We start from the raw sequence: 72,089 nt of genomic DNA, 5'->3' as shown, positions 1-72,089 counted from the left end.
TTTGATAAGCAAAGACTAAAATTAATGAGTGCTAGTTTGAGTTTTAATGAATTCTCAGCTGTGCGTGGTCAATCAGAGGACCCGCACCAGACTGAACATCGACTCGTTGCACCCTTTATTCAGTAATTGTCTGCTAGCTTTATCTCGAGAATTTCACTCTCGAGATTCGCTCGAAATCTGTTCGGACACGATCGGGAGCCGATGTGCCTTCTTCAGAAGTCGTTGTGAGACTGTGTCGATTGACAGCCGAAAACGTCGCCGCGTTGCTCCAATTAGCCGTTCCGCGGCGCTGTCCAAATTTCGGCAGTCGATCTTTGTCTAATTCTCTACGCGCTACTCTCGCACGGTACTGACGTCATCAACACCGTTAGCACACTCGAATCGAAGGTAATGAGCCGTTACCGATGGCAGAAAAACTAGTAATACACGCGTTTTTCTATCACTGTTTGCTGTACAAATCCTATTAGAGATAATCTCCTTCGAATTGTACGTTAACAGGATTAACGGTAATCGCGGCCGAGGACAATCGCTCGGCATTATGCAAATCTTTAAACATACCGCCCCCCTTGCACGGCTCGTGCAATGAACCAGGGAGCGATAGAACCGATCGGCCAAGATCCGGGTGAGAGTAGGCTGGTACACAATTCAAATATGTAATGTACTTACAATGTTTGGAGGGTCCGGCAGTATTCCTTCCCTGCATCATCTGCAGGGAAGTAAGAACGGCCTGAATCGCCTTCATAGGCAGGTCGTTGTTTGGTGCCCTATTTGGATTGCCGGGCCTCCGGCGTCGCCTCTCCCTGCGGGTTTCCGGCCGCTGTACCCTCGGATTTGCTGACCCTTCGGCCGCGGAGGGCTTGCGATGCCGGTTCCTTCTTTTCCGTGCCGTCTCGCCCTTGGCTGCGGTCGTGGTTGTGGCCGCGACCGGTGCAGCGGCTGAGGTGGGGGCTGCGGCTGGGACGGCGGCGGCGGTGGTGTTGACCTCCGTCGACTGGTCCTCCCGATAAAGGCAGGATTTTAGACTGCCGTCCTTCGCCCACCGTAGCACATATCGTCCGCCCGGTACCGGGCATTTGTATCGGCGTGTGGTGGTCGGGATGTGCGCCGGGACGGTGATCATCTGGCGGCCCACCGGGAACAGCAGCGGGGGTTGTACGCCCCCGCTGGTCGTCGGTGCCGGCTGATCATCTCCCTCTGGTTTCAGGTTGGCCGTGGCCAGCTCGCCGAGTTGAAGAATTCGCTCAAATGCTATATCGAACCCGGGGGACGACACTCCCGTTTCCGGCGTACTCGCACTTTCGTTCTCCATTGTTAATCAGTAACTGATCTTTTCCGGCGAGGTGTCGTACGAATTTCGATTTAGGGGCGCTAGCGTAGGCTCAGTGTCCCCGTACCTAAGCAATAACGAGATTGGCGGATTTTTCCCCCTACTTTTCGTTTTCGCACAGGAGACAAGTGGCCGGTGAGAATCAACCGTTCTCACCTTCCAAAATCCTTGCCTTTTCGAACTCGAACGGTTTTGTTTAGATCTCCTGCTCGGCTTCGGGAACCGTCGCCGAAGGTGACTCAAACAAAGACTCAGCCACAAGCAGCGTACACAATCACGTAATTGGTCGCGTATATGTGGATTTGGCTGTGCGTACTTTAACTACACGTACATGCCCATCCTTTCCCGGAAATACTTTTTTTTTTTTTTTTTTTTTTTTTTTTGTCGTGGGGAAAATCTTCGAAAGACTCCCTCCCACCTCCTTGGGGAGAGGTGGGAGGGGTGTGTGGGATTCCCCGCGCCCGTACAACGACAGGTGCGGGACCTACCCACTAAAAACCCCACGGTGACCCTTCGGCACGCGTTGGGAGGATACCGGGAATCGCTCGAGGCATTCTTCCGGTATCCTCCCCGTGCCCGCGCTTTCGCGCCCATCCCCCGGGGGGACAATCGGTCCCCCCAGTAGACACACTGCCTCATAGCGGCGGGACGGGGCCACTCCATCCCGCCGCTATCCGTCCCGGGGCCGCGTTTAGTGGCGGCTGCGAGCCCCAACTCGCAACCGCCCGCGACCCCGTTTCCACCCCTCGGCGGCCGGGCGTTCATGGCCGCACCAGACCGCCGAGGGTGCCTCCCCTTGCGTCGGACCGGTAGGGGGAGGCACTCCTACCCCCAACCGGTCCGACCCGGCGCCGCCTGGCGGGAGGAGGGTCCCCTCAGGACCCCCCTCCCAGCCTAGGTCATCCGCCACGCCGAGGCGGCCGCCCGCGACGCCCCGCGACCGGGCGACGACCTCGGGCCACCGCACGAGCGCGAGCATCAGCGCGCCGCTGAAGCTCGCGCTCCCTCCCCGCGGCCTCCTTCTGCAACATTACGTTCTCGCAGAAGGAGGCCACGGCCCTCCACTTCTCCTCGCTGCCGAGCATGGCGCGCACCACGCCCGGCAGCGAGACATCCCGCCCGACGACGCCGACCAGGACACGGCGCTCCCCCTCCCACGCGGGGCATACCTCCAGGGTATGATCCGCCGTGTCCTGCTCAGCGTCGCAGTGGCAGCAACGCGCCGTCGGCTCCTTCCCTATCCGGTACAGGTATCTTCCGAAGCTGCCATGCCCGGAAAATACCTGTGCCAGCCGGTAGGTGAGGCTGCCATGGCCTCTGTCCAGCCACTCCTTCAGGAGTGGCCGAACAGCTCCGACAGTCCGGTGCCCCGCGGTTGGCAGAGCCAGCCGCTCCTGCCCCGCGAGCAACACGGACTGCCGGGCCTGGCGCTTCAAATCGCCCCAAGCAGGTTCCTGCACGCCCGGGACCGCCCCCACCCCCGCGCGACGGTCGACGCGGTGCCGGTACATCACCGCGTGCGACCGCGCGAGCAGGTCCATGGGCGGCATTCCCGCTAGAACCGTCGCCGCCTCATGTGACATGGTCCGATACCCGCGGACGACCCTGAGCGCCATGCGCCTCTGCACCCGACGCAGCATAGTCATGCTGCGCCGGGAGGCAGCCAGGTCGTCCGCCCAGACGGGGGCCCCGTATAGGGCCACCGACTGGACCATTGCCACATAGAGGCGACGAACTCGGCCTGCCGGGCCCCCCAGGTTGGGCAGGATCCGGCCCAGAGCCGCAACCATCCTTTCCAACCGGGGGACCAGGCAGCGGAAATGCTCCTCGAAACGCCAGTGGCTATCGAGGATCAGCCCCAGATACCTGATCTGGGGCTTCACCTCGATGTCAGCCCCACCCACCCGGATCAGAGGGGGTGGCGGATCCTGCCGAGGTGAATGAAACGCAATCACCTCGGTCTTATGGACCGCCACCGTCATCCCCATCCCCCTGATCCGGGGTAAGAAGCGAGTGCAGTGACCGGGCTGTCCCATCAGCTGATTTTTATTGGAGTCTTCGACCTTTCCATGATTGACAGGAGTGCACTAACCGGCCCTACTGCAACTTGCAAGTAAATGGGTAAGGCGAATTTCAATTAATTCTCTATTAACCCCTTGCATGCGAAGAATGTTTCGGCATGCACAAATTCAGTCTGCTTTTCCAGTACAGTTTTTAATAACAAACGATTACAAATGGTTCTTACCGTATTTATTTTAATTTTCTGAAAATAATTCTTATTTTAATTTTAACACACTCTGGCGAGAAGCGTCACTCAGGTGCGAAGAATTAATTTCCTAAAAATTCCGAGAGCATCTTCCCACATTTTATTCCTTCTTGCTTGGAAACAGCGAATACAAATAATTAATAAATTCGATTTATCTGGCTGATTTATCCAATCCGCAGAGGTAACAGTTGCAGTGGTAGTATTTTTAATTATTTGTATTCGTTCCTCGACGTATCTCCGATGCACATCTTGCTATCTACCCGACACGGTGGCTCTCTTAGTTCGGACGGCCCTGAGCGCGCGGCAAGCGCGCGCCGTGATTCGTCAGTGTTTTTCGTTAATAATTCAAAAACGAAGCTCCATCCGACATTTTTGCAAAGGAAATTGTTGTTTAGAATCGTCTCAGCTACTCCACATTTCCGGCTCTTACACTATTTACGGGACACCCTGTATATTGTAGGTTTGATAGTCAGAGCTGTTACATCAGTTCAAGCAGCAAGCAACTAAAGCACAGCAGGAGAAAGAGTAAATGTAGAAAATCCTTTTTTTATTCGAAATGGCCGTAAAATTTATTTCTTATTTGATTATTTACACTTATTTAAGAGCATCAGGAATAATTTATTAAAGTACGATTTTTTAATTGATGGTCATAGAGTAGCCTGGTGCGATGTTATATCTTTATGGAATGTAGAACGCGATAAAGGCACAAGAGCGACTTACAAATTAAGCGATCAACATGTCAGGCCAAATTCTATTGATAAAATGAAATGTAAGCTCGTTTTGCAAGTATTTAGTAAAAGAGTTTCTTCTGCTTTGTTTACTGCTAGCGCTACAAAATGTATAAAATCGAGTACCGTGCAAAATACAGCATGCTTCTTTCAAACTCTGAATGATTTGTTTGATAATTTGAACAGCAGATGTGCTCGCGATCCTAATCCAAACAAGTGCGTTATTTCTGATTTATTTCTTGATATCGAAAGCAATTTGCAAACACAATCAAATAACATATTCAATTGGTATGTTACCGTGGGTAATGAATTTAAAATTCCGCCTTGTTTCTTAGGATTGCGACAGTCAGTAAATGCTACTGTGCAACTTTGGCACGATTTACAGAGAGGGGGTGTCATGTTTTTGATGACCTCTTGATTGAATATGGATGTTACAGAAAATTTCTTTTCGATTCTTCGAGTGCACGGTGGCACTTACAACCGAAATCCATCTGTGAAAGCGGTGCGTCTTGCTATCAGAGAGTTTTCACAATAGTAATTGTCTGCCTGATGAAGACGCAACGCTTTTAGAAGAGGATGTTGCTATAGCACAATATGCTTTAGCATTAACAAACAATGATGTTTCATATAATAATGTAGAAATAGAGGACAATGATGTTGAGAATGATGACATGCAGTTAGAAATTCATAACGAATTGGAATTATTGTCGACATCAGTGTGCTCTTTAGAATCTTGTGCAATAGAATACTTTGCAGCATATATTGCCAAAAAGAGCATGGAAAAATCGCGATGTAACATGTGTTATAATGATTTAACAGACAAGAGCAGATAATTTCAGCGAAACGATCAACTACTAATATCCTTTCGCGCGTTTATTGTAAGTGACAGTGTCGAGTTTGGTCATTTATTAGTACCATCACTCGAATTTTCAAATATTTTTAAAATTATTAATGCTGTATTTGATCACTTTTATCCAACATTGCGCAGCGAAACATTCATTTTGGATAAACTATTTCGGATTATATCTGATGCTGTACATCAAAAATATCCAAAGTGGTTTATAGAAACTGAATGTGCTACACATCGAAAAGATTTAGTTTATTTTACAATGATTACAAAGATACATAAAGATACAGTGTGGTTAGGTGAGGAACTGAGATTCTCTGTTAATAGAAATTCTCATATTTCCAGACTACATACTTTGCAAAATTTATAAACGAGCTTTTTTTAGATAAATCTATTCCATAGCAAAGTAGACTATTTAATGTATATATATATATTTTGAATACATTCAAGGGATGTCGTGTATAATAGTAGAATCACATTATAATTTGTATAGCCTATTGCATGGTTTCTATTTTCAGAAACGTTGAGTGTACTCCGAGATTGTAAAGTCCTTTCTTCACGCCTTCACGTGGCCAATCCCGTTAACATTACTACACATACAATAATATTAATATTATTGTATACATACATAGTAGTAATGGAACTAAGATGAAAGAAAGCCACTTATAATTATAATGATAATTTCTCATGGATTCTATTTTTCAGGCCTCTATATACGGGTGAGTCAGTCGGACAAATCATTCACCGAAGAAGAAAATTTACGCGATGTATCTAGGAAAATACAAAACTTACGTTCTACATCATTAATCTCGTTTAGATCTTGTGTATAATATAGTGTAATTTGTATATTTCTTGTTATAGTTACATTCTCTACATTACTCGTCTGTATGCATTCTTCCTTTTTGTACATTATGACCTTTAAACCCGTTTATAAATAAATTAATAAATAAATTTTAATTTGTTGGTTATTACTTAATCATTCTTTATCATTATAATTTTATTACTTTATATTTTTTTATATTTTTTACAAATAACGTATATGAAACTTTGTAATGAGAACATAAAACTTAAATGTAAAATTACATTTAAATTCATTCGGTTGTTTAAACTCAATCCTACTAATAGTATAAATGTATGAATGCACGTCCATAAGCATAATAAAAAAATGTTTTTTGTTTAATAGTTACAATATGATCAGGGAGTCTTAAAACGTGTATTTCATTTGATTGATTTTAACGAGTCAGCGTTTTTTCTAAATTGCTAAACAAAAAGGACAAATAGGACAGTACTCCCAAATTGTTTCATATTTACAAATTTAAAATTACATTGAAATTCATTCGGTTGTTTAAACTTAATCGTTCAATAGTATAAATACATGAACACACGTCTATAAGCATAGTAAAAACATGTCTTCTTTTAAATAGTTAACATATGATCAGGGGGTCTTAAAACGTGTATTTATATAAAAAAAATTTTGAAATTTCTTTTTATTATGGCACTCTATAGCTATACAGGGTGTTCGGCCACTCCCGGGAAAAATTTTAATGAGGGATTCTACAGGCCAAAATGAGACGAACATCAAGAATACCAATTTGTTCTTGGAGACTTCGTTAAAAAGTTATCAACAGTTAAATTCAAAAATTTCAAATCGTTCAGGAAAAATTATTTTCGGTTGCGGGGGTCAATGACAATCATTTCTGGTAAATAGATACACCTTCGAAATCTTGCGCATTTTCGAGAAAAAAATTCAGTACGGGCAGAACTTGAAACATTAACTTCTTAACGAAGCCTCCATCAACAAATTGGTATTCTTGATTTTCGTCTCATTTTGGCCTTTAGAATCCCCCAATAAAATTTTTTCCAGGGATGGCCGAACACCCTGTATAGGTTGGAAAGTAAAAATGCCTAGACAGTCAAGATTCGAAATCGCATGCCGGTGATACGAGATCGAATTTCAACTGTGTTGAGAGCAAGAAGGGGAAAGGCTTACATTCCCTTTCCTTCTCGAATCCTCGAAGCTATACGAAGCGCCAGGACTCTTATACAAGGTGTCTATGCATTATTGCGTTTAAATGGAAGGATAATTTCCTTTGGGCACCGGCCTGCCATCTGATAATACAGTAGTGCCCATATAAGTGAACTGATGTTTGCTCACATAAATGACCGGAGGTATCCCCACCAATTCTTAGAAGGCAAGCGGCTTTGAACATCGAGCGTGTCGAATGCAACCTGACGCCGCTGGTCGTTATCGATACATTGTATATATGCTTCCAGGTGCAAGCTATTGTATCTTACTCGCACTTATCCTCCTTCCCTGTCTCTACTGAATTCTGAGAACTAACCATACCCACATAAATGACCGAAGCCGGTCCCGAGCTTGGTCATTTATGTAGGCATTACTGTACTGGATTGTTTTTTTCAACCCCTCCCATAGTCAATTCATATGTATTTACGCATATACTACAGCTGTCTGCCCATCAATATTAATTCGAAGAGGGCACTAAAATCACCTCCGAATTTTGCAGGTCTACTCGTATACCTCGTCTGTGGTTCAGCCACATATTTTTAAACATTGGGATTTTTGTGGAAACACCCCCTAGGATTATGCCATTAGATGAAAAAGTGTGGCACATCAAAATTGAATATTTTTTATTTTCGTAATTCGTTTTTCTCCATTTTAATTCACAGTTTTTATAGTTTTGTATATCGCTGAATTCGTCTTTTTGCACTGTATAAAAATATAAACAAAAAATATATCATCGCATTAAAAAAAAAACAAAGACTGAAATTTCAAAAATTGACTGAAAAAAATGTTTTCTTTGAGGGTTACATTTGATTCATCAAATTTTTGTTCGAACAATTTTGTTACATATTTACAAATAACAACGATATGTATAGAATTTACATATTTCTATTTAACCAGTCTATTTATAGTAGAAAATATAACATAAAAAAAGCAATTCTAAAGCATCAAAGGAATATCTAGGAGAGTAAAAAATGAAATTATTCTTATTGTGTTAAAATATCTTTCATTAAAGTATGTTTTATCACATTAGGAAATTGTTTCCGGTGTTTTGAAATTATTTATTATGTAAAATTGTTTTTCTTCCTCATTTTTGGATAATAATTAATTGTATTCTTTCATAAGTTTAATTTCACGTTTAGCAGTCTCATTATAATTGTCATCATCTTCCCACCAGATCTTCGTCAGGATCTTTTCTTAAAAATCCAGTTGACATGGAAATTCCTCCAAAAAATCATGTTGCCTCGTGGAAAACAAAATGGTCCAGTCCTTTGTCAATATAATTTTGTATATCTTCAGTACCAATTCTTAGTCTTTTGCTAGAGTCATCTATGGCCTCGTTGATCCATCGCCCCCAGCACTCATAACTTACTGTCCTTTTCCACTTTGTTATCGGAAAAAGATAATGCTAATGCTTCCGATGTTAAGTACCACAAGTGGTTGAAACATTTCTTTATTTCTACCTTGTTTACTTCTTCACCAATCTCATGAAACGCATGAGGTTCTGCAACGAATTCCAAATCTTGGCGTGAAACTTCCATCGTCGCTGAACTTTTAATCCATGTTTTTAAATACACTTTGGCGAGAAAGATACAAATATCTCTAATTTCACTTTCTTCTTTATCACTTAAATTAAATTGTTCCTTGAATGAATACATTTTCAAGCAATACAAAGCTTTCGTCATCCATCGAGCGTGATAAAAATCTCCTGGAGCTCGAAAACTTATATTTTCTAGTGGAGTTCCATCTATGAAAATAATAACAAGATCAAGAATTTCTTTATAATTCTCTCGTGGCTGTTGCTCAGTTTCTAGAATATTTGTTGAAAATTTGATCATTTCTTGAACTACTGTAGTTTGAATTGTTTGGTGGATATATTTATTTTCAATTTCGGGTACAAATCTGAATTTATCAATTTTTGGTTATGTTTCTTGAAACTTGTATAGCGGAGCACTGGGAGCCAAAGATTTTGATAGTTTTTCGTTTAATACATTCTGTAGAATAATTTCATATATACGACACCTACAGGGTAAATATATGATATCCCTGTTTAATTTTTGCTCAAGTAGAATGCAAGCTCCTTGGAAACGTCCAGTGTCTTTTGGAGTATGTAGTGTCACAGCAAAGTGCTTGAACGTTGTTGCACCATTCTTCTAATGAGTCATATACCTCAGAGGCTTGAGCATTCCCACTGTTACGTGGAATGATGGGAATCCACGACAACCGTATGACACCTCTAGAAGTGATAATTATTGGTAATCTTTTGACTTTTCCTGCCCCATGTAAAGCTGGTGAAAGTTTCCCGTCCCAATGTCTCGTAATCGCATCAAACCCGCAGTCATTGAATGTTGTATTACATTTTCATATTATGAATGTATTATATGATGTATTATATTTTCATATTTCATTTCACTGCATATTCCTTTTTTAGTTTCACGGCTATTCATTTTATACGGTATATTCCCTTGCATTGATTCTATATCTTATAATGATTGAAATAGAAACACTAAATATCTTCGTTATTTACAAACATTTAAAAAAATGATATAGGTAAAACTTCTCCTATTTAACGAAGAAAATGTAATGTGACAGAGTATATTTTTTTCTCGCAATTAATTTTTGAAATTTTATAATCGTAATTTATAAGAAACAAAAAATTCAAAATTCTGTTTTTATATCCTTATAGAAGTATAAAAAGACGAATTCAGAGGGGTATTAAAATGTATGACAGCGATACACTGAGATTTAATGGAGAAAAACGGGTTTCAAAAATAAAAAATTTTCACAATTCCTGGGGTTGTTTCGAAAAAAATTTTTCATTAAATATAACTAAGGCCTACTCTATTCCCGCCCAGGCATTTATCTTTCCTACCTATGTAGGCACATATGTATGTAGAAGCAAAGTAGCAGAATGAAAACATATTTTGAAAATTTTTGTTATAAAAATACACGTTTGATGGCCCCCTGATCACATTTTAACTATTAAAAAATAAGAAATTTTGTCTTACTATGCTTATGAATGTGCGTTTATGTATCTATATTATTAATACGATTGAGTCTAAACAACTTAATGTGATGTGTAGTGTGTGTATGGTATGTGTGAATAATGAGTGGTATGAGCGAGCGACGAATGCTTGGAGCCGAATGATTGTTTATGCAAGGTATTGATATCGATGCCGACAATGTTGCGTGTGGCGTCGTTCGTTTGGAAGACGCACGTGGCTGGCCCTGAGAAAAAAGGCAGAGTCGAGCGAACCGTCGAAGAGGTGACACGAGCGAGTTGAGACGTAGCGAGTTATATTTTTTACCACCTTTATTTTATTTCATGTTAAAATAAACTTAACATCTTTTATTCTATTTTAATTTCATTTCCTACAAAATTGGGGTCTCGTCCGGGATCACAATTTAAACCGAGTCGTAGTAGAACGCCTAGTGTGGTCAGTAAAGTATTGTGAGAACAGAGTTTACTTAAAAGGGCTGAGGTAAAAGTGTAGAGTGAGTACTGCGAGGACTAGTGTTGAAAGTGACGATTCATAGTTGTGGTGGTCAATAAAATGGCTTCAGTAAGGAGGGATGCAAGAGATTTCTGCATCGCAGAATTGAAAGAAAAATTACGAGAGAAGGGACTTTCAATATCTGGTTTGAAAGCGGAACTGATTCAGCAGTTGCATGAGGCCGATCCGACTGGCGAATGGTTAAAAGTATGTACAAGCAGCGTGGTCGAAGAAACTGCGAGTGACAATAGTTCAGGATGCGCAAGTGATATGGCACAGATGCGGCGAGAAATGGAACTTTCGCAAAGAGAAAAACAACTAGTAGAGCGGGAGCTTGAATTAGCTCGCCAGCAAAGTGCATTACTTCGAGAAATGCAAAGGCTTAATCTCGATAGAGGTGAGGCAGGGGAAGCAGCAAACGTACCGACGCACAGTGGTCCCAAATCGTGAAATCGTGGCCAAAACCCCAAAAAATAATTTTTCGCTACGGAGATTTGACCTGTCGGGATCGTTAGTTTAATGATGTCCCTTTAGGGTAGGTGTTTAAAGATCGAGTTAATTCGATTTATTTAAACCCGTAATTATCCGTTAATCTGCTTTGTTTTCAATACACGCGGCCGACCAGAATATTCTAGGTCGACGTGTCCGCGATTCGAAACAGAAGGCAGCAGAAAAACTCTCGCTCCTTAAGTTTCTCTGTAAGTCACGCGAGCATTACAGTAACGTTCGATTTCGAACTTTTCGGTTAAATGCTCGACCATAGAGAAGGTACGACAATTACATATTAGATAAAGACGGACGAGAGCCACGGCGACAGCGCCGCGCGTCGGAGGATTCCCCCTCTCTCACGCGTACTTTTCGGCTGCTCGTGCTCGTCCGTCACTTGAAAACGAGAGCCTGTCAAGCGCGGATCGATAACCGATCACGCTTCACCTAATTCACAAAATTCCGAATTGCTTCGCGTTATTCGAGCATTCGTTGAAAATCAAAAGGCCCTCGCAATATCCGAATTGCTTCGAGTTATTCGAGCATTCGGGAAAATTAAGAAAACTATAAAGAAAATTCTCGGGTTCTAGCGGTTGATTCCCTCGCAACGTTGAAAGTTCGAGTTATTCGAACTTTCACAATGCGGGCAACCGACGTATAGCCGCAACTTTACGGGATTAGCTTGCGTAAGCAAACTGCCCCCAGTAAACTGCGTGTAATTCCGGTTGTCGAATCAAACCAGTTAATCGATTCGGTCATGAGTACGACCCGGTTAAAGACTGCGGGAAACTCGTTGGTATCATCGAGTTCCCGAATTTTCCGCGTATTGCTGCAAACAGCGGTCGTGCGAGAGGTATCGAGGTTAAGACTCGATCCTCCCTTGATTCAATCGAACGGCCTTACAACCACCTAAAGGGGCCTTATTGGCGTAAATACCTTGGGTGGACTTGCCGCCTTCTAGTCGGAGCGTGGGACGAGTTATTCTAAGCCCAGCTTCAGGCGAATGACAGAGCGTTGTTCTCTGATCGCCAGTCTTGTACGGTCACTGCGCGTAGAACGCGACTCACAAGGCGTCGTTGTGCCAGTCTCAATAGTAAGACGTCCTATACGCCATTGAAAGACTGCACCGCATCGTGTTCCGTACACACACATACGAAGACGGTAAGGGGCCGAGGACCGGGTGACGGTTGGAGCCTTACAACCTCCCTCTAGGCACCCACTCCTGCGACAATCAAGTGTTGCAGTCTAACAGAAAAACCGAGACGAAATTCCATAATTGGAAGAAAGCGAGCGATTCCCGGTTTAAAGGGAACGCTCACACACGTACAGTCCGCTAGCTTAGCTGCGTATCGCGGCGGCAGAGATTCCCGCTCCTAGGTGCGACAAGCACCGACCAGGAGCGTACCGAAAAGAGAAAGACAAGCGACGTGACTCACGTCGATAGGTATTTAACGCCTAGTCGTATCTCTTTCTGTTTCAGGGTAACAACGCGGGCCGCACCACACATCGTCTGGCAGACGTCGGCCGATTGTTACAAAAAAAAAACCCTATACCAACGAAATAAACGGCTTGGTCGCATAAGGCGATCAAGCGAAAATAAAATTATAATTGTACCGCTTATTTTCCCTCTGTTCCTTCCCTCGAGATCCGGACCCCCGTTAGGCGAGGTATTTTCAAACCTCCTCCCCCTAACAATTGGACTTATTTTTTAAAGAATTCTCACCGTTGCTGCGGTTAGAGTTTTCCCATAACAAACTACCTGCGACAAAAGGGAGGTCGTAATACACGCTGCGCGTGGCACGACCGCCTTCGCTAGGAAGGATTGTACGTTGCAGTCGTTGCCGCGACCGCGACGTAAGGGACTCAGGGTGCACCCACCCAGAATCCCTTTAAAGCTATACGGCTCCGGAGCCTCCCAAAGGTCATACCGTTGAATCGGTACCGCCTCGTGGAGTGCTCTTCGTGCAAAGGTCGCTGAAAAACCCTCTCCAGAAACCCGTCGGTGTACGAGTCGACCGTACACCCTACGGAGGAATTCGGGTTCAAGGTCGCCTCACCTTCCGCCGCCTACCACATACGGTCCCCGTGCAACACGGTCGCCGGGTAGGCTTTATAGTGCGATTGGACCCACTAGGGATTTCTTGCAAAAAGCACTTACTGTCCCGGTCCCCGAAAGAAACGGTTGCCGTGCAGTAATTTTACAGTGTCGCAGGAAATCACCTCGCACGATGTTTCTACGTCACCCGCACGGAGAGCGTGCTCACGGGATCCACCCACTTGGAGCTCTACGACCTCCATTTGGTGTCCCGACCGTGGCAAAATCGCCCCCGATAGATACGAGTGAATTCTCTTCTGTTCAGGGTAAAAGTCTCGCTGATAATTATTTATTGAAATAATGTACAAATTTACAGTCCACTGATCCACGCTAAACGACAGCTGATCTCCCTCTCCCAGCGCACCGATAGTCGCTAGGAGAGCGAGGCGAACAGCTTACGAGCGTGTGTTTACAATACGTGTACGCAACCAAGGTCCATCCCAACCGGGGCAACACCGGTGAAGCCACCCCCGGCCATACAAAAAAAAATATAATTATTTTTTTCTAATTTTATATTTTTTTACTTTTTTATTTATGTGTCAAATTTATTTTTAATAAAAGGCTTGTCGCAGAGCGACAAGCGAAAATACAGATAATAAAAACTTGTCATTCAACTTTCCCTACTATTTCCCTCGTCCGGACCCCGGTTAGAACCCTTAGATTCTAACAGTGGTTCTTTAAAACGCCTTGCTGCTCGAGCTAGTTTACAAAGGCCGTTGGAAGACCCAGATAACGACACCACAAAAATATACATTTTGAATTTAGCTCAATAGGAGAATATAAGTGTTTAAATATCGAGTTAATTCGATTTTTATTTAAACCTGAAATAATTCGTTAATCGTTTTATTTTCGGTAAACGCGACCGACCGGAATATTCTAGGTTGACGCGTCCGTGATTCGAAACATCAGATAGCAGAAAAAACCACGCTTCTCGGGGGGTTCTGCAATTCATGCAAACGATACAGTAACGTTCAATTTCGAACTCGCGGGTTGAACGCTCGACCATAGAGGTACGAAAATTAAATATTAGATAAAGACGGACGAGTGACACGGCGACAGCGCTGAGTGTCGGAGGATACCCCCTCTCACGCGTACATTTTGGCAGACCGTGCTCGTCCGTCACTCGCAATTGCGATCCTGCCGTCAGCACATCGGTAATCGATCACGCCCCGCAGAACCTAAGAAAAATCTCCGAATAGTGTCAAGTTATTCGAGCTTTCGTTGAGACATATCGTGACACATTAGCTAATTCCGTCGCGGGTTCGAATACTGTCGAGTTTTTCAAGCTTTCGTTACGCGGCCAAACGACGTATAGCGGTAGTTTTGCTGGTACAGATTGCGTAGGCAAACTCATACCAGTAACCTACGCGCAATTCTGTTTTGTCCAATCAGCTATTTAATCGATTAGGCCGTGAGTACGACCCGGTTAAAAGACTTCGGAAACTCGTTCAACGAGATTTTCCTTCAGCAGTGAACTTAGGTTCACGTCAGCCTGACGTTTTCACGAACTGCTGCAAACAGCGGTCGTGTGGGAGGCATCGAAATTAGGACTCGATCCTCCCTTGATTGTCGAACGGCTTTAAAACCCACCTATAGAGGCCTACGTGGCGTATATACCCTGGGTGGAATTGCCGCCTTCCAATCGGAGCATGGAACAATCCTTTCACTCCCAGCTTCCGGCGACCCGCTAGAGCGCTGTTCTGTGACCGTCAGTCTTACGGTCACTGTACGTAAAACGCGACTCATAATGTACCGTGTTCCAGTCTCAACAGTCGCCACGTGCGCCGTTGAAAGACGGCATCACACCGTACCCCGTACGCATAACGGAGACGGTAAGGGGCCGAGGACCGGGCGACTGTTGGAGCCTTACAACCTCCCTCTAATCGCCCTCTCCTGTGACAATCAAGTGTTGAAGTCGCAGAAGAAACGAGATTAAATCTCGTATTCACGAAATAATAATCGAGCGATTCCCGATTTAAAGGGAACACTCACACACATATAAAGTCCACTTGCTTAGCTGCGTATCGCGGCGGCTGAGATTCCTGCTCCTGAGTGCGACAAACACAAACCAGGAGCGTGCGGAAAAGAGTAAGACACACAGCCTGAATCACGTCGACAGGTATTAAACACCTATTCGTGTCTCTTTCTGTTGCAGGGTATCGTCTGGCGGATTATCTTCGACGTCTGGCAGCCGCAGACGAGTTTTTCTTCCACCAGTCACCATTACAATAAGCAATAAACGGCTTAGCTGAATAATTCGGCTGAGTGAAAATTAAAATCGAAGTTGTATTCTTTTTCCCACAGCTTCTTCCCTCGAGATTCGGACCACTGTTAGGCGAGGTATTCAAACCTCCTCTCCATAACAATAAGAAACATTCGAAATTTTTGCTGGAAAGGCGTGGACCGGCTACAACAATCTGTGGAACACGCAATTTTCACTCATTTACTCCAACCAAAGAAGTAACGCATTTAAATGCCCGAATGTATTCAGACAGTGAGAAATCAACAGTTGTAGCTGTTATGAGGTAAGTAATTTTATAACAAACAGTTTAATCCGATAGACGATCATTGATAGAATCCAACTATTATTCCTTAACCAGAACCAAATCCCATTACATCCCATCATATCCTATCCCGCCTCCCTATGGAAGAATACTCACCACCTTCTCGTGGTTTTCATTGAACATTGACAACTTGTGTATAATGCTAAGTGTCATTGACAAAGAGTAAGTGTCCAATAACAGTCACATCTTCCAGCAGTCCAACATCCTATGTATGTATAACAATAGCAGGTATAGCCGCTTGGCTGTTGCAGGCACCGCGCGAGCCAGCGTGCCACGACGCGACGCAGCGTTCCATTCAATTAATTTTTATCAGGCCAACTTTAATGTCCGTATTTTTAAAACTAGGGCCGTAAAGGGACAAACAAGACTATATGCACATTTCTTTCAGATTTTTAAATATTTCCCCGCTATAAAAAAATGACATTTGTTGTAAATAATTGCAAAATAAATAGTCAAAAAAATTTTTCTTTTAATTGAAATAATTTTTATTCGATACTCCCATGGGTCTATTACAAGTACCTAAAGTCTCATTTTTATAACTTTCTTACTTAGGCAGCTATTATTTATTGAAAAAAGTGAGCTGTATATTTCAAACAGATGTAAAACCAACAATATTTAAAATTTTTAAAAAACTTTCGAGATACGTTTATATATCACTAAAGACTACAACATACTCAAATTAGAACAAAATTCGACATGGTACTCCAAAAGGTGTCCGACTTCGCATGGACTGACCCATTTGAAAACACCTGATCCTACGCAAAATAATATTAAAACATGTATTCAACGAGCAAGTAATTTTTTAGAATATATAAATTCAAAATTGTTGGAGTACTTTATACCTGGAGAAAATATATGCGTTGATGAATCCGTAGTAAAATTTATTGGAAAAATAAATTTTATTACATATAATCCCAACAAACCTACCAAGTGGGGCATTCGAATATACGGTTTAGCAGATTCAGAAACAGGATATGTGTATAGCATCTTTCCATATTATGGAAGTATCACTTCCGAAAATCTGCCAAGACCAGATTTACTGGTCAGCACCAGAATTACCCTGAATCTGTACCAACAATTATTGGATCGGGTACCTACCGCAAAAAGATATCACATGCATACCGACAGGTATATTACACTGGCATATCCTTAGCTGAAGAATTAAGAAAAATGAAGTGCCACTTAACCGGCACCATACAAACAAACAGAAAAGGTGTTCCAACAATTCTGAAGAAACCAAAATTATATGAAAAAAGGACTGTCGCATACAAACAAGGAAATACAATGCTCTTAGCTTGGAGGAATAAGAGGATAGTATCGCTGTTAAGCAACTGGCATAATGCTGAAATGATAACTACTAAAAGATTTATACGAGGTGGTACAAATGAAGTAATTGAAAAGCCAAGTGTAGTTGTCGGATACACAAAGTCGATGGTTGGAGTTGATCGGGCTGATCACTATGCCGCTAGTTATTGCTTTTTGAGGAAATCACTTAAGTGGTGGCGGAAACTGTTTTTCTGGGGAATAGAGATGTCAATTATTAATTCATACATTCTCTATAAAACTGTACAGTACAATAAAAAAGAGAAAGCATTGACGCATTTACAATATAGAAAAATTTTAGTCCATCAATTCATAGGAGATTTTCGTCACGATAGAAGATGAGTTTCTACATCAATTTCTGAATTCAGATTAAATGGAAAACTTCACGTAATGAGGAAAGCTGCAAAGAGGGACTTCGTTGTGTGCTCTAGGAGGAATAAAATGGATGGCAGATGTCACACAAGTGATTGATGTGACACTTGCCCAAGTAAACCCAGAATGCACATGGGAGATTGTTTTCATAGATATCACACCGTGGTGAACTACAAAATTTAAAATTTATCTTATATTTACAATTGGAAAATGCATATTTATAAAATAAATAAAATCAAATGTTTTCACAAGGACGTGTAATTTTTTCCGCTCAAAATAAGACTTCCTTTACCTCAGGCGCTTTGCTTCAAAAATGTGCCGGAGTTGCTGATAAGTAGTACTCGAGAAACGCGCGGAGCGCTAAGGGTTAAAATTATTGTTTCCAATAAAACTCGTAGTTTTTTAGTGCTTTAAGTCATTTATAGAACATTCAGTTAATTTTGAAAATGGTCTAAGTCAATTCAAATTTTAAAAACAACATTTTCGTATGAAATTCACACAAAATTTCATATTCATAATAAGTTTCCATTAATCAAAACTAATAAAATTCTAAATTAAAATGTTGCATAATATAAAAATATTTTTTAAATTATTCAAATGCAATTTATTAAATATCTCAAAACAAGAAATATATGACTTACAATTAGACCACTTTCATAATTATGGGAACATATAATATGCTATTTAGAAAGATAGAATTCTTAAGTTGGAAATTATTTCATAATTTTAAAGATTGTGGATACACTTCAAATGTACGAAGTTATTACTGCATCTTGTAAGAAATAATAACCAACAAGGAGAATGCAAGGCTTTAGAGGCACCAATTTAGTTTAAATTTTGCAGAATGGTAGATTTTACTCCCCTGTTGCTGAAAATATACATTATGCTTAAAAAGAAAAGAAAATATATATTATTTGCCATTCCTTAAATTCAATTCTGTTCAGGATTATTACTATGTAATGATTTAGTGTAGTGACAACGGATTAGTGTTCATACGCCCGAGGATCCGAGTTCAACTCCGCAAACAATGAGAATAATCTTTACGCTTTGTTTTTACATATTTTTTTTACATATAAAAAATAATATTATATAATTTTTTACATATAAAAATACATAATGGAATTTAAATAAATTAGAAATTAAATGTGTTTACTTGCTAAAAACTTGTAAAAATTTCATTTGTCATAAAAAAACATAAAAAAATAAATTACGGTTAAAGATAAAAAGCTACAGAAACGATCATTTATATAAATATTTATTGCAATTATAGCAAAGTTAGAATGGATTCACAACCTTCAACTTTACAATTAGTTTATACTTCCGGTACGAGTAATTATGAGTTATAAAAAATTTAATGAAAACCAACTATTAAAGGATGCTATATGCTAATGTAATTATTTAAAAATTGATGTAATCCTCCATTAGTTCATTATTTTTTAAATACTTTAAAGAAAAGTTGATCTCCATTTACCAATTCGGTAAAAATCAACAATAAATAAAATAATTCAATTGGACTTTCGGGGCCCCAGCGGCCCCGATACATTTCGCTTACTGAACGGCTAGTCGCGGCTGTTTGATTCTTAGTAACAAGGTCTGTTTTTTGTCACAAAGTTCTAATGTACGCAGATCTGAACTGAGATAATATAAACATAAACATAACGTCATACCAGAAAAGACAGTCGAGTATCAGATCTTGTACTATGAACTTGTAAGATATTTTAACTGTGCTTTCCTGAAAAAGTTATATTTTGTGGTATTGATATCATTCTTGGAGAAGTTTTATACATGTAACAAAAGAATGTTCTTCATGAAGTTTGACGAGCTTCAAATATGTTGCAAAGGACAATATTTTATACAACTTTTTCCTATACATATAATAAATGAATGGCTTTAGTTTCCAAGATATTTTCAAAAAACTTTCGGTATCATTACACTAAATTCGATTACCCACTATACGTATAGGAAAATGTTGTCCAAAATATCTTTACAACATATTTCAGGCTCATCAAAATCCATGAGGGAGTGGTCTTTTAACAGGTTGACCAAAAGAATGATTAGTTATAAAAAATTTATTTAGTAATTTTATCTATCAATCTTATCCATCAGTCTCAAATATGTGAGAACATACGTAGTAAAACATTAAAGCGTACTACAAGCACTGTTGAAGAAAGGTCCATCAACAGAACTACAAGAAAAGCAGATAAAACGTTCAAAATGTCATTTGTCTTTAATAACAAGACGTGTTTGCTAAAATTTGCCCAATGTGTAATAAAAATATATGCAAAAAATATTCAAAAATAATTTATAGTGATTGTTTAAAATAAAGAAACATTGCATACTCTGTGTTTGACATTAGTCGTAAAGTAATCTCACCTACTTCAAATTTCAAATTTGTAATATCATCATGTATTTCATGTAAGTGGAGGAGAAGAATCACTTTGCGAATTCACCTACGAGGCTGCAATAGCCCTATGGGCCCAACAAGTAAACTAAGATTGAGAGTCCACTTAAGGGTTAAATAATCTTCGATTGCAAATATCTAAAAAATTGTTGAGTGGGGGCCCATATAATCATACACTTTCAGCAACAGGGAAGCAAAATCTACCATTCTGAAAAATTTGAACTAAATAAGTAAGACTAGAAATCAAGTTATGCGAATATTAGATCCTATTATGCGAACCAATAAACGGTAGAGGAAAGGATAATCCGTGAGCTCTTATTATCCAAACACTCTTGTCTTCCTTTTGGTTCAGATAAATGGAGTTCTACTGTAATCAACAGATGTCAGACTCATCACCACATAAATTAAACTTGAAGGTTGGAAGTCTAATTATGTTGTTGAGAAATTTCAATGTAAAGAAAGGTTTATTAAATGGAATGAGGCTTTAGATATTGACACTGACCAGTAATTACATTGTAGCAAAAATAATTTCAGGAAAAAGGAAGAAATATATAACAATAATACTCTGCATAGATACTGAGCGATACGTTACTGCTTTTCTTATTAAAACATTGGTAATTTCCAGTGAATGTTTCATATGCCATCATAATACATAAATCACAAGGGCATTCATTTGATAACATTGGCTCTTTTAAAAATCAGAAATCCAGCTTATCCTAGAATATTGTTTAACAAGAACTACCTTCAAGTAAGTGGTGTAATAATTGGAAAGGGATCGCTAATGAACCAAAGCAACAAAATAATTTTAAAAAGAAATGAGTAGTGTAAAAAATAGGTATGTAATTATACCAAATGTGAAAGAGTTAAAACTACAAATCCATCATATCCCATTCTTAGAATGGGTAGCTATAATAGTACTTTCAATCAAAATTTATTCTTATTCTTATTTACTCTACCTCCAATATTTTCTTAAACAGTTTCAGACAGAAATGTCATTTAACCTCAATTGCAATTAACTTAAATTATAATATTTGACATTAATTACAGTTAATAAAAAGGCTAATAAGTAATAAATTTTTGATGATAAGTGTAAAACACCACACATTTTTTCTTCTTTTTATTTCTTGGATTCTCAAACAAGGGATAAAGAATACTTTTCTTTTAAAAATTCATGTTCAATTTCCAAGAAATTCAATGTTCATTCCTCGGAAGACAGAATTACATAATAAAAAAATCCAAACTAAACTCTTTTTATTCATTTTTTTCAGTGTTCGTTATTTTTAAGATTGACTGTACGTATCTTCGATACAGCACTAGTCATAAAACAAGTAGAAATAAAGAATATGAATGACTGAACATTATCCTTACGCACTTATCATTTGTTAACCAAATATTCGAATCGTTTACTTCACCCACCAACACTATACATGTTCACATGATCAAATTCCCACCGGATCAATTCTTAAATGAATTCCAATAAATACCTATGGGCTTTCGCTGTATGAAGGATCACATGGCCAAGTCCTGCCACGAGTTGAAATCCGTATTAGTAGGCCCACTCCTACTTCGTTATCGAAAGAGTTGTCGATTGATAATTACAATTCGTGATTAACACAAACAACAACGAAATATATTTCAACGACGTAATGCGTGTTAGCCTTTGGTTTCTTATTAACTTGGATTTTTCACACACGTCTTAACTCGATGAATGTCGCGAAGGAACCGGAAGGACACGATCCTGCCGTGGTGCATTGCGCGCGCAGCCTTACGGTAGGTTTACACGCGCTCGCATGAGTACGTTCCATGTTGTGGCTCTCTCCGTTGGTGGAAGTAATCGACGAGCACACGTATATATTTCTAACAATAAACTTTATTCAACAACAACGGATAACAATAAATAACAATATATAACGATGAACAACAATGTATAACGATGAATAACAGTGACGAACAACGACAATCTTTGCTTCTAGATCGCACGGTCGCAAGCGCATCTAAACTCGGGCCTGCAGCATAGATGCCAGATTCAGCACCCGGTGCCCTACTCACCTATGCCAGATCACGCGTACGCGAGCTCGTAGAGTTTCGGAAAGTCGACAAAGACAAACTGACACATGCCCTCTTTCTCGATTATTCCGAAGCTGCCCGAAGTAATTTCGGTCCGCCTCGTGGGAGTCGAGAGAGAAAGGCTCACATTTGCCTTCTCGCTCTTAACAACTGAAATTCGACCTCCCGTCAACGGCATACGATTTGGAATCTCGAGCCGTGATTTTCGACTGCCTAGGCATTTTTACTTTCCGACTTATGTAGGCGCACATAAGCAAAGTACCCATAATGGAAAAAAAATTTTGTAAAATTTATTTTACGGAAATACACGTTTCAAGACCCCCTGATCATATTTTAATTATTGAAAAAGAAGAAATTTTTTTTATTATTCCCATGTATGAGCGTACAAATGTATATTAATAATACGATTTTTCAAAATCAAAATTCTTTAAGATTGAAAATTAATAAATTAAAATGAGAGTCCACTCTTTGCCAGTATCGTGCACGCTGTGGCATTTTTCAATAAGAAAAGTTCTTATTTTTATAACAAACAAAAAAGTAGAATTAATAGTTGCGGAAATTAATTAATAATGATTTTCCACGATATATTTTGAGTTAACCGTATCAATTTGTTATAACGAACTAAATATTATATGTTTGATTTGGCTTAATTTTGCATAAAAAAATGATTGTATCGATCCATCAAAATTAATAACGTGCACCACCAAACCGTTTAGAAACAAAAGAAAAATGTTCCCGTTTGCCAGTTTAATACAAAGTATGGATTGGATTTAAAATTTTAAAAGGGTATAGTTGAATATTTTTAAAGGTACAAAACATAGCGTTTCATTTTAGAACAGTAACATGAGTTAGCAGGTAATGTCATAAAACTATTTTACCCAGTTATATCCCTTTTTACCTGAAGTATAAGGTAAAAAGTACGAGCTACAAGGTACGTCTATCCGAAAATCCTTCACACATTATCAATGTAAATGAAGCGGCCTTTCCGCCAGAGTTAAGTACAAAATTTTGTAATTTCTGTAAAAACAGAACTTTCATTAGATGTTCGTGGTGCTTGAAATTTTTATGTTTTGACTGTTTTTACGAAAAGTACTATCCAGGTTCATGTACTTCGTACATTGAGAATAACATATGTTAAATGTAATTGGTTAAGTTTAACTTTAAAAAAAAATATTTGAAGGTCATACAAAAATATAATGTCACATTTTGTGTACGATTAAAATATGATTGAAAAAATAAAAAAAAAATTTGTTCTGCCAGGGTTCAAACCTGCAGAGCAAAGGAAGCTCGAACTTGCAGGTAAACACCTCATCACTTACGCCTCGCTCATTAGTTGTAAATGTAGTTCTATTTCTGAAAATAAGTACCTGTAATAACCTAACCCAAAATCGGGTACCATTCGGGCATTTCCAATTTTTTCTTATTAAAATCGAGTTTTCAATTTGTCTTAGCGAAAATCGCAGCTGGTTAAGCTGCTTACCTGTTTTCATTTATCAAACATTTATTTCTCAATTAACCCTTTGCGAGTGAGACCATTTTGCACATTATTCTAAAACATTTGTGGTATTCGTTTTCAATGCGATTTTAGTAAACATATAATGTATAAGATTTCATTTAAGTTTTTCTTTTCTAGAGAAGATAGAAGAAAAGTTTATTTAATTTTTTTTGTATAAAATTGAATTCTTCCCAAGATTTATATGAAACATTTAAAAGAACTTTTGTAAATTACGCCTATGTATCGGAACAATTATAAAACAAGAGGTATATTCATTATTATCCATGGGCTGATTATAGTCAAAGTCTAAAACATAATAAAATGAGAAAATAAAATTTAAATGTAAAGTTCCATTTAAATTCATTTAGCCATTTATACTCAATCGTATTAATAATATACATATGTGCGCTCATACATAGGAATAATAAAAAAAAATTTTTTTTTTTTCAACAATTAAAATATGATCAGGGGGTCTTAAAACGTGTATTTCCGTAAACTAAATTTTACAAAATTTTTTTTTCATTATGGGTACTTTGCTTATGTGCGCCTACGTAGGTCGGAAAGTAAAAATGCCTGGTCAGTCGAAAATCTCGGCTCGACATTCCAAATCGTATGCCGTTGACGGGAGGTCGGATTTCAGTTGTTAAGAAAGTGAAGGCAAATGTGAGCCTTCCTCTCTCGACTCCCACGAGGCGGTTCGAAAATACATCGGGCAGATTCGGAATAATCGAGAAAGAGGGCATGTGTTAGTTTGCTTTCGTTGACTTTCCGAAACTCCACGAGCTCACGTACGCGTGATCTGGCATGGGTGAATAGGGCACCGGGTGCTAAATCTGGCATCTCTGGCATAGTGAGAGAAAGTGGAATGAGGTGTCCCCGGTGCATCCCCGTCTCCGTCTGACATCTCTGTCTCTGATGTGGGGACGAGACTTGTGGTCTCGTTTACACAGTAGCTCGCATGGAACGTACTAATGCGAGCGCGTGTAAACCTGCCGTAAGGCTGCGCGCGCAATGCACTGGCGGGATTGTGTCCTTCCGCTTCCTCTCCAACATTCGTCGAGTTGAGGCGCGTGCAAGAAAATAAGTGTAATAAGAAATTGAAGACTAACACGCATTGCGTCGTTGAAATATATATCTCGTTGTTTTTTTTGTTAATCATGAGTTGTAGTCATTAATCGACAACCCTTTCGATAACGAAGTAGGAGTGGGCATATTAATAGGCATTTCAACTCGAGGCAGGACTTGGCCATGTGATCCTCAATACAACGAAAATCCACAGGTATTTATTGAAATTCATTTAAGAATTGATCCGTGGGGAATTTCATCATCCTTTCCTTGCTTGGAAGATTTATAAAATATGTAATGACTTAAGTACCCAATGAACTTATCTTTTTTGCTGAAAATAGAAAATATTCATGGTATTATATGTTACAAAAAATATTAAAAAACGTGTGAAATTGCAAATACTAACCGACAATATTCAGGCAAAGAGTGTTTAGTATGCCTCTACGTAGTTCCTATTCTATTGGTATGAGCACCTGTTTCTGGATCTTTAAAATGTAAACTATGGTTTACGGTGAGATGTTTATACCCTTCTTTTTCCAGAATGTTGTAGGCTTTCCAACAATCTGAGATAATTGTAGTTCCAGGCAACAACCACTGTTTAATTATTGAAAGAAAGAGCTCTGTGTCACTTTGCCTTTCTATTCCTTCGAAAATCCACTGTCCTTTCACACGGTGATCTCTATGATATTTTCTTCAGCCAAATTTAGACTCATCTAGTTGTACCACTTTGCCTGGCCCACCAAGTATTTCACATGAGTTTTGTATCCAAACAGCCATCACTTGCTTCATATAATAGTTCCATTGAGAAAAAGTGTTTTTATTTAATTGTAATTCTTGTATGATATGATATTGTTCAAAATTGTGGACTAACATGTAAGTTAATTTTAGTACTATTTCGTAAGAAAGTTTTGTTTTTGAAAACCATGTTCCACGCTTTATAGATATTTTTATATTACAAATTTGCGGTATATTCTTAGCAAACGGATCGTTCACCGATCGAGGTGAGTTATAGGTCATTCGATTCATCTAATTCAGTATATTATTGATATACATTTCATTATCTGCGGAAATTTGTTATTTTTTTATGAACTTGTCGTAAAGTTACAGTAAAAAAGTAAGGTGAAGTATATTTTGACAGGTTCACAGGTGGAAACAAGTAGCTGTAGTTATTGTGTTCAAAATGCCAGGTAGTCAAATGCTAATTTCTTAAACATTTATGGAATTAAATTTCTGCTATTTCTGGTAATATTTCCTTGAATAAATCACCATTTTCCTATTAGTAACATTTACTAAATACATAATGGCCCAGGTATCCAATGAAGTTACTCTTCTTGAAAATATAAAATATTGATAGTATTATATGTTATAAAAAAGATTAAAAGACGTGTGGCATACCTCCAAGTGGCTTCAATGTAATTCATATAAGCATCAGTAATGGGATCTTCAAAATTGATGCTGTGATTAATTTTCAAATGGTCCCTGTGATATTTTCTATGACAAAATGTTGATTCATCAATCTCGACAATCTACTCTACCCCTGCCAATTGCTGTGCAGTATTTTTATTTAATTTTAGTTATATAATAATATGACATTGCTCATAATTATATGTTAGCATATATGTTAATTTTAAAACATCTGTAGCTGAGTTTGTTTTTAGAAAACCACGTTCTTTGCTTTGCAAATATCTTTATATTACAACGTCTTTTACGTTTAGTTGGATTGACAGATCCTGAAATAGTTATCCTGCATTACCAATTTTCATATACCATTTTTATAACATTTCCACATTGCAGATAGTACAAGAAACAGAAAAAAAGCAGAAATTGTTTCAGTAGTCATTTGTTTTAACTGTCATTTCTGATTTTCTTCTGTTTCTTGTACTGTGTAAATTTTGTTCAACTGCGCTATAAAAATGAGTGAATCAGTAGTTCCAGAGGTATGGACTTTATCTAAATTGTACGAATTTTGTAAAAATAAAGAAGCCTTATTGAAATTTTTGCAAGACAAGAAGTCAATTACTAAAAATTTTAATTTCCCACAGTGTGGAAATGCAATGAAATTGGTAAATGAAGATTGACGCTGTTGAAGAACAATTGCAGCATCTGCCAATGCTTACAAAAGAAAGCGAATTTGGAAATATTCCTAGCAAACCGACCGTTTACCGATCGGGGTGAGTTATATGTCATTCAATTCGTCTAATTCAGTACATTATTAATATGCATTTCATTATTAAAAAAGTAAGGTTAAGTATATTTTGATAGATTCACAGGTAAATACAAATGACTATCGTTGCTGTGTTCATGTTACAACTTATAAATGATTGATCTAATTTGAAATTGCTAGATCAGTGGTCGGCAAACTTATTAGCCAGAGAGCCAAATATGCAAATTAAAATAATTAAAAAAAAAATTGAGAGCCAAATTTGTTTGTAAATGTAGTAAACCTTTATCATAATTTTAGACATTCATTAAATTATGGGTACACTGAATAAAACTTAATTTCATACTTAAGGGGGTAGACACGGGTAATGCAGCGCGCTGTATACCGACACAATTTGGCCCGAAATATGGGTTTACGAAATAAGAGATTTTGCCTTTATATGAGCAGATTTTGGGTCGGATGAGGTCTCATTCGAAAGAGGAAGGCCCAATGCAGCGCGCTCTGGTCAGGATCGAACGAGATTGTGTTCACATTTATTAATATGAACGTTGAAAGTCGAGAAAAAAATTGACAAAATACAGCCACAGAATCGAAGTCTTTTTAGGTTACTAAAAGAGTTGTGCGACTCCAATACTGACTAGAGCACGCTGCATTGGACCTTCCTCTTTCGAATGAGACCTCTTCTGACCCAAAATCTGCTCATATAAGGGCAATATCTCTTATTTCGTAATTGCATCACAGACAAGGTATACGAGTAGGCCTATCACCTAATGTATTTTTTCGGCCCGATTCTCTGGGGCTCTAGAGCCCCATTACCATTTCCGTGTCACTCGCAACGTTATTAACAGATTTAGAAATGAACACAAGAGGAAGTGAGACAGAAAATGAAATTACTGTGGTCAAGTAAAAGGGATGGCTGAATCAGGGCAAGGGAACGGAGATACTAGTTCAATAAATAATACAGTCTATATTCTATATACTACACAATTATAATCATACAAGTCTCTTCTGGCTTACGTATTACTTATGGCCCCGACTGCCTGTCGCGGCCTGCTTCTTATTTGGTTTTCGGAGGATAGGCGGTTCTTTTTTCCGCCAATCATATTCCTCCGAAAACACCCGCCTCCGACGTCCCTCCTCGTGCAAACCAGGTGACAATTTTGCACCCTGGACGTCGGCTACCTGCACTCCCTTCGGCGACCAGGTTTATGATGCGACCATCGCTATTATGCGCTCTCGCTGATCGAGCTAGCGTACGCATCATAAACCCTGTCCCTGTCCGAAGCATTCTAATTGTCTACAACGTATTATTATTTAGCTGCGGTAATTCGAGTTTAAGGGGTGAAACCACCCCTTGAAATTTTGGCTCGAAACAGCTATCTTGAAAACGGAAAGACATACGAAAAAATTATTAATGGGCGAGGTTAATGGTTTCTTATGTACAATAACATAGTGTTAAAAAATTTATTAAAATACAATTTGTTTATAACAAAAAAAATTTATTAACTTAGTTTTTCATTTTATTGAAATTTTCATAATGACAAAAAATGACGAGCATTTTATTCCATATCCATTGGTATGTAAAATTTTAAAATTGCCTCCTAGAGTTTTGCAGATTTTGATAATTTACATCTTGCGCGCACATCCACTATGGTAGCAACCGCTCTAAATTTGATTTTAATAAAGCATTGTAGGCTTGCACTAAATTATACAGTATCAAGTAACAAGTAACAATAACAGTAACAAGTTTCTTAACAGCAATGAAAAGATAAATTGTTTTTATTACCCACCAATTACATCGTGGCAAAGGTGGAGCGATTTATAAATTATAAATACATACAGTGTGTATAGCAATTACTCTATGTAGTTTCGATAATAGTGGTACTCTTTGAAAAAATGTTTGAAACATAAAGATTTCTTACATCATGCGTATTTAATTATTGCCACGTCACCACAAATATGGCATCTTGGTTCATTTTGAACAGAATAGCAGTACTCAACAGGATTCTGGAATGCATTTGGTTGTTCATCTATACAGGGTATTTGGCCATTCCTGGGGGAAATTTTAATGGGCGATTCTAGAGGCCAAAATAAGATGGGAATCAAGAATACTAATTTCTTGATGGAGGCTTCGTTAAAAAGTTATAAACGTATAAAGCTCCGCCCGTACAATAATTTGTTTAGAATGATTAGAAATTTTTTAATTTAATTTTGTTAACGTTTTGTTAACGTTTAAGCGGGATGTGCGCCGGAACCGATATGGACTGTCGTCCTACCGGGAAGATCAGCACGGGGGTCACTCCCCCGCTGGTTGAGGGTTTGAGCTGCTCTTCCTCCCCCTCAGGTTTCGCCAAGGAGGCCTCGGCCAAACCTCCCAATTGGAGGATGCGCTCGAAAGCAATGTCGAAACCGGGCGACGATATCGCGGTTTCCGGCGTGGCTGGTGCACTGTTCGCGGAACTGTTTGTCGATTCGCTCGCCATGGTAGCTAATTAACAACTGATCCTCTTTGGCGAGAAATCGTTCAAATTTCGATTCAGGGCGTTCGCGTATGTGAAGTGCCTCCTTCCCTTAGCGCTAACGAGATTGGAGGATATTACCCCCTACTCTTCGATTTCGCACGGGTGACAAGTGGCCGGTAAGAATCAACCGTTCTCACCTTCCAAAATCCTTGTCTTTTCGAACTCGAACGGTTTTGTTTAGATCATCTGCTCGGCTTCGGGAACCGTTGCCGAAGGTGACTCAAACGAAAACTCAGCCACAGGCAGTGTACACAATCGCCTAATTGGTCGCGTATATGTGGATTTGGCTGTGCGTACTTTAACTACACGTACTTGCCCATCCTTTCCCGGAAATACTTCCTCTATTCTTCCCATTTCCCACTGATTCGGGGGGGGGGGGGGGGAGGATTCTGCGTTAAAACAAGATCATTCTTTTTTAGGCATGTATTTTCCGTCTGCCATTTGTAGCGGTTTTGGAGGTGCGTGAGATAATTTCTCGTCCAGTGTCTCCAGAGCTGCTCGTGGAATTTTTGCATAGTTCTCCATCTAGTCAGATGCGAAATATTAGCATTTTCCACGGATTCCATCGGGGGTGCCATCATGGGCCCTCCAATTAGGAAGTGTGCCGGTGTGAGCGGCGCATAATCATCAGGGCTATCACTCAGAGCGGCAATCGGTCGCGAGTTTAAACTGGCTTCGATTTTACAGAGTAACGTCTGTAATTCCTCGCTCGTGGGTGTGAATTCTCCTATGATGCGCTTTAAATGATGCTTCACAGATTTGACTCCGGCTTCCTGCATCCCACCGAAATGGGGGGCACTGGGTGGGTTAAACTGCCACCGAATGCCCTTTTCGCCGCATTGGTTTTGCATTTCCGGCGTTTTACACACCTTATTGAAATGTTTTCTCAATTCACGATCTGCACCGACGAAGTTTGTCCCATTGTCACTGCGTATGCAAGACGGGATTCCTCGTCGGGCCATGAACCGATCCAATGCAGCCAAAAATGCACTCGTCGTGTAATCATGGACGAGTTCAATATGTATGGCCCTTGTAGCGAAGCAGACGAAAACTGCGATATACACTTTATGAGCTGTTTTTCCTCGGCCCGCGGAGTCGCGGACTTTATACGGTCCCGCATAATCGACTCCGCAGTTTAAAAAAGCCCTTGCTGCACGGCTGCGTTCTGGGGTCAAATCCTGCATGATTTGCGTGGAGGTTTGTGCCCTCCATCTTACGTATTTCATACATTGATGGATGACCTTGCGAGCCGTGGTTCGGCAACCGAGGATCCAAAATTGTTGCTTTACCATGGATATCGTCAGCTGCAAGCCCCCGTGCAACGTATTTACGTGGCACTGCCGAATTATCATGGTAGACACATGGTGTTTTGGCAGAATTATGGGGTGCTTCGCTTCCCATGCCAGCGTCGCATTCTCCAGTCGTCCACCGACCCTCAAAACGTCATTCGTGTCGAGGAAAGGGTTCAGACTTTTTAACGGAGATTTTGCGGGAATTTCCCTGTGCTTTTTTAGACACTGGTACTCGCCCGCAAAATGCGTTCGCTGGATGTAGCGGACGATTCTTTCCTTGGCCAGCTTCAATTCTGATGCTTCGACAACGTTGGCATCGAACGACCTTCGCTCACCTTGCATCGGTCTACGTAATCGGAGACAATATGCAGTCACGCGAAGTAGCTTGCTCCAGGTTGAGAATCGGAATACAAATTCCCATTCCTTGTCTGGAGTTGCAACGTGGGCGTGCGGAATGCGCTTGCCCTCGGTCGTATCGATGGAATCAGGCGTTTTCGGCCAATTTTCCTCTCGTTGTCTTAACCATGCTGGACCAGAAATCCACAGCTTCGATTGAATGAGCTCCTCCGCTTCGACACCGCGCGAATTCAAATCCGCGGGATTGAAGCGGGTGGGAACATGTCTCCATTCAGCTTTCGGAAGCAAGGTCTGGATTTTCGCTACTCGGTTGGCTATTTTTAGGTCTCTCTCTGTCATGCCTGGGAAATCAAGGAGATCCGTTGCGGATATCATATTAAATGGTATTTTTTTTCTGTTCCAGTGGTTCGTCTCAACCTCTATTGCTAATGTATTTTCTATATATTGTTGATTTGACATTCTATTTACTATTTCATCACAGGATTCAACATCTGAATTTAATCGTTTCCCAAATGTATGATTTAAAAAACATGCTATTCTGCAATATAAATCGACTGTGGGGAGTAATTTATTGCCCATTTGGTGGTGTAGTAATTTATATTTTTGTCCAATGATGCCGTGAATCGCTTGTTAATTGATTCCGTTTTCCTTTTAAAGCAAGCATGAGCACTTTATACCCATGTGACCGTTCCCCCGTGGACGATCCGGTTCGAGGGGGACGCGGAGGAATGTGGCGTCGGCCGACTCAGTCAGCGGTCGAAGGTTCGTTGCGGTGATTGACGTTGGCTGGGTTGTCGGTTCTTAAAACGTATTTATTGCTAACTTACAGACTAACGGTACAAATCTTATAACTACGGAGGACAGCGCGGTGAGCGGTCGGTCGCTCGACGAGAGCGGCGCGGCGAGTGGTTGGTCGCTCGGGAGAGCGGCGCGGGGAGCGGTCGGTCTCTCGCTCGGGGTGAGGGGGGCGGCGAGCGAGCGGTCGCTCGGTGATATGAGCGTTCATGCGCTCAGTGTAGGGGAGAGGACATACAATACCCTACCTACGCTGCTACGCGGCCGCAATGTCGGTAGAGCCAGGGTAGGAACGGTGGGATAGGTTCGTTACACCCAGATTCTCCTAAATATGATCGTACATCACGGAAACCTCGATCAACTATACAAATATCTCCTCGTTTTATTAGTCTTTGTAAGCCATTCGGATCTTCAAGTACAATTTTCATTATTTCTGCATCATTTTAATTTGCATAGAAAGGTCCGAGCATATCAATAGTGCAAACAGTAAAAGGTTTGCAGAGTGGTACTTTTTTTCGGCCAGAATATGATTTCCGTTGGTATTCGTTGTTTGAACTTTTTTGGTGGCGAATATATGTTCCGTCAAAAATAAGTGCTAGCTGGTCTGTTATATTATATAACTGTTTAGCAATAATGGACGTTTCATTTTCTATTAGATGTTGACGAGAAAAAGCCGCGACACCGAAATGATATGGTAAAATATCTTTTTCAAACGAGTTCCTAACTGCTTTACAAAAATCGGATACCTGTTGTTCACGCTCAAACCCAAAAATTGAAGCTATCATACTAATGAAATTTCCAGTATGCAATTTAACTAAAAAGACAATAGCCTGTGTCACAGCGCATTTTTCCGTATTTCTCATGGACTTCATCATTTCTCTAAGTTGGATTAGATTTTCCCAAGTTAATCCCGCGAATATTTTTAGACGTTCTTCTGATAATGTAAAATCACCTATTTTATCTTTAATGCTACAATCACTACTAACTGCAAGGTATTTATAATAATCTCTAAGTTCGTAAACATCGATCAAACTGGTGTTTGAATGTACGCGTAAGGTGAGCATAATATCTTCGAACAACCGTTTTTTAAGTAAATGTTTAGAGCAGTACCTATCTCCTTTGGGAACATATAATCCCCGCCTGATAAATACCTGCTTCCTTGTCTCAGGTGGTACAGTAATAATATTCGTTTTGGACCCACAGATAAAACAATATCCATGAGTGGCAATTATCCTTGAAAATGGTATTTCGATGCATGCAATATTTGTTTCTGGATGATCACTTGTATCTAATGTAAACGACGGATCTCCCATTAAAGAAGTTGTTGGATTTGACTCAAATGATGATTTATCGCTTGATTCTTCGGTTGAAGGTGGTTTCTGTGCACGTGCGTCAGATGAACATTCTCCCATTGCAGATGCTCCAGGTACAATCGTTTCGTCCAAAAAGATCCCGGCTGTGGAAGTTTCGATAGAGAGTGTTCTGATTGAAGATGTTTCATGTGAAGATTCCTCACGTTGTGGAAATTGGTCAACTGGTGTTTCGAAATTCACCTCGCACACACGTTTTTTATTTTTACACCAACAGTAACAACTTTGCTTAGAATTCTTGAAAACATCGCGGAATCAGCTTTCTGTATTAATTCTCTTTTTCTGACCATATGATTTGCGTATCAATATATTACAATTAATACATCTAACGCGCACAGTTTTCCTGCCAATAAATTCAAAGCCTCTAGAACATGACGAATATAGGCAAACAAAAAATAGTAACGCTAGCTGATTGCTTTCCGTGCTGTTTGGAATTTCGTCCAAGACTGATTCATTTCTACATCCCTTTCCTTGGAAGAAGTCATTTCACAACCGGGGGAGAGTTTGGGGTATTTGAAAAATGTAAACTGCTATTCGTGGATGGAATATTGTCCTTTTTTTATTGGTTGATTGATTCGGTTGTATGATCGCTCTCGAAAGACCACGGTTTAGCAGGTAGTCACCGACCGTACAAATAATTACCTAGGGACTGCATCGACGCTAAACATAAGTAATAAAATAAATAGTCACTAGCCAACCTCTGCTGTAAAGACTGCTTAGTCTCAAGCACACTCATCCAACGTAGCATATAACCGCTGCATTTTATAAACTGGGTTTATGATACGGCCGTCAGGTACGCTCTATTTTTGCTCCGATAATCTACTTCTACGAAGGATTAAAGCGTTAAAAATTGCTTTCCTAGAATATATATTTTCGCTTTGTCGATCGGGTGCGCTTTTAGTGTCTTATTACTTCAATATGCATAGGAATTTCTTAAATTCATTTATGCAAAATGGAATATATTAAATTGACCTCTATATACTGCTGCTCATTCAATAGAACATTATTTCTGATTACTGCCCTTTAAAAACCTATGAGGACTAGGCTATTGTATATCTACATCCTTTCTTTCTTTTTCCTCGTCATTTCAACGGCCCATCGACCCGCGAGTAGTACAAACAAAACGCTATCGTCAACGTGCTCGAGTCACTGCTGTTTCTTTTGAGAGTTTGTTGCATTCGATCGACGAGAACGAACGTTAGCAGAGATTTCAAGATACGTGCTTAAAATATTATGGCATTTAAATTAAATAAAAAGCTTTCGCCTAATTATTTTTTAATTTGCTTTTACTTCTGCTATTTTGCTTTTATGCAATGGAAACGGTTGTGAAATTCAAGAATAACAGTAAGCGCGGTTTTTTATCTTCGTGGATGAGTGATAATAGATTTAAATCATGGATATGTTAACGGCAATGTATTTTCCAAGAGAGTCGAAGGTAAGAACCACAGAAGGACGGTCAATCTACGATGGATTTATGACAGAATTTTGGGGTGCATGTGGCTTAACCTCTTAGGCACTATGCGCCACTATAGTGGCTTTCGCGGATGTCGTCTTTCTGTACGACGCGCCACTATAGTTGTAGGTTTCTGAGTGCCGTGTACTGACGCGATACTAATTAGCAGCCTACGCTGCTTCGCGTTTCAGGAAGAAGATGGTCGATTACGAATGAATGGTACACAGAGGTGTAACCGTAAAACTGTATATTTAACTCAAGAAATAATGGCCGACCAAGAGTGCAAGACGAGCGCGTCCAGCTTGACCGGTGGTCAGTCGGCGAGAGTGCGTTCGGTCTTCTCTCCTTTTCTCATCGCCCGAGGTCGGAGCTGCCAACCTCGTTGGAGCGATCACTAGACGCGAGTCTAGGGAAATTTGCGCATTCCCTATGGCGCCAACATCCCTACAGGCTGTGAAGGTGAAACCATAGCAAAAATGAAGCGTCAGCTTCGATAAATACGCCCCCCTCCCCTCTCGAGAAAGCATGATGCTGACAATGTATGCATTTTCGTGCGATTATTGCTGGACTATCGACGCTCTTGGAAAACTGTGCTTACTTCATGGTATATTACTCGTCTCATAAACGCAATCATTCTGATTTATTTCATTATTGTAACTCGAATGTTACAATAATAATTTTTTAGCAAATAAGTATATCTTACAGTAAACATTGTAAGATATACTTATTTGCTAAAAAATATATAAAAGTTTGTCGCATACTTTGCTATAATACGCTGTGCGAGATTCGATGGAACGATTTCCGAGTCAATATCTCTCTGCACGCGAGTGGATGATGGTTTCGGAGTCAGGACCGTAGACGACTGGCGTACGAGGAGGAAAGGTGAGGTACAAAAGTATTGGACCGAAATCACTAGCGGAATAGAAATCACAGTTTATTTCGATTGGTCCGGTCAGCGGCGATACGACAACTGAGCTCAGTATCAAAGCGTTTCGGCTCGGTTCGATTCGAAACCGGGAGGAAAAAATTTGTCGCACGGTAAATACCGGTAACCGTCGAGACGGTAGTTTACTGGTCTAACCTTCCTGCGCGTCGCGTCCGTTATTGTCTCAATAACGATGAATCCGAAACATACGCATAAAACGGCGAGAAAAAAGGTTTTTGAAAAAGTTTATTTTACGGCTAGGAAGGATGTCCTATCGCTGTGAAAATCGTACTTGAAGAAAACGTGTCATCTACTTGAAAAAGAAACTCTATGCCTGCACCGTGTTTATTACTCTGTCCTTCGGTGACAAACAGCGGAGGCCCTTAGATTCGTTGAACCCAATAAGGTTTTTCTTTATACAGGCAAAGACCGTGTTTCTCAATCATCGTTTTTGCTCATTTATTATTTACAATAAATCCAACACATACTCTCCCACGAAGCGCGTATTATAAATGAAGAAGACTTTCACGGCAATATTTTATTTTAATCGACATGAAACCCGATTCTAAAATCTTCCAGAATAATGTTTCCAACAAAACTTGATTACTATGCATTCATTTAAAAATTCTACTATACAAAATAAAGTAACATATATTTTCGTGAATAATGTATGGCATGAAAGTGTAGACAATCAGGAACATATTTTTTGTACAAAAATTGAAATATTAATTCGTGAAGATTTCTACAATTGTTTTGTCCGGCATGAGCGAAGACGCGGCGAGCGAACGGCCGAACAGCTGATGGGTGAATAACCCAGAAAGTGAGAAACGATAGTACAGAAGAGAGAAAGATTGAAAAGTTCCGCAACCGCCGAACATTGTTGTGAATGTATTGAACAAAATAAATACGAGTGAACCGCGGAGAATTGCGATAGACATTGTCCAAGTATTAACAGAGTGATTTTATTAGCGAGAGAGAGATTAGTGTGAGTACGAATAAGGGATTTATGAAGTTACTCGCTGTGTTTTACACAACAACTACGGTCTCTGATAATCCCACATTAATTTTTTTAAAAATAAGGAAATCGAATTGGGATTGGTTTTGAGAAAAAGACAAGGTATATTAATAGTATTACTTATTAAAATAAAAAATATTTGCCAATCCTTCTTTTCCTCCTCTTCCTCCTCTTCCTCTTCTTCGTCCTCTTCCTTCGCTTTTTCCTCTTCCACCTCTTCCACCTCTTCCTCCCCCATAGTGGCGGGCACGCAATTTCTTTTTTGTAATTCACTAACCTACAATATTGAAGATGTTAATATAATGTTAAATGTTGGAATGATGTAGAAAGTGCAGACTTCGCATTGTCATACGAATGTAAGAAATGTGTGATTATGGACATACATACCTCCTTCCGGTAACGCTGGGCTAATTCCCGATAGAGAATATATTCGGGCCAGGACGCGTCACGTTCCTGGGCCGGGCTTCTTCGTTGCGACGCGCTGCGTTCCGAAGCTGGGCTGCCTTCTCGCTGTTCATACTTTACTGTTTCTGCATCTAAAAAGAAATGGAGAATGAATAAAAATGTCTTTTCAAATTTCCACTGTTCAGTAATGAAACTTTAACCGAAACATGTCTAAATAGGGTCTTAGCTTTCAAGCAAAATATATAAATGTCTACGTCATTAAAAAAGTGGTGTTCGTTAAAATGAAACATAGAGAAAGTGCACTATCGCGATATAATATACAAGAAATATGTAAAGTGTACTACGTAAGAAATTTGTAATTACACCACTTTCATCATGACCGGCACATACATACACATAGGGTTAGTAAGCGACAAGGTACTTACGATCCTTCCAGGTCGGCAGCTCGATTTTTACTGGTGATGGAGGCTCTGCAATCCTCGAGGGTAGGCAAGGCCCAAACTACCCTTCTCAGTCACTCAATATTTTCTATTTCACTTGCACCAAGGACCGAGCGATACGTCATCAGCCCGCGAAAAATTTGGAACTTCGTGAAGTTTAAAAACGTGTGTCTTGCCTGTGCAAGCCTGCGGATTGTTCCTTTATCGTCAGGCAAATCGAGAAGATCATTTTAGTGCGATATTTGAATTCATCTGCACTAAAGCGTGTGATATGACAGAAGCATATACAATGTTGGACATAAGTATTGGCACAGTATGGTTGTTAAAAAGCTGATGCTTTTAACGACGAAGTCCGGATAGAGAGATCGGAGTTTATGTGGGAAGTGAATGGGACGCGTTTGATTTTCTTTTAAAAAACGTTTCTTATAAAAATAAAAATAAACTATTGGAGAAAATTAATTCGTAGAAAAATAAACAAAAAGGAACGGAGCACAGAGCTGGCTGTTTGAAATCCCAGGCCGATAGCCGAATTCGCCGGGTTGAGGTAAGCTCTGATTCTTGTAAACAGAGAAACACGGCTATGTGTTAGTCACACGTAAACACGTTACACGTATATTCGCCGCGCTTGATATATATGATCAATATATGAGTTCTTGTATACTAATTAATGTTTCTACACTAAGCAGAATTACATAACAATTGTAACAAATAAAACAAAGCCAACTGTTGAGCATAATATAACCTAAAAAATTAACGATGTTTTCAACAGCGTCGGTGGCGTAACGTTAGAGTGTCCGACTGCGGAATCGTTGGAAGTTTTTTTACCGTAGGTTCGAATCTCTCTTCTGGACTTAGTATTTTTTTTCTTCAAATTTTAACTATATAATAATGCTTTATATTTATTTATAAATGTTCTAAAAGCATTTTACAAATATTTTAACCTGAAATATGTATAAATATAATTTTGGAGCGTGTTTTGCGTCTCTATTTTTTTTGTCAACCACGATTGTTGTTTAACATCTCTTACACTGAAATTAATGTGAAATGTTAGCTTTCAAATCTCTTATCTTTGATTATTGTGAATGGATCGCAGATCTTTCCTTCCTTTTCTCTTTCTTTCATAAATATAAATGTTTGCTACGGCTTCAGTATCTAACGTAGACATGTAAGGGCCATTCCACGTCAAATTTATTAACCCACTCTCTGCCAATGATACTTTTTTCTAATAAACGCATTTTTAAGTACCAGTTTGATCGTTTCATGCTCATTTTTGAATGACGTATCAGTGCTCGATGGAAACCACGGGAAGGTGGTGGGCTTCTTCCATCAGGAGAGGCGAGGGATAGGTTAGAAGTGATTACATGGATCGGATGAGAGTAAATGGCGGATATAAGTGTTGGAAACAAGAAAAAGTATGGCTCAATCTTCGTCGCTGTCGACGTCAATTACGGGATTTACCTGTTCGATATTAAATAAGTTACTTAGAATTTCTGCAGGACGTACGATACGTGAAAGGTACCGAGCATGTGATAAATAGTAAATTATTGTTGCGACGTGTGAACAGCAACCGACAGTACGGTTATCATTCGCACATTCGCAACAATAGCGTTTAATCCCGGAGTAATCGATTAAATTTGGTACGTAGTTAATGTAACATCTATATGTTTTACTATTGATGTGACGCGATTTCACTTCACATTTAATAATATTTTTTGTCTGCTTAAGGCAACGAACAGTTATATTATTATCTTCGTCCATAACTTCTGCTAAGTAAGATATGGCTTGTGATAATTAGTATGTTCCCGTAAATAGAATTTTTAAGTTTTGTTCTGTTAATTCCGGAAAATCAAGAATGTCGAAAGCTGAAAATAGTTTGAAAAGAGATTTTCGCCTATTTCAATGATTATTCTCTACTTGCATTGCTAACGTATTTGCGATACTATCTTCTGATATTATTTTCGCTGCTATTTCATTAGAAAGCCCTACATTTGAATTCAAACGTTTTCCAAACGTATTGTGGAGATAACCTGCTATTTTGTAAAATATACCGACTTTGGGGAGTAACTTATTGTTCAACTGGTGATGTAACAATTTATATTTTTGTCCTAGAATTCGCTTGGACTACCCAGCGAACTTTTGTAACACGACGCGCTTGATTTCATTCTGTGTAGTGAGCTGGTTACGCTTTCCCTTCAAAGCCGGTATCAAAACTGTATAACCGCATTTTTCTAAATCTAATGTTACATTACGAAAACCTCTATCAACAATACAAATATCCCCTGATCTTAAAAGACTTGATAAACCAGTTGGATTCTTCAAAACAATCTTTAGAATCTCCGCGTCATTTTGGTTAGCGTAAAAGGGACCAAGTATATCGACTATATAACCATTTGTTGTGCAAATTGTAAAAAGTTTGCACAATGGCACCTTTTTTTGGCCGGAATATGATTTTCGCTTTTACTCATTATTCGAACTTTTTTCATGTCGAATATATGTTCCGTCAAAAATCAGTGCCAATTGGTCTGTTAAATTATATAATTGTTTAGCAATGAATGATGTTTCATTTTGAATCAAATTATTTCGAGAAATGGCCGCGAATCTGAAATGAAATGGTAGTATATCTTTTTCGAATGAATTTAAAACAGATGTACAAAATTCCGATATTTATTGTTCGTCTTCCATTCCAAGAATTGCAGCTATCATTTTATTTGAATTTCTGGTACGTAATTTTAGTAAAAAACTACGTTGGCTTGTGTAATAGTTTACTGCTCAGAATTTCTTAAGGAGGTCATCATTTCGCGAAGTTGCAATAGATTTTCTCACATTAAACCCGTAAATACTTCTAATTGTTCTTCTTTAATATGTGAAGTATTGTTGACTGAAAGATATTCAAAATAAATGCGTGATTCTTTGGTATCGATTATATTAGTCTTAGAATGTATTTTTAAATTAGAAATATCTTGACATTAATCTTCCTAGTTTCGGTTGGTACATTAATGATATGTTTTGGTGCTAGAGGAAGAAGGTACTTCTGAAGAAATAGTTTCAGTGGAAGAAAATGTTCCACTTGCTTGAAACTACAGAATGATGAGATTCAAGTGAAGAAAACGATTGGAGTACGGAAGGGGGTTTGACCAAAGAAAAAGTTTCAATTGCAGAAGAAACTTCTGTTGAAGTTTCTCCAAACTGAAGAAATTCTTGAGAATTACTGAAATTCGTAGTTTTTACTATTTTATACGTATAAACGCGACACTTATTACACAATACATCACCTATATTCACTGCTCTTTTAAGAATGGCTGAAGACATTACTGTCTCAGCTTCCGTCTTGATTTTCTTAATCTGACCTGCCAATTTACGAATTAACGAATGACAACCAATACACTTAAAGGGGTAGACACGGCACGTGACCTCGCCGATTCGGCAGGTCGGTATTTCAGCAGCGATTCTCTGCACAGAAATGGTAATACCATCAGATACGCTGGTGCCTGAAGAAACCAGAGGGAGCTGCTTGCTATTGCCATATACCATTCCGAATGTGTAAAGAAATACTTGGTTACTGTATATGAAACAATGCTAGTAGTGGGAATGTAAAAAACTGATTGTACATTTTCAATTATATTATATTATTCTGCAAAATATTACATTACAGTAACGAATTATAACTGCTACACTAACATAATTAAGCGTCTGATACAGAAAGTAGTTATCGAACGCACATTATAATATGTAAGATTATGTTAAGATTATGTTATGATAAGATGATGTATGAAATGTGTAACATACAATACCACATCTGTTGAAATAACGTGCTGTATGTCTTGCTTTCATCTGTACAAAGAAAGAAATGTAATAAAAATTACTCTTGTGGTTTATACCACTTGAATGTAAAAAGCAATACAGTATTTTCTCTATAGAAGTGACGCTCTCGGGGCTCAATGCTCGGCTGTAGCGTAGACGAGAAACGATTCTTGATTCTTTGTTGATGCTTACTGGAGGCGGCGAGTGTAGAAAAGAACAGCGAGCATATGACAAAGAGGGACTGAGCGCTCGAGCAACGTCGAATTTGATATCGTTTCTTTCGCTTCGGGTCGATTGTAGCGAAACACAGGCGATATTTATGGTAGCGTATACGAAATCGGTGTTCTAATTCCAACCTCTACCTCTCTTGGCAGAGGTCGCAGAATGAAATACTGATTCTGTATAGGCTCCCGTAAAGATCGCCTGTGTTTCGATATAGCCGACGTGGAGTGACCTGAGCGATGTATGCCTTTGATCGCTTATTGCGTTAGTAAATAGGATCTGGAAAGTGTCATGAATATGTTGATGAAGTTTGAGAAAAGGAATAAAAAATAAAAATAAATTTCGTTGTTGATTTAATATTGTATATGTTCTAGTTAAATTGCGTCTTGACTTCAGTATGTACATTTTAAAGAAAGGACAATTGTAGCATACGTTATAATTTATGAAAAACAACTATGAAAATTATGTTGTATTTGATCTTACTTAGTTAAATCAGAAAATTGTCACAAATAGGTGAAAAGTTTCGAACCAAGAAAAAGAGAAATAAATTTCTATTATTGCACTAGCGTTGCCTTAGTAATTTGAACCCGTATCATGTGACAATGTTCGACGACCGAAAGCCAAGCGCGTCGCTATCTTGGGGAACTGCCTATAGGAAGGCACACTCGCCGGTACAGCAAGTGCTGGGTTCTAAGGGTACGCAGTGGGTATTAGTAGAGGGAACATGACATTTGCATCGTAGACTAGTTCTGAGCTTGTATAGAGAAAATACTGATATGCATAATAAAAGTACCATCGCAATTACATTAATTTATTATGTACAAGTTATAAATTTTTCTGTTTGGTGTTTCTTCTCTTTATCGCGGGTTGCACTTATATATGTCATTATACAACAAACCGAATTTTTGGAATTTCCTGTATTACTAAAAAAGCTTGAAACACATTTAATATTTAATAACCGTCAAGCACAAATTACTACAAAGAGTTATCGATTCCATATGAATCTCAGAATCGATTAAGTTTTGAATCGGCCAATACTTTTCCGAGGTTGAAGTCGGACAATACTTTACAGGATTTCAAATGTTTCGAATATGGCTAAAGCCTCGAATTCGACCAGAGCAGAGGTTCGAAGCGGTCAATAGTTTCCAAACTTTATTCTCGGTCAATACTTTTCGAACTTTGCAATCTCTGACATCCTGAATTTCGAAACAATCGAACAGTGTTCACCAAGTTCGAAACTGCGAACATTTTCAATGATTTGAAGCTTCGAATTTAAGTTACATACGATTCGATAAACGTTTGTAATAAATACGTCATTAGCATGCAATTTTTGAGTCCTTATCTCATTTACATATATCCAGATTTGACTACATTCGAAATTGCTTCAAAATACATCGTACTATACAATTGTAGAAATCTACACGAATTAATATTTCAATTTTTGTACAAAAAATATGTTCCTCATTGTCTAAACTTACATACCCTACATTATTCAAGAAAATAAATGTTACTTTATTTTGTATAGTAGAATTTTTAAATGAATGCATTGTTGGGAACCGGGTAACAAACTCGTAGACTGTCGGTATATTACAGGTATAATATATTTCGCAGTGGTTTCTAATATTACTCGGTTACAGCAACTAGAGTTCTACGATAAGACTAAACGAGGAAAAGACGTGACGTGAACTGATCGTATTCGAATTCGTACTGACAATCCAAGAGCCTATGTTTTAGCTCCTATATATAAGGACATATGAGAGGATGTTGCAGCAAAATGAAATTTGTTACTTTAGACAGTTTTTTATTAAGAAAACACAAACAGAACAGGAAAGTTATGCACTTGTCCTAACATAAATAAACGTCTGATACACAAAGTAGTTATCGAACGCACATTATAATGTATAAGATTATGTCAAGGTTATGTCATGATCCCTCATCTGGACCACATCTGTTGAAATAACGTGCTGTACGTCTTGCTTTCATCTGTAAAAAGAAAGAAATATAATAAAAATTACTTTTATGGTTTATACCACTTGAATGTAAAAAGCAATACTTACATCTTCTGAAGAATGTATTATTAATGTTGACTGTTTCTCATACATATTTTCTTGTAACAGTACCGGCCCCTTTCAGTTGCAATTACTATTAATAGAACCTGTGGTAGAAAGTTAGAACAAATTGTAATAATTTGGCATACAATATAAATTTAAATGTGTGTATTACTTACTTGTTACTTACTTATTTGTTTACATGCATTGCGAAGCCCTGGTTTTTTCCTCGATTCCTATATGGTGATTTTTGCCTGTAATACTGCTTACCAGAAATAGATGTCAGAAATTCATAGCTGAAAGAGAAATTCATAATGATTTTCAATTGATCCAATTATTTGCATAAGAAAAGTATCAGTGCTATACTTACAATTTTGTAGCTGAAAAAATAGGTGAAACTATATATTATTAGAAGAATGTAAAGAGACCCACCACCACCTCCGTCATAGACGGTCCTCCTTACTCTGTGTTTTTCACATACATCATACTTCCATTCCTTTTTCAACAGCTTTTCCTGTCCATTGAATTCATTCGCCGATGCAATGGTACATTGTAGTTACAATTGCTTATGTAACAGCTTTTCATATATGCTGAATGCACTCGCCGGTGCTGCTTCGATGTTGTCATCCATCGTTATAACACGTACTTTATTGTTTAGTGGTAGGTACATTCTCATCCTGTTTTTATGTACGGAGGTTCTCTAATTGGCTGGTGTTGATTAAATCTACTGTCTATAATTTCTGGCAACATGCTGTCTTCATAAAACTTCCTCAGTTTTTCTTCCATTTCTGTTGCCCAGAATGCATCGTTTCTCAGTACTGTTGTAATTGTCATTCCTTTTGGCGTTCACAAACAGAATAAAGCTGTTTGTCTGTATTGAGAATGGTTAAGTTCAACACATTTCTCCATAGCGTACACAGACACATTCTTATCTAAATACGTGTCTGTGTAGCAGCGAGTCGAGCGCGAGTCGGACAACCTCGGCACCTCTCGTACTACGAACAAAAGCCAAGCGCGAATCATGTAACAAACGTGCAGTTCCGGGCATCATTTTGTATAAGACGGACGTGTTACGAATAGTCTCGCTAAGTCTATTATTATTTAATAAAGGGAATATTAACAACAGCGTACGAATTATTCACAATCCTGCTTTAACACGCATGAATTCTGACCGAACAGCGAATCGTTCGTTGTCCGACGCGAGCGAAGACGGTTACCGGCGAAAAAAACTGTCAACACGCGGCGAGCGAACAGCCGAACAGCTGATGGGTGAATAATCCAAAAAGTGAGAAACGATAGCGTGGAAGAGAGAAAGATTGAAAAGTTCGGCAACCGCCAAATGTAGGTGAGAATGTAGGAGTGAGTGAGAGAGATAGAGAGAATGAGCGAGTGATGTGCGCGATCGAGTGTCGGCACTTTTGGAAGGCAATCCGATTTCGGCACTTTTGAAGGGCAGTCCGTGTACATTCGTTCCCTCTGCATTTTTCAATATGTATAGGAATAAAGTACAATTTGTTGGAAGGAAAACCTTGCGTGTTAAGTGTATTCGTTGTCATTCGTTAATTCGTAAATTGGCAGGTCAGATTAGGAAAATCAAGAAAGAAGCTGAAACAGTAATGTCTTCAACCATTTTTAAAAGAGCAGTGAATATAGGTGATGTATTGTGTAATAAGTGTCGCGTCTATATGTGTAAAATAGTAAAAACTACGAATTTTAGTAATTCTCAAGAATTTCTTCAGTTTGGTGAAACTTCAACAGAAGTTTCTTCTGCAATCGAAACTTTTTCTTCGGTCAGACCTCATTCCGTACTCCAATCGTTTTTTTCATTTGAATCTCATTGTGTAGTTTCAAGCAAGTGGAATATTTTCTTCCACTGAAATTATTTCTTCAGAAGTACCTTCTTCCTCTAGCACCCTTCCTTCAGTCGGACCTTCAGCTGAAATTATTTTTAGTAGAATCTTCTTCATTTCATGCTGTTTCAGTTGATGTATCAAAGTATCCAATATCTTTACCGGGATCATTTTCAATCAGGATAACTTCACCTGAAGAATCCATTAAGCAATGTTCTCTAGAAGAATCTTTCTCTACATCTACTCCATTAATCTCTTCCGTGCAGTCGAACCACAGAATGTGGAAATGCCATTTTCTAGAGTCATTTCAAGATACAAATATTGCTTCGTTTGTGGATCTTCAATACGCATCATTAATATATCAGCCGAAACTAGGTGTCAAGTATTTCTCATCTGAAGATTATATGTTCTAAAAGGAAATCGGTGCTGTTCTAACAATTTATTAAAAAAACGTTTATTCCACTAAGATATTTCTAACTTAAGAATACATTCTAAGACTAGTATAATCGATACCAAAGAATCATGCATTTATTTTGAATATCTTTCAGTCAACAATACTTCACATATTAAAGATAAAGTAGATGATTTTACGCGTTCCGAAGAACAATTAGAAGTATTTACGGGTTTAACGTGAGACAATTTATTGCAACTTCGCGAAATGATGACCTCCTAAAGAAATTCTGAGCAGCAAACTATTACACAATCCATTGTTCTTTTTTACTAAAATTACGTACCGGAAATTCAAATAAAATGATAGCTGCAATTTTTGGAATAGAACGCGAAAAATAAATATCGGAATTTTGTACATCTGCTTTAAATACATTCGAAAAAGTTACACTACCATTTCATTTCGGATTTGCGGCCATTTCTCGAAATAATTTGATTCAAAATGAAACACCATTCATTGCTAAACAATTACATAATTTAACAGACCAATTGGCACTGATTTTTGATGGAACATATATTCGATATGAAAAAAGTTCGAATAATGAGTAACAGCGAAAATCATATTCCGGCCAAAAAAAGGTACCATTGTGCAAACCTTTTACAATTTGCACAACAAATGGTTATATAATCGATATACTTGGTCCCTTTTACGTTAATCAAAATAACGCGGAGATTCTAAAGATTGTTTTGAAGAATCCAACTGGTTTATCAAGTCTTTTAAGATCAGGGCATATTTGTATTGTTGATAGAGGTTTTCGTGATGTAAAATTAGATTTAGAAAAATGCGGTTATACAGTTTTGATGCCGGCTTTGAAGGGAAAGCGTAACCAGCTCACTACAACAGAATCAAATCAAGCGCTTCGTGTTACAAAAGTTCGTTGGGTAGTCCAAGCGATACACGGAATTCTAGGACAAAAATATAAATTGTTACATCACCAGTTGAACAATAAGTTACTCCCCAAAGTCGGTATATTTTACAAAATAGCAGATTATCTCCACAATACGTTTGGAAAACGTTTGAACTCAGATGTAGGGCTTTCTAATGAAATAGCATCGAAAATAATATCAGAAGATGGTATCGCAAATACGTTAGCAGTGCAAGTAGAGAATAATCATTGGAATAGGCGAAAATCTCTTTTAAAACTACTTTCAGCTTTCGACATTCATGATTTTCCGGAATTAACAGAACAAAACTTAAAAATTCTATTTACGGGATCATACCAATTATCACAAGCCATATCTTACTTAGCAGAAGTTATGGATGAAGATAATAATATAACTGTTCGTTGCCTTAAGCAGACAAAAAATATTATTAAATGTAAAGTGAAATCGCGTCACATCAATAGTAAAACATATAGATGTTACATTAACTACGTATCAAATTCAATCGGTTACTCCGGGATTAAACGCTATTGTTGCGAATGTGCGAATGGTAACCGTACTGTTGGTTGCTGTTCACACGTTGCAGCAATAATTTATTATTTATCACATGCTCGGTACCTTTCACGATTTGTACGTCCTGCAGAAATTCTGAGTAAGTTATTTAATATCGAACAGGTAAATCCCGTAATTAGCGTCGCCAGCGACGAAGATTGAGTCATACTTTTTCTTGTTTCCAACACTTATATCCACCATTTACTCTCATCCGATCCATGTAATCACTTCTAACCTATCCTTCGCCTCTCCTGATGAAAGAAGCCCACCACCTTCCCGTGGTTTCCATCGAGCAATGAAACTTCATTCAAAAATAAGCATGAAACGATCAAACTGGTACTTAAAAATACGTTTATTAGAAAAAAGTATCATTGGCAGGGAGTGGGTCAATAGATTTGGCGTGGAATAACCCTTACATGTCTACGTTAGATACCGAAGCCGTAGCAAGCATTTATACTTATGAAAGAAAGAGAAAAAGAAGGAAAGATCTGCGACCCATTCACAGTAGTCAAAGGTATGAAATTTGAAAGCTAACATTTCACATTAATTTCAGTGTAAGAGATGTTAAACAGCAATCGTGGTTGACAAAAAAAATAAAGACGCAAAACACGCTCCAAAATTATATTTATACATATTTCAGGTTAAAATATTTGTAAAATGTTTTTAGAACATTTATAAATAAATATAAAGCATTATTATATAGTTAGAATTTGAAGAAAAAAAAATACTAAGTCCAGAAGAGAGACTCGAACCTACGGTAAGAAAACTTCCAGCGGTTCCGCAGTCGGACACTCTAACGCCTTTTTTTTGTATTATACGTTTATTAAAGCCTCTGAAGATATATACAACAAATTCAACAACACAACAACAATCCTTAAACGTACAAAATAGGAACATGTGGCTTATTCTTACAAACTAAAGACTCTATTTGAGTACGCGTAGTTTACACTTTGGTATACCCAGTTAATTGCACTTATTGCGGAATAAAAGGAATATGATAAGTAAAACGAACTTAATGTATTACATAAAGTTTGTAGAGAAAAGGGCAGAAAAACTGTACAATAGTGTCTAAAAGGGGAGGGAAGATAGAAGAAATAAATTTATATAGTCAAAACAAAAATGTAGTGAAATAATATTATTAAACATTAATAAAATGGCAAAAATGAAATCCTCCCCGGCGGGGAATCGACCTCGGTCTCCCGCGTGACAGGCGGGGATACTGACCACTTTTTTTTTTTTTGAAAACATACGTTTATTGTGCCAGAACAATTATAAATATATATACAATGGTACAATAAACCTAAACGTACAAATGGTTACATTAAAACAATATATACTTAGACTAATGGCTCAGCGCAGAGCACGCGTAGTCTTAACACTAGACTATAATTACTGCACTTAATGCTACAGTGAGTGTAAAATAAAGAGGAATTTCTTATAGTTAGCTGGATTGGGATTATGTATAGAAAACGGCACGAGGGAAAAACTATAGTTATGTGGTGATTGAAAGGAGGATAGGGTAGGGAATGGGGAGGATGTTAGTGATATGTTAATATAATAAAATAGAACTTTAAACTAAGTATAAACAATAAAATTCAAAAATAATACTCTCCCCGGCGGGGAATCGAACCCCGGTCTCCCGCGTGACAGGCGGGGATACTGACCACTATACTACCGAGGAGGCCGCGCTTGTTACAAATAAATAAATGGAACAGTAGATGCTGCCTGTGTTAGTATAGTTGTTATACAGTTTGGTTGTAACTATGGAGTAGTTATGGTCGATTTAGAGCTGCTTCAATTTAAAACAGTTGTGTTTGTATGTGTAATACAGTGTATCTTAGGTGTACTCGGTTATGATCTATGGTATGTTTAACTGGACTGCAACCACCAGTATTTGTCAGTGTTGTGTCTATGTTTGGCGTTCAGGTCTATCGTCGAAAGTCTGTAGTTAAAACGTATGTCGGGGTCGTCGAAGTGTGTGTTTACGTCGTATGAGAGTTTCTTGTCTTAAGTTTTTCTATTGATATGGTAGATGATTGGTATGTTAACATTATTCTGAATATATCCTGCGCTGTCTAGATATAAAAATGATTCCGGTGGGGTGTATCCTGTCAGTCGTGTCTTGTCGTGATATAATGGATTCGGATAAGTTGGACCGTAAATTAGGCTATTGAGTTTGATTCTACGCGCGCTAGACCAGTGGTTTCGGATCAATTTAAGCATGAACAAATCTATTCTAATAATTCTCGCGTTTTCGTATAATTTGTAGTTGCTGATCATTCTAGTGAAGTTAGACTCAGGTGTTCTGTATGCCCCTAGACAAGCTCTGAGGCACTTTCTCTCGAAAAGTCTTAGCTTTTCCATAGTACTCGCGCTGACGTTAAACCAAATAGGGCAACCATAGGTTAATATGGGCCGGATTAAAGATTTATAGCAAAGGACCTTGACGGATGTGTCAAGATCCTTTGAGTAAAAGAGGCGTTTATGAGAGAAGAATGCCTTTTGAGCTTTGTCTATCTGAATTTGTACGTGGTGATTGTAGTTCAGTTTAAAGTCCAAATGTATGCCTAAATAGCGAACGATGTCTTTATGGGGTAACTTGCGGTTGCGATCATTGCTGTCATATAAGTGAAATTTTGTGCCATGCTCGCGTACGTCTGCGTTCGCGTCGGAAATGCTTGAAATATATGGTCTAAAGAGAATAGTTTCGCATTTACTAATGTTAATTTTCAATTTCCATGTGTGGAAGTAATTCTGAATTTTACCGAAGGTGTTCTGAAGTTCGTTTTGTATTACGGAAGGTTTATTGTGTCGAGAGTAAATCAAAAGGTCGTCCGCGAAAGCTATTGCTGATTTGACGTTGTCGCTGTTTAGGTCATACATTTGCAGCAAATCGCTTATAAATATATTAAAGAGCAGTGGAGAGTTGATGGTGCCCTGTTGAAGTCCGTTGGTGATGTTGAAACGTTTGCTGGAAATAAATTCGCCGTCTGTAACAAAAAAGTTTTTACCGCGTAGCATACACCATATCAATTTGACGAGATGTTTGGGAAATTCTTTCTTAAGGAGTTTGAAGAATAGACCATCCAGCCAAACTGTGTCGAATGCTTTTTCGAGGTCAATGAAAATCGCACCTACGCATTCGTCTGAGTTGCGGGCCCAGCATATATCGGAAGTGAACTTCGATATAGCATGGACGGTGGAGTGTTTGAATTTAAATCCGAATTGGGTCTCTGGGATAATATTCTTGGTATTGCAAAAGGCGTTGATTGAATTGTTTATGCACGTCTCGAATATTTTACTGATGTTAGAAAGCAAGCTGATGGGGCGATAACTAGAAGGGTCGTTACCGTCCTTGCCCTTTTTCTTAATTGTAATAAGTTTCGCGGTTTTCCAAGCGGTTGGGAAATAAGCTAAATTTAAACAGTTGTTGAAAAGAATTGTGTAATAGTAAATGTAGCGAAACGGAAGATTTTTCAAAGCTATATTTGGGATACCGTCGAAGCTAGAGGATTTTTTATTGTTCAGACGCTTGAATGTGGTTTTTAGTTTATCAAAGGATGTGAAGTAGTTGGATGGGATGGCATCTGGGTCGGGATTGTCTGCTGTGTTTATATCCGTAAATGTGCATAATGTTTTGTTGTCTAGTCTGTCTTGTTCGATTTCTTGTTGGAGTGAGTCGATTTTTCGTTTAATGATATTGGAGAGTTGTTCTTTTCCCATCTCTGAATTTTGCGTGTGGACCGATTCAAAATGCACGCCTAATATGTTTAGTTTGTCTTGTGCGTCTGTAACGAGTACGTTGTTGTGTGCGTCAGTTTGTAGGTTGTCAACTATTACATTGGCTCTATTAAAAATGCTTCTATTGGATGATGGTATTTTCAGATCCTCGATGGAGTTCTTTTCTTTGGGACGGAATATACTATTAATAGATGGGAAAAGTTCTTTCGATTTTCGTTGTGAAATTTTACTAATTTTGTTTTTCCAAAAAGTGCTGACCGATTCATGAAAAGCTTTTTTGATTTCGTGTCTAATTGTCTTCAAAGCCTCTTTAAGTGCTTGTATCAGTGGGTCGTTTGCTGTGGTGTAGTTTTGGATTCTGGATAGGTTATTTAGATATGTGAGCAGACGGCTCTTTTGTCTTCGGAGATTCTTGATTTTAGGATTTAGGTATCTGTCCGTGGAGTTAAAATTGTTGTTTGCTCGCGGTATTGCAGAATCTATTGCCTGAGTAATGTTGTCGTTAAGCTTGTCTATGTGTGCGTCGATCTCGTTTTTTGTTAAATTTCTGTCGTTTGTGACGTTTGTGTCATCATTTTCTATTAAGAAGTGGCGATATTTTGCCCTGTCGGCTTTGGTAAAATTGTATTTTATTATCGTTGTGGGTTCGTCTAGTTCGAGTGTATCGAGAGTCTGAATCGAAATGTTCATTAGTGATGCTCTGTGATCACTGTCGTATGTGAATGTGTCTAGGGCCTTCGGAGCAGGTAGATTGTGGAATTTGTTTCTATCGTCCGTGAGGCAGAGGTCGAGGAACGCTCCGCTTTTTGGGAACGATGGGACTGCGGTTTTGAGTAAGGAGGTTCTATATTTGATTCTACTTTTGGTATACCATTTGTTAAGCGATACGCCTTTTGCATTGTTCAAGGAATTACCCCAGGAGATGTGTTTCGCGTTTAAGTCGCCGGTTAGAAGGTAGTAATCATTTGATCTATGCAGTTCAAGGATTTCAAATAATTTTTTTAACTCTATCATGAATTCTTTTTTGCAGTTGCTAGTTGCATATGTTGCAATGATGTAAATTTTAGCGTTGTTCTGTAATTTAAGTTCTATTATTGAGGATTCGAAACAGATGCTATTTTTTAAACAGTTTGGTTGGATGGATCTAAACGAAATGTTTTTGCGGATAAGGATACCCGTGCCGCCAGCTTGTTTGGAGCGCGGTCTATCTGTACGGATTGTGTGGTAATCTCTGAAGTTTAACCGGTGTGTGTGATTTAATTTTGTTTCTGATAATAAAACTATATCCGGATTGTGTAGTGTGAGTGCGTCCAGGAGAGTGACTCTTCTTTCGTTAGTGATAATCGAGTTGACATTGATTTGAATAATTTTTAGTAAAGCAAAGCTTGTTTTATTTTGTGCGGTGTGTTGTGTATTAGCCATTTATGATGTTTAAAATTCTATACCTAATGCTTCCGTTATTATGTTTATTTTATTCGTGTTTGCTTGTATGCTTCCGGCGGTACTAGCTATGTGCGTGTTTATTGACGAGGAGATAATGTTCTTTATCTCCTCTAGGAACAATTGTGTTGGGAACGTTTTGGGTGGTTGTTGTTGTGATAGTGTTTCTGTTGGCTGTTGTGTTTTGGGGTTACCTGTTTGAATTTTGTTTCCTAATATCGCGATAAACGAGATGTTTGGTTTAACGAATTTATTGACGAGTTGATGTTTCCGTTCTCTTTCTAATCTAATTTGAGTTTTTTTCTCTTCTATTTTTTGTTTCACTTCTTTTAACCTCGGGCAACCTCTGTACGACGCAGGGTGTCCGAAGTTTTTGCAGTTCACGCAGAAGGGACGCGTTTCCTCGTCATCTTTTGCGCTAGTGCCTGCTACCGGAAGAGAGCACTCTCCCGGATTGTGTTGAATGTTGCACTTAACGCATCTGTAGTTCAGATTGCAGTTAAGCGCAACGTGTCCTATGCGCTGGCATCTCTTGTATTGGATGCGGTCTTTTTTATTTAATTTTTCCCATGAAATAAGGGAGTGAAGCAGAACTCTAATTTGATGTAGGTTTTCGAATTTGCTGTTTGGCGATAATTGAACAATGTATATTGGCAGGTTTTTGCCTTCCCTAATTGACTTTTGCGTTTTGAATTTATTCACGGCCGCGAAGTTTACATTATTAATATTTTGTTTTTTTAACTCGGCGAGTACTACTTCTGGGTCGTAGTCTCCTTCCAGGTTTTTTAAGAGAATTGTTAAATATCTTTCTTGTTTAGGTGTGTACGTGAAGAACTCTATATTATTTTGTTTCAAAGCTGCGCACGCGGTTTTAAAGTGTTCTATTGAATTTATGTGGACTGTGTGTTTCGTGTTGTTTTTTTTATGTAAAAATCTTTTATAAGAGTTGCTATTATCCCTACTGTTTTACGTGAGTTATTACTGTATACTGTTATCGGTGGTGGTCGCAAGATTTTGATATTTGAACATTCTAACGCTGCGCCACCGACGCCGTTGAAAATATCGTTGATCTTTTAAGATATATTGCGCTCAACGGTTGCTTTATTTTATTTCTTTTAATTGTTATGTAATTCTGCTTAGTGTAGAAACATTAAATAGTGTACAAAACACTCATATATTGAAGAATGCATAAAAATTCAACGTGTAAGTTGCTCTAATACGCAGGAAATGAGGAAAAAATCGGTTTTTATTTTTTTTCACTGTGGCGCACCAAAATGAAAAATCTGAAAAAAATTGAGAATAATAGTAATAGCAATACGTGTTTACTGTAAAAGTATAAAAGTAGTTCCGGACCTCCTTCAATACGTAATTGGCATTTTTCGGCATTTTTTGCGGTTTTTTATTTTTTACTACCTGGTTCTTCAATCAAAAAATCTGAGAATCTTCCAAAATATGTGTCCCAGTACCCGAAGTATCTCTGAATTTTTTTACATTTTTTTACTCAACAGGTTAAGAGAAATTGTACAAAAACGTGATTTTCGTTTTCACTCCATTACTACCCCCACGGTCGAGATTTCAAGTTAAAAATGAGCACATAGGGCTTTTTTTTGATAAGCTATCGAATGACCCATCATTCGTTCAATTCGGTTTTGGGGCACATTTGATCCCCTTATTCGGCTATACCCTCTAAGCTGTAGTGAAGTCCACTACTTGGAAGATTAATTAGCAGTTTGTTGGGAATCTCGTTTGGGCCTGAGCTAGTGTTTTTACACTTGGCTAGAACTGTAGTAAGTTCTTCAAATTTGATAAGATCGTTAATGCACGCAAGATTCTCTATGTTGCTTTCAAAGGGTCTGTTATTGTTAGAAAAATGGACTAGCTTACTTCTCAAGCACTGGATAGATGTCCAGTCATCGCTTGCTGAAAATGTTCGAGTTGTAAATGTTTGAGCACGTCGCGAATGTTTCCTTGCGACGAGAGATCGTCGCATTACGTCATTACATGTCAAACAGAACAGTTCTGTACAGCCATGTTTGCTTTTATATAAATTTCTATATTGTTTGTTAATTGTGTCTAAGTTTATTATTTCGTATTCCGACCTCATCAACAGGTTACGGGCCTAGGAAACGCGAAAGTACACGGAAAATAAATTTCTTAGACACGCGTAGTTCGGGAAATGCGGTTTGTGTTTTTTCTTTTTTATTTCCCATTTTTCACTCGAGTGAACGTTCAAGATGAATACGGGCAGTGCAGTGCGACTTTTTTTTTGTCGTGGGGAAAATCTTCGAAAGACTCCCTCCCGCCTCTCCTCAAAGAGGTGGTAGGGGTGTGTGGGATTCTCCGCGCCCATGTAATGACGGGCGCGGGACCTGCCCACTAACAACCCCACGATGACCCTTCCGCACGATTTAGGAGGATACTGGGCATCGCTCGAAGCATACTTCCGGTATCCTCCCCGAGCCCGCGCTGTGCGCCCATCCACGGGGGGGCAAACGGTCCCTGAACCGTCTTACCAATCGCAATTTTTTATTAAAGTGAATTGTAAGGTCACTTCCGCGAATTCCGCGACGACTAAATAGGACGGAAGGATTGTGAGAGACCTTATCCAACACAAACTAATTTTATTTAATAAATACAACAAGTAATACAATAAAATAACATGTACTGTATTTGAGTCGATATACACTATTCGTGGTTTTTGAGAGAAGTAAAAAAGTGCGAAGTCCGTCCGTGGTATATAAACTGAGATTCCGGTTGGAAGGGGAGTCAAAATTTTGGGGGTGTCTTCTAACGGAAAATCCGCCTCCGTGCTTGTATGGTATATATATTTTTTCCCCGAGTTTTGGTTGCCAAAGTTTGACCCTGGGCTGGCCTCGGCACGGTCGGAAATAACGGTCGAACCCAGGTGGTGACCACCGGTGGAGACGTACGCAATGAAGTCGTAGGTTCGCTAGATTTGTAAATCATGCTTGCAAGACCGTAAGAACGTAAAGGCGAAAGTTTCTGTAACCTTCAAAAAATAATTTAAAAAAGGGGGCTGCTGCGACATCGACTGACATACGAGTTTATTGCTGGTACGTGCTTCTAGATAATATGGACCTTTCCGAGGCTGGAGGCTCGGAACTGGACATGCCGGCCCCCCGTTGAACCGTTAGTTCAACTTGATAAGTGCCGAGAAGTGCTTGAAGTGACTCCTAAGGAATAAAAAAATAGAAAACAATAGTTACGCGTAAAGGGTATATACAAATAGCGAAAAATTTGGTAATTAAATCTTATCTTCTAGGGGTAATGGGGCTAAGCTCCTAACATTTCGGACTATCGTTGATGTTGAAGTACGAACAGTGACCATTCGAACGACACCATCACGACCGGGGTGAATGGTGACCACCCTGGCGAGTTTCCATTGAAGGGGTGGTAGGTTGTCGTCTCGGACGACGACCAGTGTACCTTCCTTGATGGGGTGTGTACCATGGGTCCATTTTTGTCGTACGGTCAGCTCATTTAGGTACTCCTTATGCCAGCAAGCCCAGAAATCGCGTCGCACCTTCTGTATATGTTGCCATGTAGATAGGCGGTTCCGTGGTCTGGGGGAAGTCGTTGTGGCCCCCCCAGCAATGGAGGTGGATGAAGCTGCCGGGGGGGGGATGGGCCTCTCGCGGCAGTGGAATCGAAGGGGGAGGTCACCTCCCCGACTGAAGATACTGGCCTGGAGGAGGTCGTGAAGGCCTAGAGTTCACCCTCCTCCAGGCGAATTTGGCGAGGGCTCGTAGGGCGCAGGACATGTTTGTCCATGCCCTGCGGGCCCAAAGTGTAGGCCTTGCCATCGCCGCCGAGCCGTACATGGTTCCTGATCAGCCCAATTGGGTCGGAAGGCTGTGCGGCTTGGTGGCGATGGTCTGGGCGTGGCCGCCAGACTCCCCTCCCGTTACCATCCTGCATCGGGGAAGGGGGTTTCTGGCGGTCCAATGGGGGACCATCGCGGTGGTGGGCTGCTACGTGTCGCCCAACTGCGACCTCGCCACATATGCGGCATACCTGGACGGGGTGAGCGGTTGTATCAGGAGATGCTTACCCCGTCCGGTACTGGTCCTGGGGGATTTCAATGCTCATGCAGCTGCATGGGGCAACCCCAGGACCAACCGCCGTGGCGAGGCGCTATTGGGGTGGGCGGCTGAGCACGACCTCCGGCTGGTGAATCGGGGCTCCGAAGCCACTTTCGTAGGGCCACAGGGAACGTCCGTCATCAATTTGACGTGGGCAACCCCTGCAGCCCTGCGACTCGTGTCGGGGTGGCGAGTGGCCGTAGAGGTGGCCACACTTAGTGACCACCTCTACATCACCATGTCGGGGTGGCCACACTTAGTGACCACCTCTACATCACCATGTCGGTGAAGGCCACCCCGGCACGAAGGGAGCCCCTGGGCCAGAGGCGTACGGCGGATGCCGTGGCCCAACCGCGATGGTCCCTCAAGAGGGTGAGTTGGGAGATGGCAGAGGCAGCCGCAACGGTGGCAGCCTGGTCCCAGCCAGAGGATGGACCCGTCGACGACGTCGAGCGAGAGGCCGAGTGGTTTCGGGGCACATTCAAGGAGGTGTGCGATGCCTCCATGCCCCGGACCAGGCCTCCCAGAGGACAGGGCGCGGCGTATTGGTGGTCGCCGCACATCGAGCAGTGCAACGCTCGTTGTGCGCACACCCGCTGTAGATACACCCGCGCCCGACGGTCACGCCGTCGACGCCCGACTGCGGAGCAGATGGCGCGCATATACGAGGAGTTCGCCAGGGAGCGGCGGACCCTCCAGCGCGCCATCCGAGACGCCAAGGCACAGGCATGGAAGGACCTCCTCGGGGAGCTGAACAGAGATCCGTGGGGGCGCCCGTATAAGCTTGTAATGGACAAGCTTCGTCCATGGGCGCCCCCGCTGACAGAGACTCTCGACCTCCAGTTTTTAGAGGAGGTGGTATCAACCCTGTTCCCGGGGTCTAACCGGGTCGGGGTACCACCTCCCCGAGAACCCTGGGACCCTTCCATCTGGTCCCAGGAACTGGAGGTCACCCCCGAGGAGATGGGCCGGGTCGTTCGTCGGATGGGGTCTCGGAGGGTTGCTCCGGGTCCCGACGGCGTGCCCGGTCATGTGTTGGCCTGTGCCCTCGGCGTCTTGAGTCCGCGGTTCGGGAGGCTGCTGAGCGGTTGCCTCCGCCGAGGGGTATTCCCCTCGCCCTGGAAGGCGGCGCGGCTGGTCCTTCTCCAGAAGGCGGGAAGGCCCGCATGTACGCCCTCCGCGTACCGGCCGGTGTGTTTGTTGGATGAGGCGGGCAAGCTCTTTGAGCGCATAGTGGCTGCCCGCCTATCCAACCACCTGTCCACAGTAGGACCCGACTTGGCCCCCTGTCAATTCGGCTTTAGAGAGGGACGCTCCACGCTCGATGCCGTCCAGCTGGTCCGGCCCCTCTCTCAGGGGGCCACCTCCCAGGGTAGGGTGGTTCTGGCGATATCGCTAGATATCGTCAATGCCTTTAATACCCTACCCTGGGAGACGATTATGGGGGCGCTAGACTTTCATCGTGTGCCCCCATACCTGAAGAGGATAGTCGGGTCCTACCTTAGCGACAGGTGGATCAGTTGCACCGGCCGGGATGGAGTATACATGCGGAGGGGAGTCGTACGTGGTGTTCCACAGGGGTCGGTTCTAGGGCCCATGCTGTGGAACATCGGGTACGACTCGGTACTGCGAGCCCCTCTGCCCGCTGACGTGGCGCTGGCGTGTTATGCCGATGACACGCTGGTGCTCGTCAGCGGGTCAGATTGGAGAGGGACAGCGCGCGCCGCGGAGATGGCGGTGGCCACCGTCGTCGCCGAAATCTGCAGGCTGGGCCTAGAGGTGGCACCCCAGAAAACGGAGGCCATGTATTTTCAAAAACTTGGCCCCCGTGGGGTGCCGCCGGCCGGCCTGCGGATCCGAGTTGGGACAGCCTACGTCGAGGTGAAGGCCCATATGAAATACCTGGGCCTGATCCTCGACAGCCGGTGGCGCTTCGTCGAGCATTTCGACCGCTTGGCCCCCCGTGTGGAGAAGGCGGCTGCCGCGTTAGGCCGCCTTCTTCCGAATATCGGGGGGCCTGATGTTGGAGTCCGCCGCCTCTATGTGGAGGTGGTGCGTTCAATTGCCCTCTACGGGGCCCCAATCTGGGCCCCACAACTGGATGCCAGCCGGCGCAGCACGGAGATGCTGCGCCGCGTCAATCGTCGGCTGGCAATCCGGGTTGTTAGAGGGTATCGCACCATCTCCCACGAGGCGGCGACTACTCTGGCGTGTCTCCCGCCCCTGGAGCTCCTAGCCTGGAGAAACCAACTGGTATTCCGGCATTCGAGGGAGCTTCAGGAGGCTGGGAGGCCGCCAGAGGAGAGGAGGCAAGCGGTCGAAGCGACGAGGCGCCATGCCCAACGGACCGTTTTGTTTATGTGGTTCCACCAACTCATTCAGACTGGTGGAGCCACACAACGGTCCGTTAGTGCAGTCCTGCCACATTGGAAAGAGTGGCAGGACAAACCGGGTAGGCTGTCCTACAGGATGACACAGGTGCTTACCGGGCATGGTTGCTTTGGTGAGTACCTGTGTCGAATCGGGAAGGAGGCGACGGCGGTGTGCCACCACTGTGGGAACCCTCAGGACACGGCGCAGCACACGCTGGCAGCCTGCCCAGCGTGGGCAGATGAGCGCCGTGTCCTGCTGCAGGAAGTTGGGAGGAACCTCTCGCTGGCCACAGTAGTTGGCAAGATGGTGGCCAGCGAGAGGACATGGCAAGTGGTGGCCTCCTTCTGTGAGGTAGTTATGTCACAGAAGGAGGCCGCGGAGCGGGCGCGCGAGCAGGCCGCGCATCCCGCTCGAAGAGGGAGCGCTCGGAGAGGGGCCAGGGCGAGGCGACCTTCGCCTCTTGGCCCCCTCCAATAGCTCCTGAAGGGGTGGGTGGCCCGTCAACTTTCAACTCCGGCCATCACGTCGATGGCCGGGGGATGGACGGGCCGCCGGTGTGGGCTGCAGGTGCTCGGCGATAGGGGCCCGAGCACCGAAGGCAGCCCCGGGGCCGCAGGCGTCGGGTGACCTGGCGTCTGCGGCGGAGAAATCAGGGGGGGAGGGACACGTTGTCAATCCCCCCGGGATGAGCCTCAACAGGCAAGGCGCGGCGGGGGACTCTGTGATGTCTCACTAGAGTTCCCGGTCCCCCGCCGCAGCGCCCGAGGACGGTCACCGTAGGAGTCCGGCACTACCCCGAGGCCCTCCCCTACTTAAGGGCCTCGGGGTGTCCACGAGGATTTCCCCACGTAAAAAAAAAAAAAAAAAAAAAGGTTTACGGCCGTTTACGTGTTATTGTACGCCGACCTCACGCGAAGATTCGCTTCGCACCGGTTTAAACGGTATCGTGACGTCAGCGTCGAGAAAGAGAACCGTAAGATATATTGAAAAGAGATCGACAGCTGAATTCGGCTGCGCCGCGTCGCGACGACAAGGCGCGACCGAGTCTTCGTCTGTCGATCCGCAACGATATTCGCAATTATTCACGAGCCGACTGCGAACGGGAGCGGATCCCAGAAGATCTCGCTCCTTAAGTACGGACTCGCATATCACGTTTGGACTTGTTTTTTTAAAGAATTCTCACCGTTGCTGCGGTTAGAGTTTTCCCATAACAATCTACCTGCGACAAAAGGGAGGTCGTAATACATGCTGCGCGTGGCGCGACCGCCTTCCCTAGGAAGGATTGTACGTTGCAGTCGTTGCCGCGACCGCGACGTAAGGGACTCAGGGTGCACCCACCCAGAATCCCTTTAAAGCTATACGGCTTTGGAGCCTCCCAAAGGTCATACCGTTGAGTCGGTACCGCCTCGTGGAGTGCTCTTCGTGCAAAGGTCGCTGAAAAACCCTCTCCAGAAACCCGTCGGTGTACGAGTCGACCGTACACCCTACGGAGGAGTTCGGGTTCAAGGTCGCCTCACCTTCCGTCACGCCGCCTACCAAATACGGTTCCCGTGCAACACAGTCGCCGGGTAAGCTTTATAGTGCGGTTGGACCCGCGAGGGATTTTTTTGCGAAAGACACTTTACTGTCACGGTCCCTGGTAGAAACGGTCGCCGTGCAGTAATTTTACAGTGTCGCAGGAAATCACCTCGCACGGGATCCACCCATTTGGAGCTTTACCCCCTCCATTTGGTGACCCGTCCGTGGCTAAGTCGCCCCCGACAGATACGAGTGAATTCTCTTCTGTTCAGGGTAAAAGTCTCGCTGATAATTTCAATAAATAATTATCAGCGAACAAGTACAAATTTACAGTCCACTGATCCACGTTAAACGACAGCTGATTCCCCCCTCCCAGCGCACCGATAGTCGCTAGGAGCGCGAGGCGAACAGCTGACGAGCGTGTGTTTACGATACGTGTACTACGTATTTAATCTGAACGAACCTTTGTTACAGCAACCAAGGTCCATCCCAACCTGGGCCACGCCGGTGAAGCCACATCCCCGGCCGGATTATATAAAGTTATAATTCTTTTATTTTCTGTAATTTAATATTTTTTTTTTATTTTTCATTTTTGTTAAATTTTAAATAAAAGGCTTGTCGCAAAGTGACAAGCGAAAATATAAATAAAAACGTATCAATCAACTTTCCTTACTATTTCCCTCGTCCGGACCCCGGTTAGAACCCTTAGTTTCTAACAAACGGTCCTTCGAGCCGGATTGAGGTTGAAACAACAGGAAAGAGTTGCAAGTACGTTCACGTAAGTCGCTGCTTACGGGACAACTTAATTTCGAGTAGATTGTAAAATCCTCGAATCAGAGATCACCATGTCTGTCGCCAAGGATGAAGGTCGAAGCGAGTTCGAAGGCGATCTCGACGACCTGATCACCCGGTTCGACATGATGTCAAGGTCGATCTCTTATTTAAAGAAATGTGGCCGAGCTCAGTTCACTGAGGAGCTCCTCAGGACAAAGCTCGCCACCGTATCCGAACAATACAAGGAAGCTATTGAGCAGTACTTGTCGATTCGGAGAAAATATGCCCCTGCGAAACGCAACACTTGCGACTTCCTCGCAAAAAGTGGTGTAGAAACTAAGGAGACCGAGTACATGGATTTCCAGGCGTACGTTACCACGGAGCTGACCAGACTGGCCGCTGAATCAAAAGCGGCACCCACGTCGGTCAGCCCGCATGACGTCGCTATCGAACTTCCGAAACAACGTCTCCCTAAGTTCGGAGGTGATCCACGCAAATGGAGACATTTCGCGGATCTGTTCACTTCCGGCATAATAAATAATCCGAGGCTTGCAGATGTGCATCGACTGCAATATGTGAACGCCTGTCTGGAAGATAAAACGTTGACAGCGATCGCGCACCTCGAAGTTACCGATGAGAATTTCGAAATGGCGTTGAAAACCTTGAAAGAACAATTCAGGTTACCACGTATCGTGACCGCCAAATTGCTTAATCAACTGACGAAATTGAAAACGATCGAAAGAGATGATCTCGATAAACTAAATCAGGTCGTCGTCGTTTTCAAACAGGCCCTTGCGGCATTCGAAAAACAGGGCACAATTTTACAGCAGCGAAATTGACTGCTGGCCCATACTATTCCAAGCCATTTGGAAGGGTCTTTCAAAGCGGAGTCGGAAAGGTCGCAGCGTCTCTCTCCTGACTATCCCAAGCATGTCGAGTTGATCGAGTTCCTGGAGGGGCATGCAAGGGCTCTACCTATGTTAGATGAAGGTCCGAGCAAGCCTGCGACCGAACACCCACCGAAACATAAAGTACGGAATCACAACTCCGTTCTGGAAAGTCCAGCTGGGAAAAATGTGACCTGCGGATTCTACGGCCTCGAGCACAGAATGACCAAATGTGGTGCATTCAGAAACTTGACGCCGAACCGCCGCTATCAGTTTATAAAAGATAGCCAGCAGTGCATTCTCTGCCTGTCACCTCAGCATGGAAACGCGCGTTGTCCATCCGAGGAGGGGTGCCCGAAGTGCAATGGCAGACATCATGCTCTGCTGCATTTTGAGACCTTTCGGAGTCAAACCGAAAATCGTAAACCTGCGACAACGGTTTCGTTAGACAAACGCCCAAAAAAGCGGTATACGGCTCCACCAAGCCGGCCGCAACCTGTCGAACGAGCAGCTCGAACCACGACGTCACAGGCAACGACGTCACAGCCCGGTACGTCACACTGTACCGCGCTCGGTGCAGACGTACCGAAGGCTGTGCTGTTAGCCACGGCGAGCGTGCGTGTGTACGGAGAGAACGGTGCGTCGCGAATCGCGCGATCGAATGACCTCAAATTCTCGCGGAGGAAATCCCCAGCCACAGTGACGGGCTTGGGGGGCGGCCGAACCCAACGAATGAAATACAGCGTGCAAATGCATTTGGGAACGGTACAAGATTCCGCGCCGATAGTCAAGACGAGAGCGTATATCGTACACAAAATTACGAGCTACGTCTCGCCGTTGGCAAGTGCACTCAAATGCGACGCGTTGAGGAATCTGCCGCTTGCAGATCCCGATCCAGCTGCCGGTCAACCGATTGAATTGTTGATCGGTGCGGACCTGTACGCGCAAATTATTCGACCGGGTTTCCGTCGAATAAGCAGTACAGGTCCAGTCGCCCAAGAAACTGCATTTGGCTGGATTGTTTCCGGCCCAACAGATGCTAAGAGCAATAAAAACAAAACTTTGCGGACGTTGCACTGTAACGTCCTCGAATCGCTGGACACGGCGATTCGCTGGACACAGCGATTCGCAAGTTTTGGGAAGTCGAAGAACTCCCTTCGACCTCGGTACGCACCAAGGCGGAGGAGGAGTGTGAAATGCACTTCCAAAAAACCGTCGCTCGAGATGCAACAGGACGGTTTGTCGTCCGATTGCCTCTTTCTCACCCGAGACCGGACGAAGCGTTAGGAAACTCCTATCGAATCGCTCTCTCCGCCCTTGGGAGGTTAAGGAAAAAATTGGGCACAGACCAGACCCTCGTAAGAGAATATACTACGTTTCTCGAGGAATATGAGGAGCTGGGTCATATGACTCGCATAGAGCCTATTGACAAGACCAGACTCTATATTCCACATCGAGCGGTCATACGCACCGAGAGTGCAACGACTAAATTAAGAGTCGTATTTAACGCGACAAGCCGAACTACCGGCGGTCGTTCTTTAAATGACATCCTACACGTAGATCCAAAATTGCAGAACGACATCACGTCAGTTTTGACACGATGGCGTCTGTATGGATACGTGTTGGTGGCCGACATAGAGAAAATGTTCCGACAGATTCTCGTCGCGCCGCAGGATCGTCGTTTTCAATGCATCCCATGGCGCACACCCGACAACGAACAGCTCAGTGCGTTCGAATTAAATACCGTAACGTACGGTACGGCGTGTGCACCATACTTGTCGATGCGAACCCTCCTTGAGTTAAAAAATCAGGACGGGCACAGGTACCCCCTTGCCGCCCGATTGTCGAGCTGGACATTTACGTAGATGACGTTTTTATAGGAGCACCCGATACGTCTTTGTTGGAGAAAATTCGTAACCAAGTTTGCAAGCTCCTACAAAGGGGTGGGTTTAAGCTGCGAAAATGGGCAGGAAATTCGCCGTTGTTATTGCAAAATATCCCCCAAAGCGCTCACTCCCACGCCGTCGACCTTACCTTGTTCGATGACAGCGAATTAAAGGTATTAGGTTTACGCTGGATACCGTCCGGCGATTACTTTTATTTCAATTTGCAACGGTTTCAGCCGTCTGCCTTGCCGATGACAAAACGAAATTTGTTTTCGGAGATTGCTAAGTTGTTCGATCCGCTCGGCTGGTTATCACCAGTCGTGATTCGCGCAAAGATTCTGATGCAATCCCAATGGCTGGAGAAAATCCAGTGGGATGATCAAATCTCAGCGAATACGCTCAATACGTGGAATACGTTTTGCGTGGATTGGAGCAGCTTAAATAAGCTGAAAATCCCCAGATGGATTAATTATGGAGCCGACACAATTTCCGTGGAAATTCATGGATTTTGTGACGCTTCGCTTGCAGCCTACTCAGCGGTCACTTACTTACGAGTGACCGCAATGAGCAATGTCACCTCCTCGACATTGATAATGGCAAAAACGCGAGTGGCTCCGATTAAAACGCTGTCAATTCCTGTATTGGAATTGAACGGCGCCGTGCTGCTCGCCGAGCTCATTGTGCATGTGGAGAAGTCACTTTCATTGCAGGTCGACAGACTAATCTGTTGGACAGATTCCACGATCGCATTGGCATGGTTGAGAAAGCACGCCTCCACATGGAAGGTTTTAATCGCCAACCGTGTGTCAAAGATCTAAACGTTACTTCCGTATGCAGAATGAAGGCACGTTCCCACCCGCTACAATCCCGCGGATCTGAATTCACGCGGAGTGGAAGCTGTGGAACTCCTTCAATCTAAGCTGTGGATTTCAGGACCAAATTGGCTAACGAAATCGAAAGATTGTTGGCCGAAAACGCCTTCGTCCATCGAGACCGAAGAAGGGAAGCGCAAAGTGCACGCCCACGTAGCAATTCCGGAGAAAGAATGGGAATTTGTATTTCGATTCTCGACCTGGAATAAGCTACTTCGTGTAACCGCATACTGTCTCCGACTGAGGGGACCGATGCAAGGTGAGCGAAGGTCGTATGATACGAAGATCATTGAAGCGTCTGAGATGCAGCTCGCAAGCGAGAGAATTGTCCGCTACATCCAGCGCACGCATTTTGCAAAGGAGTACCGGTGTTTGAGAAACCACCGAAAAATCCCAGCAAAATCAACGATGAAAAGTCTGAACCCTTTTCTCGATGACAAAGATGTCTTGAGAGTCGGAGGCAGACTGGAAAATACAACACTGTCATGGGAAACCAAGCACCCCATAATTTTGCCGAAACATCACATTTCTACGATGATAATTCAGCAGTGCCACATTGACACGTTGCACGGGGGATTGCAGTTGACCATGTACACAGTGAGACAAAGATTTTGGATTCTCGGCTGTCGAAATGCAGCGCGAACGGTAATCCACGGATGCATGCGATGCGTTAGATGGAGGGCAAAAACCTCCACGCAAATCATGCAGGATTTAATACCTGAGCGTTCCCGCGAGGCGGGAGCATTTTCGAACTGTGGAGTGGATTATGCGGGACTTTTTCGTGTCCGCGACTCCGCCGGTCGAGGAAAAACCGCCCACAAAGCGTACATAGCAGTTTTTGTCTGTTACGCGACACGGGCCATCCACATCGAACTCGTCCACGATTATACGACGAGTGCCTTTTTGGCAGCATTAGATCGATTCATTGCACGAAGGGGAGTTCCGTCCTGCATTTTCAGTGACAATGGAACGAAGTTTGTCGGGGCAGATCGAGAATTACGTGAAAATTTCGAAGCAGTGTACAACACGGAAGAAATGCGTAATAAATGCAGTCAAAAAGGAATTAGATGATTTAACCCACCGAGTCCACCGCACTTCGGTGGCATGCAAAAGGCCGGTGTGAAATCGGTGAAATTTTACCTGAAGCGCACTCTGGGCGAATTCACTCCCACAAGCGAAGAGTTACAGACATTGCTTCGTAAAATCGAAACAAGTTTAAACTCGCGACCGATTGTCGCTTTGAGTGATAGCCCGGACGATTACGCGCCGCTCACACTGGGACATTTCTTAGTCGGAAGTCCGTTGAACGCGCTTCCGACGCAATCAGTGGAAATTGAAAATCTCTCCCGTTTGACACGATGGAGGGCGATTCAAAAATTCCACGAACAAATCTGGAGGCATTGGACACGTGATTATCTCACGCACCTCCAGAATCGTTATAAGTGGCGTACAGCCCAAAAAACATTAAAACTAAATGACTTAGTTTTAGTGCAAAATCCTCTCCTCCCCCCAAATCAATGGGAAATGGGACGAGTAGAGGAGGAAATGCACGTGTTGTTAAAATACGCACGGAAAAATCCATTTTTATGCGACCTATTACGCGGTTGTGTAAGCTGCCTGTGGAAGAAACCGAGTCGGCGACGGTTAGCGACGCCGACGAGGTCACATAAAAACCATAACATCCAACGGCCGAAAGTGATCGAAAGGTGAGAAACGACCGTTTCTAGAAATAAACGGTGTTGATTCTCACCTGACCGTTGTCACTAAAAGGTCAAACGGATTAGTGGGGGCTACGAATCCATCAATCTGAGTTGGATTATTGGTAGGGCGTATCGAGTAATCCGAGCGCCCCCGAATCGTAACGGAATTCGCAGAATCGAAAACCGCTCAGTTCCTAAACGACAGCAATGAGCGACGCAAGTTTCGAGAATAGTTCGGCCGGCGATAGCCGGGAGGAAGAACTCTCGATCTCGGGCGATCCCGAGATCGACGAGAGGTTCGGTCGAATACTCCAACTGGGCGAAGCATCCATGTCAGGAGGCTCCACCCAAGTATCCGAGACACCGGCAGAACCCGAAATCACTTTGTGTTTCGGCAAAGAAACATTCAGAATTCCGGCGCGGATCCCACTGACCTCCAGGAAATACCACTGCCGGTTCCCCGGAGGGCAGTACATCATACGATGGGGCCCGGAGGGACAACTCCGGTCATGCAACTGGAAGGCAAACAAGCCCGTGGACCCCACCCCACCACCCGCGCCGACCACGACCACGGCCACCTCCGCGGAGGGAGTACCGCAGCGACAAAGCCGGTAAAGGAGGAAGTCGGCGAAATCTGCACCGGCCACCCCTGGACCGTCCACCAGCGGACTGCAGCCGCAGACCACGGCCTCGGCCAAGAGGAAAAAAAGGACCTGGCAGCCGGCGTTCGGTCAGATCGCCATGGCGGACCAGATGCTGACGACGTCAATGCGATTCCTCCAGCAGGTTGCAGCTGGTCAATCGTAAGTACTTTTGATTTTTTATAATTAAAAGTGCGCGAGTTCCTTCTCTTCGCGTAATAAGTGACCGTACGGGACTACCGCGTTCTCCGGGTATTGCACAATTCGTGCAAGGGGGGCGGTATGTTTAAATATGTTAAAAAACTATTTAAAATCGCGTTCGTCTGAAATATTAAATTCTCGGCTGCGATTCCCGTATCCGTTTGTGTACGTGACACTGCGGAAGGTTAAGCGTTCGTCAAGTTCGTTGAACGTACGAACAATTTAAAACCGCAGCCGTTTACGTGTTTTTGTACGCCGACCTCACGCGAAGATTCGCTTCGCACCGGTTTAAACGGTATCGTGACGTCAGCGTCGAGAGAGAGAACCGTAAGGTATATTGAAAAGAGATCGACAGCTGAATTCGGCAGCGTCGCGTCGCAACGACAAGGCGCGACCGAGTCTTCGTCTGTCGATCCGCGACGATATTCGCAATTATTCACGAGATCAAAGAGACTGTAAAATTTCGTGAATTATAATCCGAAATTCCCATTCAGCGGTGGCTATAGTCCACGTCAGTCTGAAATCAGACACGTATCGCTGCAATGAGAGGTCGTGTCCGAGGTTTCGAAATTGAATCTCGAACCTCTCTCGACGGTCGAACGGTGCAAACCCACCCTTAGGGGTCTTCGTGGCGTGCATACCCTGGGTGGTCTTGCCGTCCTCCAGTCGGTGTTCGGGACAATCTTTGAGTTTCGGCATCCGGCGACCAGCTAGAGCGCAGTTCAATCATCGTCAGTGTGTACGGACACTGTGCGTAGAACCGCTCAGTATAGCGCCGTGGTGTACGCACTATAATTACAAGTCGCTGCATGCGCTGTAAAGGTGCTGCACCACACAGTGCCCGTACGCATTACGAGGACGGTAAACAGCCGAGGAGCAGGTAAATAGGTGGAGCCTTACAACCTCCCTCTGTTAACCTCTCCTGCGACAGTCGAAATTAGCAGTCGGAAAAATCGAGATCGACTCTCGTCTTCCTAATCTGCAATCAAACGTTTCCTGATTTAAAGGGAACGTTCACACATACAGTCCCCTAGCTCAGCTGCGTAACGCGGCGGCCAAGTTCCCCGCTCGTGAGTGCGACAAGCTCAACCAAGAGCGCATGAACCTTAGAACGAGACGGACAACGTGATTCACGTTACTCGGTATTTACGCATAGTCTCGTCTCTTTTGTTTCAGGATAGAGCGACGCGAATCGCCAAAGGAGACGGCCCATCGGCGGGGTTTTTTTCTGGCCAGACGCCGGCCAGACGTCCAGGCGGTTAAAATTAAGAGTTTGTGTTTGTGTTCGTCCTGAGAAAATCCTCGAAAATCCAACTATGGCGGTAGCAAAACACGCCACGTGGTCGGAGCTCGATGATCACATCGTGCCTTGACCGAGGGTGCATACCGACTCAATAAGTTGGTCATTAACCTCAAAAAGAAGGGAAAAGCGAGCTACTCGGTACCAGGCCTTGAGGAGAAGCTCGAGTTTGCGAAAAACTTATGGAGGGAACTCACGGAGCGGTACTCGGCTGTACGGAAATTAGTACAGCCAGCGCAAAGGCAGGAATTCGAGTTCTTTAAACAGAACGGTATGGCCACTGCCGAAAACGACTATCACGATTTCGTGGAGTTCATAAGCGCTGAGATAGAACGACTCGCCGGGGATCCAAAACCGGCGGCGTCAGAAGCTCAATGCAATATACCGATCGAGCTCCCAAAACAAAGATTACCAAAGTTCGGAGGGGATCCTCGAGAGTGGGAACACTTCGAGGATCTGTTCACCTCCGGGGTGATCAATAATGCATGGCTGTCCGATGTACAAAAACTGCATCATCTAAACGCATGCTTAGAGGGACCGGCTCTGGCGACGATTTCTTCTATAGAAATCGTCGGTCGCAATTTCCCGGAAGCGTGGAAAAAGCTCAAGAGCAAATTCGGTCTCCCACGTCTAGTAACGGGAAAACTACTAGACAAACTTCTGTACATGAACCCCATCGATCTAAATGATCTAGCTAGTATGCAACAGATCACGGTGGATTGCACAGAAGCCCTCGCTGCCCTCAGGAAAAAGGGAACCCCGGAACAGCTGGTAGAATGGCTACTAGCGCACTGGGCGAAGCAACATTTCACCCCTGAAATGGAGTTGAAGTGGCAGAGGACACTAGGCAGCTCGCCCGACTATCCTACGTTCGAGGACGTAAGGAGGTTCGTGGAGCGAGAATCCTGCGCTCTGCTTTCCATGACCGAGGAGCGGCGGAATGCAGCCTTGGGGCTTCCAACCAAAAATGCACGAAATACGAAGGCCACTCGGGTTTCCGGTGACGCCTCCAAACACGTGCGCAGCCATAATGTTGTCCTAGACCACATCCGGGCGGAAAAACCCCGGGAAACGAGTCACGACAACAGGCAGGTTGGAACTACGTTAACCAAGTCGTGCGGATTCTGTACAGGGCCGCACAAGTTGACGAATTGCGACAACTTCATGCGATTGACTGCAAAAATGCGCAGTCAATACGTAAAACGTAGTCGGTGGTGCATACAATACTTGGGCACCACCCATACGGTAATGAAGTGCAAAAGCCCCACGGCATGCACGAGGTGCAGCGGAAAACACCATACCCTGCTGCACTTCGAAATATCACGGGAGCCTCAGAATAATCAGCCGGTATCGGAAACCGAGTACGGCGATAAAGAGGAAAGGCGGTCAGAAGCCCCATCCCGGCGGTCTGGAAATTCAGGCCAAAAGGAAAAACCTCGCCGAGCGCCAACACACCGAAAGCCACGATGTCGCACTGTACGACATTCGGTACACATGTACCGAGGCCCGTGTTGTTGGCTACGGCTCGAGTGCGAGTGTACGGAAAACACGGTGCGTCGCGAATCGCGCGCGCACTGCTCGATCAAGGTTCGGAAACTTCCTTCATTTCCGCGAGTTTGGTGAATGACCTCAAACTCGCACGGAGGAAAACCCCAGCCACGGTAACGGGCTTGGGAGGAAACCGAACAAACGCGATCAAATATAGCGTCGGAATGAACCACAGCGCGAAAGAAGATAGGAAACCGACATGTACGGTCGACGCGTACGTCGTGCCTCGAATCACGACCTACGCAACGTCGTCCATAAAAACGCTCGGCTACGAAGCGTTTCGGGACCTACCTCTCGCCGATTCCGACGTCACAGCTGATCAAAACATTGAGATTTTGATCGGCGCCGACTTATACGCACAGATTCTGCGTCCGGGATTCCGCCGCGTAACAGCGGAAGGTCCGATAGCCCAAGAGACTGCGTTCGGCTGGGTAATCTCCGGGCCGATAAGTGCAGCGGGCGCAACCCCGAATACAGTACGGACGTTGCATTGCACCGTACTCGAATCGCTGGATCAAGCGATTCGGAAATTCTAGGAATCGGAAGAAATTCCCGCGACGCCACTGCGTACAAAGGCAGAGGAAGAGTGCGAAGCATTCTTCCGAAAAACCGTCGTCCGTAACGAGACTGGGAGGTTTCTAGTACGACTCCCTTTCAATTGCCCGAGACCGGAAGAAGCGTTGGGAAATTCATTCCACATCGCGCTCTCCGCTCTCACAAGGCTGCGAAGGAAACTAGAAACAAATCCGACCCTGGGTCAAGAATACTCGGAGTTTTTAACCGAGTACGAGTCCCTTGGTCATATGGCTCGTATCGAGCCCATAGACCGAACTAGACTCTACATACCCCATAGAGCGGTCGTTCGTACGGACAGTGCGACCACGAAACTACGGGTCGTATTCAATGCGACCAGTAGGACGACTGGAGGTCGCTCCCTAAACGACATCCTACACGTAGGTCCGAACTTACAAAACGATATCACCTCGGTATTAACGAGGTAGCGTGTGTACGAATACGTGTTAGTGGCCGACATTGAGAAAATGTTTCGACAGATTCTTGTCGCCCCACAGGATCGTCGATTCCAATGCATCGTGTGGTTTGCACCCGAAACCGAACAGCTGCAAGCGTTCGAACTAAATACCGTCACATACGGAACGGCGTGCGCCCCATACTTATCGATGCGTACCCTTCTCGAATTAAAGGAGCAGGATGGGAAAAAATTTCCCTTAGCCGCCCCGATTCTCGAGAAGGACATTTACGTCGATGATGTATTCATGGGAGCACCGGACAAACCCTTGCTGGAGGAAATCCGCACGCAAGTGTGTGACCTTCTGCAAGGAGGTGGGTTTCAGCTGAGAAAGTGGGCGGGAAATTCGCCACAGTTACTGCGAAACATCCCCCACAGCGCTCACTCCCACGCCGTGGACCTCACCCTATTCGAGGACTCCGAACTAAAAGTGCTCGGTCTACGATGGATTCCGTCTGGAGATTATTTCTATTTCAATCTCCAACGGTTTCAACCGTCGGCATCACCGATGACAAAGAGAAATTTGTTTTCGGAAATTGCCAAACTCTTCGATCCGCTCGGCTGGTTATCACCCGTCGTAATTCGCGCAAAGATTTTAATGCAGTCCCAGTGGCTGGAGAAAATCCAGTGGGACGACCAAATCTCCGCGAATACGCAGAAAACGTGGAATACGTTCTGCACGGATTGGAGTAGTTTAAAGGAACTAAAAATTCCAAGATGGATACGTTATGGAGCAGATACCGCGACCGTGGAGTTGCACGGATTCTGCGATGCCTCCCTCGCAGCCTACTCTGCCGTCACGTATTTACGCGTGACGACAACGAGCAATGAAGTCTTTTCGACATTGATAATGGCAAAAACGCGAGTGGCTCCAATTAAAACGCAGTCCATCCCCGTCCTGGAATTAAACGGGGCTGTACTCCTCTCCGAGCTTGTGATGCACGTAAAGCGGTCCCTTCCGATGAAACTGGACCGCATAATCTGCTGG

At 42.3% G+C, this 72,089-nt stretch overlaps 1 protein-coding gene and 1 non-coding gene across 2 annotated transcripts in view; both read right to left on the bottom strand.

The window, feature by feature from the left end:
- Window positions 1-1,309, bottom strand: part of LOC143348740 (uncharacterized) — an 8,284-nt gene extending 6,975 nt beyond the window's left edge. The window contains exon 1 of the mRNA XM_076779336.1: window positions 667-1,309. Coding sequence (XP_076635451.1) covers window positions 667-1,309 — 643 coding nt within the window. The remainder of the gene's footprint in view (window positions 1-666) is intronic.
- A 47,390-nt stretch (window positions 1,310-48,699) lies between these two features.
- On the bottom strand, window positions 48,700-48,771 carry Trnad-guc (transfer RNA aspartic acid (anticodon GUC)). The gene has a single exon. It is a non-coding gene; the product is annotated as a tRNA-Asp (tRNA).
- Window positions 48,772-72,089: the final 23,318 nt, after the last annotated feature.

Source organism: Colletes latitarsis, chromosome 12, assembly GCF_051014445.1.
Source record: "Colletes latitarsis isolate SP2378_abdomen chromosome 12, iyColLati1, whole genome shotgun sequence".
Lineage (NCBI taxonomy): Eukaryota > Metazoa > Arthropoda > Insecta > Hymenoptera > Colletidae > Colletes > Colletes latitarsis.
Note: the sequence above shows the minus strand (reverse complement) of the source record. Positions and strands in the feature narration are given on the sequence as shown.